The 56,054-nt window shown below is 42.7% G+C and overlaps 2 protein-coding genes across 7 annotated transcripts; both read right to left on the bottom strand.

Moving 5' to 3' along the window:
- Positions 1-16,271: 16,271 nt before the first annotated feature.
- THAP12 (THAP domain containing 12) lies at positions 16,272-31,847 on the bottom strand. 4 transcript variants are annotated; one of them, XM_033949087.1, is made up of 6 exons: positions 30,722-30,893; positions 28,732-28,877; positions 27,896-28,016; positions 26,176-26,283; positions 24,556-24,592; positions 16,275-20,976 (listed from the first exon to the last, which is right to left on the bottom strand). In XM_033949087.1, exons 1-6 carry the CDS (start codon positions 30,731-30,733, stop codon positions 19,043-19,045), a joined length of 2,358 nt encoding a protein of 785 aa, XP_033804978.1. In that variant the 5' UTR covers positions 30,734-30,893; the 3' UTR covers positions 16,275-19,042. The 4 variants fall into 4 exon arrangements, with proteins under 4 accessions (XP_033804980.1, XP_033804978.1, XP_033804981.1 ...); XM_033949089.1 differs by lacking the exon at positions 26,176-26,283 and having other exon boundaries at positions 16,272-20,976; positions 30,722-30,898; XM_033949090.1 differs by lacking the exon at positions 28,732-28,877 and having other exon boundaries at positions 16,276-20,976; positions 30,630-30,737.
- A 5,309-nt stretch (positions 31,848-37,156) lies between these two features.
- On the bottom strand, positions 37,157-49,091 carry LOC117362722 (52 kDa repressor of the inhibitor of the protein kinase-like). 3 transcript variants are annotated; one of them, XM_033949580.1, is made up of 4 exons: positions 48,766-49,091; positions 47,395-47,515; positions 42,414-42,521; positions 37,157-38,934 (listed from the first exon to the last, which is right to left on the bottom strand). In XM_033949580.1, the coding sequence occupies exons 1-4, from the start codon at positions 48,852-48,854 to the stop codon at positions 38,749-38,751; spliced, it is 504 nt and encodes a 167-aa protein (XP_033805471.1). In that variant the 5' UTR covers positions 48,855-49,091; the 3' UTR covers positions 37,157-38,748. The 3 variants fall into 3 exon arrangements, with proteins under 3 accessions (XP_033805471.1, XP_033805473.1, XP_033805472.1); XM_033949582.1 differs by lacking the exon at positions 48,766-49,091 and adding an exon at positions 48,254-48,303; XM_033949581.1 differs by lacking the exon at positions 48,766-49,091 and adding an exon at positions 48,084-48,212.
- Positions 49,092-56,054: the final 6,963 nt, after the last annotated feature.

Genomic DNA, 56,054 nt, shown 5'->3' on the forward strand with positions numbered 1-56,054 from the left:
AAAGAAGATTGTGGAAAATTCAAAAATCTTAGATTCAGTCTTCGTTCATAATTTTCAAGTCTTTCAATTCTAGGATGAATATTTAGATTATCCTTTACCAAAGTCACTTGTGTCTCCTTTACCTTTTCTACAGTTTTCTTTAATTCCTGAACTTGGGAGTCCACCACAGAATCCCCAGTTTATTTAACATAAAGCTGAACCAATTCAGGGAGTTGTAGAACTTTATCTAAACGTTCAGATAATTTCACCTCCAAATTCTCAACAGCTTTCCCATACCTCCTTCAGGGTCATATTGTCCGGTCTTTCCTTCAACCTAGTGGAGCTCCTTGTTCCAGCCTCAATGGCTCCATTTGCTGCAGGGTCAGACCTCCCGGGAATCTCTTCAGGCCATCCCACCTCCGCTGCATCTGAGCCGATTTCCCCAGCTGGTAACTGCTCCACGTCTGTTGGTATGAGAGGTAGAGTCCCAGCACTAGAATCTGGTATGGCAACCTCTTTGGTATCCGTACTCGAGCTTCCCCTCGACCTCTGTGTTTCACTTCCTGGTTGAAGTGGATTCTCGCAGTCTTCATGGCTCAGTGAAGCCTCAGCTGCACTGCGGGCGAAATCTCCTGTCTGTTGGTCGCCATTACTCCGAAGTTTTTCTTTGGCACTTTTCGGTAAGAGGAAGCTCTCCAGCGTTCGTTGTCCCGATACCGGGGATGATATCGGTTCAGCTGGGATCGAATGTAGTTTCGCCTTCCTCTTAACCATGTTCTTCTTTAGGCAGTATCCAACGCTGGTCAGAGCGTCCTCTCACTGCTCCGTCTCCGCCGCCATCTTGCCCCTGCTGGTTTTAAGAAAGGTTTGGACAAGTTCCTGGAGGAAAACTCCATAGTCTGTTATTGAGAAAGACATGGGGGAAGCTACTGCTTACCCTGTATTGGTAGCATGGAATGTTGCTACTCTTTGGGATTACGGAATCTTGCTATTCTTTGAGATGCTGGAATGTTGCTACACCTTGGGTTTTTGGCCAGGTACTAGGGACCTGGATTGGCCATGGTGAGAACGGGCTTCTGGGCTTGATTGACCGTTGGTCTGACCCAATAAGTCTATTCTTATGTTCTTATGTGGCTTTTCACAGACATCAAAGCAATACCATGCTTATCCGGGTTTTCAAGTTTATTTAAAATGTATTATTCTGCCTAAACAAAGTTCTAAGCAGAGTACATTAAAAAATGGGTAAGTACATAGAATGTGGCTAACAAAATTTACAGGACCAAATATAGGGGGTCTTTTTCTAAGGCACGCTAAATGCTAACGTGTCCATAAAATATAATGGACGTGTTAGCATTTAGCGCGCGCTATTATTTAGCACACGCTAAGTCGGCTACCGCACCTTAGTAAAAGACCCCCATAGTCAGACAGACAAACTGGAACAATAGGAAAGAGGCAAGAACTACATTGAGATAGAAAAGAGACATATGGGGTACGAACAAGAGGAGGAGGAATCGATCTAATATTATATATATTTAAGGTGTCAGGTCAAAACTGCGGAAGACAAAGGCGCGCGCCGACAACTGAGCGCAGCGCGGAGGCGTGCACCGAAGAAAATAACTGTTTTTAGGGGCTCCGACGGGGGTGTGTGGGGAGGAAGGCCCCCACTTTACTTTATACAGATCGTGCCGCGTTGTGGGGGGGTTTGGGGGGTTGTAACCCCCACATTTTACTGAAAACTTCACTTTTTCCCTAAAAACAGGGAAAAAGTTAAGTTTACAGTATAATGAGGGGGGTTACAACCCCCCAAACCACCCACAACACCGCCGCGATCTGTATTAAGTAAAGTGCGGGGGCTCCCCAACAAAACCCCCGTCGGAGCCCCTAAAAACTGTCATTTTCTTTGGCGCGCGCCTCTGTCTTGCGCTCAGTTGTCGGCGCGCGCCTTTGTCTTCCACGGTTTTGTCTATGAACCATATTTAAAAGGTAAAATAAAAAATCTTAAATCGTCCTTAATAGCGGTTATAGATTGAAGGCGTCTTTGAACAAAAAGGCCTTTAATTTTGATGTGTGTTGTACGCATTGTATTGATATGTCTAAATGACGGAACAGCGTTGACATCGTTTTATGGCTTTTTTGCTGTGGTCTGCTATCATTTTCTTGTGAATGTTTCATTGTTAGCCTCCTAGACGTGTATAATGGTATGAAATGGAAATGTGGAATGAACATTTTCATTTCTGATTGTGTGTTAAATATTGTTTGTATATTATGATATCTATCTTTTTAATGGAAAATATAGAGAATACGAGATCCAAGATATAGAAACAATAAATAAATGAAATGATATTTGGTTTATTTTGGTGCCCCTTAAAGAATATAAAGAAAGCCAGAGACAGTAAAAGGTCAGTTTTCTAAAGAATATATTCAGGTAACCAAGTAGTTAACCGAATATATTTCTACGTTGCCAGTTTCTTTATAATGGCAGTGCAAGAGTCAGCAGACTATATTTTGCTGGTATTCACTGGCTCACATTCTTATCATTTGGCTATAATTAGCATGATATGACCTTCTTTGAACCTTTTCGACTCAAGGCCAAGTTGTTGCCTCACTGTAGGTGAAGGGCCATGTTTCTAAATTGTATGTCATCACTGGAAGGAAGACCTTCCTCTGTAAACAACAGGGAATACTGCCTTACACTTTGTCTTTCATCTTTCTATAATGGACTCCATACTGGCCTGCTTTTCCTCTCCTGATTTCTTCCATCTGGTCTAAACTTTTGCATATATCACTTGAAATCTAAAACCCTTGGAAATGAGCTTCCCGCCTTACTAGGTCAGTAATAGTGGACATCTATGGCAGGTCATGAACCAGAGATTATTTGTGACCTTCCTTAGACTTCAAAACTAGACAGTGTTATAGGCTTTGAAACTGGTATCCTGACAAATAATCATTATTATTGCATGCCAGAAAACAAGAAACCTTTACATTTGAGTGAACAGATGTGGGGGTGGAGGGGGTGTTGCCTGTCAATTTTCTTCAAAGGAGAGATCTGCGGCTCACAGCATGAATCTAAAAGAAAAATGTTGAATGAGGAACAAATGTTAGAGAATTTCAAGTACTGTGAGATTCTTTCTTGTTTTCTGTAAACAAATAATGGCAGTCAAACCTTTGTCTTAAGTATATGTTTTGTACAGAGAAAAATTATCCAATGGTCTCTTGCCAAGCAATATTCAACCCTGGCTCAGTTGATTTAGACCTGTCACAGTTAGTGGATGCTAGGGTTCACCCTGGGGGTTAGCGCCCAAAAAATGTATCTGGGTGTCATTGTAGACAATATGATGAAACCTTCCGCCCAATGTGCGGTGGCAGCCAAAAAAGCATACAGGATGCTAGGAATTATTTTAAAAAGGATGGTTAACAAGACTAAGAATGTTATAATGGCCCTGTATTGCTCCATGGTACAACCTCATCTGGAGTATTGCATTCAATTCTGGTCTCCTTATCTCAAGATAGATATAGCAGCACTAGAAAAGGTTCAAAGAAGAGCGACCAAGATGATAAAGGGGATGGAACTCCTCTTGTATGAGGAAAGACTAAAAAGGTTAGGGCTCTTCAGCTTAGAAAGGAGATTGCTGAGGGGAGATATGATTGAAGTCTACAAAATCCTGAGTGGAGTAGAACGGGTACAAGTGGATCGATTTTTCACTCCGTCAAAAATTTCAAAGACTAGGGGACACTTGATGAAGTTACAGGGAAATACTTTTAAAACCAATAGAAGGAAAAAAATTTTCTCTCAGAGAATAGTTAAGCTCTGGAACGCATTGCCAGAGGATGTGATAAGAGCGGATAGCGTAGCTGGGTTTAAGAAAGGTTTGGACAATTTCCTGGAGGAAAAGTCCAGAGTCTGTTATTGAGAAAGACATGGGGGAAGCCACTGCTTGCCCTGTACTGGTAGCATGGAATATTACTACTCCTTGGGTTTTGGCCAGGTACTAGTGACCTGGATTGGCCACTGTGAGAACAGGCTACTGGGCTTGATGGGCCATTGGTCTGACCCAGTAAGGCTATTCTTATGTTCTTACCCAATACATAACCAGTATAAATTATAAACAAACTAACAAAGCAAAACGATCACTTAATCCACCTGCCCCCCCCCCCACTACAGCCCCAAAACCCCACCCTCATGCATTATGGGAATGACAAGAAGAGCATAACACTAGTTCAACAATCAACACCCACCCATCAAACCCTACAACGAGCCATGAGGGACAATGTGTTCAAAAAGCAACACTCTCCCCTGCTTAGTGTACCACTCCGACAGGCCCATACTTTCCATCATGAAAAGATGAAGCATCCCAGAGCACCAGTAGGCACATGTAGAGTTAGCTGGTGTGACCCAGTTGGTAAGGATGACTTTAAGGCCCAAACAGCATAACATGCTAGAGAAACCCTTTAAGCCCTTTGGGTTTAGGGTGCTGTAAGTCAGAAGGGCACGGTGGTCCTGCCACATATGTTCCACCTCAGAAGTAACTGAAGACCAAAATGCCCATACAAGAGGGCAGGTCCAAAACATATGCAACAAGGGTGGCCTTAGACCATGCACACTGGGGAACATAATGGCAGCAGTGAGATAACAGCGAGTTGAGCTCCATCGCGCCTTGCAACTTCTAATTAATACCTCAAGTTTGAAGGGGGGATTTCTTTCCTTTGACAATGCCCTATACCAAACGTAAGGGCTTTCTCCAGGTAGATCCCCCCCCATGCCCAGTCAAGCGTCAATAGATCGCTTTCTCACCAGCTCTCCAGCCAGTATCGAAGGGGGTAGGAACCCAGCAATGACTCCGTTGGAGGAAGCCATTGGACTTGAAATCTCGCTCTCCCACTCTGAACGCTGAGTCTTCATCAAGTCTAATAGCGGAGGACAGCCGCTCGTCAAAGGTGACATTGGACGGCATTTGGCGAGTGCTCCAGAAATTAGAAGTGGCTGCTACAGAATCTGCCGGTGATATCACTGCAATCGTGAGTAAACTGGATGATCTTTCTGCTTCTGTGCACATTATTCAAACTGAAACTACAGCAAAATTTGATCAGATCAATAAAGAAATTGCTTCAGTCCAAAATGTAATAGACCACGCACACTTCAGACATTCACCCACTGGGGAAATTGTTGCTCAATAAACGTGCCAAGGTGCTATAAAACAGGTAGTTTTAAACTTACCGTAGATGCTAACCGGGTCTATTCAATGGTACCATCTAGTTAAGTGTCACCAAAAATGCTCAGTTAGCTCTGGACAAGGGATTTAAATGGCCAGGAGCCTAACCTGACCATTTAAATTGCTTTGAATTTTGACCCCCTACGTTTTTGTACTGGAGCAATGGAGAGTTAAATGACTTGTGAGAATCAGACCCAGTTCGCCAGGATGTCAACTCAGTGCTCTAACCACTGGGCTACTTCTTATAAGATTGTGTGGCATTCTCTCACATTTCCAGGGCTGACAATTACGTTTGCAAACTTGCCTCCATGCGCTTACGTTGGCAGCACTGTACAAACAACTCAGTATCTCTTAGCTGTGTTTGTGTCGACGTGTGGCGGTGTCTTGCCGAGTAGCGTTCAATATTGTTATTGCGTGTTTTTGTGTGCTGTCACAAGAATGTCAGCTTGAATTAGAGCGACGAACAAACTTTCAATTTCTTGTTAAACTTGGCAAGAGTGGAAGTGAAATCAGGGACATGCTAGTCCAAGTTTAAGGGGATAATGCCGTAAAGAAAACAGATTAAACATTTTTCTGAGGGGAGAGAAAGATCACTGAGCAGAACTGTAACGAGCAGAACAATGAGCCAATAACGAGCAGAACATTGCAAAAATTTGTCGAACTGTGCGTCAAAATCATCAGTTGACTGTGAGAAGCATAGGTGACCAAGTAAACATTGATAGAGAAAGAAGTTAGGAAAATCTTGGCATAAGAAAGGTATGTGCAAAAATGGCCCCGAAGCTCAAAAAACATAAGCAAAAACTTCAGTGGTGATGTACAAGATGTCAAGCCTTTAATGGACAATCATCCTATATAATAAAAAGCTAGCTGCGCATGCGGACTCATACTGCGTGCTTCCAAGATCTCTGATCTGTGAGATGTAGTTCCGTGGCCGCAGGAGTGCGCATGCACGGGTCCCCAGCACTTACCTAGAAAGGAATTGCTGCCAGCGTTGGACTCCCTCATGAGCCGCACCAGCGGTGTCAGCTCCTCTCATGAGCCGCACCAGCGTCGGAGAAGGCTTCCGACGCTGGTGGGGATTGTGAGGAGCCACAGCGATACTTGCCCGGATTAGGCCAGACCGCGGGCCGGGCAGGGACGCGCCAAAGAGACTCCAGCCGCGAGCCATGCGAGGGAGGGAAACAGACTGAAAAAAAAAAAAGGTAAGAAGCTTGGCTTGCCTGCAGGAAACTCGATAAGGGAAGGGGGGGGGCCCTTTGAGCAGGCTAGACCGCGGGAGGTAAGGGGGAGAGACCAAAAGGAGCAGGCCATATCTGGTAAGAGTAGGGAACGGGGGTGGGTGAAAATGCTGCTACTGCTGCACAGGGACCTGGAGGGGAAGGGAGAGGGTCAGAAAGACAGAGAAAGGGCGTCAGGGAGAGAGAGAGACAGTGGGAGGGAGAGAGACACAAAGACAGACAGACATATTCTAGCACCCGTTAATGTAACGGGTTTAATGACTAGTGTGGCGGGGCCGGGAGTAAGCCTAGCGCTGGCAACCCGGCTCCCGCCCCAGGCGTAAGGACGGAGCGCTCCCAGGAGGACTCCCCCTGGATAAGCAGTAGAATAATTAGTGGAGATTGCGTTCTTGGTAAAGTTCAGCTTTTATCTTTATTACCCCTAGTTCACCGCACTAGGGTTCCAGTAGTCCCTCTGGTCTGAGACTTAAAACAAATCATATATTCACCAGGTTTCTTTCTTACAACACAGTCCAGCCTGCTACCCAGGCAGAAAAGCCAAAAAATAAACCAAAACGTTTTCTCCTTAATTTTGCTCCTTTTGTTTGGAAATACTTCAGGAAGCTCTGTGACCTAACCTACCCGAAGTCCAATGCCCCCCACTACCCTATGCTCCTGGGTAGGGGCTAGGGAACTTTATATAACCCAACCTTTTATGACTGGTGTAAGTCCCCTCCCGAAAGTTCCCTGCTTCAGGGTTACACAATGTCAGGTCTCTGAGTTCCGTTACACTTCTCGGGGAAGTTAATTAAAGGTTCTCACCTCCTTCCCTTTATCTACATGGCCTCCCTCTCAGGCTCTAAGTGATTCATTCACACATGCTCACAGTTCTGCTACGGGAGAAAGAACGCTACACAAAGATACATTCACTTTCATTCCCCTCCCCCATTCATACCTTGTTAACAGTGATTCTCGAGAAGATCCCATACTGCGAGACTGCACTCCATCTCACTGCTTTCAGATAGCTCTCCCTCCAATTCCATTAGGGAATCTCCGCTTTCTGAGACAGGGTAAGAACTCCCTTCAGGGACAGCTAACGGCCAGACCTGCCCTGGAAGTCTTTCTACTCCCCTGCACTTCTGCTTAGGAGTCAGAAGTCTGTTAGCTCGGGAGGGTTGTAAGACCAGCTGTGCTTTAGCTAGGGTCTGGGACAGAGAACTCTTAGCAGGCTCTTTCCTGCTTAGTACGGCATGTCTCTCCCCTGCATTCCTCCCTGCAGTCTTCTCCCGAGTGTTCTCCCCTGCAGTCTTCTTCCCAATCTCCCCCCTAGTGTTTCCACCTGTGCTCATTTTATGCTGTAAGCCTAATCCCACTCTCCCTCTGGGTTCGTCCTGCTTGCCAGCCACACCCCTCTCATTAACCATGCCTGTGCTGGTTTTCTTTACTAGAGGTTTTGTTGGAGATTTGCCCAAGGTATTATAAAAGGGATTATAGTGCCCTAAACCAGATGTTATGGTTTCTGCCCTTCTCTCTCTGCCTTGCCCTGCCTGTTGGCTCTTGGTGATAGGTACAGGATTATTAGGCAGCTTCCTGGGCTTAGGAATAGGGGCCAGCCTTTGCAAGGCAGGGTTTAAAGCTGGGTTTAAACTGCTGACAGGCTCTTCCCTGTCACACTAGTAAGAAATAAATATCAATATAGTCATGAAACAGTTTGTATTCAAAAGGATTGATGAACCCGGACCCGACACGGGCCGTGTTTCGAAGAAACACTCCTTCCTCAGGGGTTCTAAAAAGAATCATATACAAAATAACCTGATGGATAACAACTGGAATCAGCGGTAAATGGCTAACAAACTGTGAAAGCTCCTACGCAGTGTAGGACAAAAGCAAGGAAGAGTAAAAGATTGCCAAGACCTTTTGGAGATGATGTTTTGGGCCATGTTATCACTGGTGATGAAATATGGGTGTACCAATAGGACCCTGAAACAAAGCATCAAAGTGCACAATGGAAGTCAGCCAATTCTCCACAACCATAAAGGTTCCGCCAGTCCAAATCAAGGGCTCCTTTTACGAAGGTGTGCTAGAGGCTTAACGCGCGAATAGCGTGTGCTAAATTCCCGCGTGCGCTAGCCGCTACCGCCTCCTTTTGAGCAGGCGGTAGATTTTCGGCTAGCGCATGCTAATCTGGTGCGCGCGATAAAAAAGCTAGCGGACCTTCATAAAAGGAGCCCCAAGAGTCAAAACGATGTGGCTAACCTTTTTTATTATTATTATTTTTATATCAGAGGGATTGTTCATTATGAATTTATACTAACTGGACAGTTAACTAAGTTTACTATTTGGAAGTACTGAAAAGGCTGCATGAGAAAGTTAGGCAAAAGCAACCCGAACTTTTCGCCAACAACTCATGGCTCTTGCATCCCGGCAGTGCACCACTGTCTGTGAGGGAGTTTTTAGCCAGAAAACAAATAACTGTATTGGAACACCCTCCCAACTGACTTGATCTGGCCCCCAATGACTTTTTTTTTTACCCGAAGATAAAGGAAATACTGAAAGGAAGACATTTTGATGACTTTAAAGATATCAAGGGTAATACGATGACACAGCTTTGATGGGCATTCCAGAAAAAGTTTCAAAATTGCTTTGAAGGGTGGACTAGGCGCTGGCGTCAGTGCATAACTTCCCAAGGGGAGTACTTCGAAGGTGACCATAGTGATATTCAGCAATGAGGTATGTAGCATTTTTTCTAGGATAAGTTTGCAAACTTAATTGTCAGACCTCGTAAGTGTTCCTGGGGGCAAAGGTGAGCGGAGTTGGGAGCATATGCACATACGTTCTTGTTTTGTAAAGTACATTTGTATAAAAATCACTGAATCACAAATATATTTACACTTCTGAACAGGCGTAATTTATATCACATACTTGTAAGCCTTTTTTTTTTTTTTTTAATCATTTTTTTTCCCCAAATTCTTTATTCATTTTTCCAACTTACATCAAGAACACAATATTAAATCATTTAAACTTTGTAAACATTACTTGTATTTCTTCTAACATCATCTTAAAAACATAAAATTATACCCTCCCCACCCACCCTTCCCAAAAATATTTTAATAAAAAAATATCATATAAATATTATATTCTTATCTATTGATCAAACCTTTAATATAACTTTATACCCTCTCCCTTCCCCCCTATGTACTTTCAGTGGATAATGGTGTCTAATCATTGCAATAATTTGTCAATGGCCCCCAAATCTTTTTAAAATTATTATAGTTCCCTTTTTGTATGGCAATTGTTCTTTCCATTTTATAAATATGACATAGCGAATTCCACCAAAATGTATAGTTAAGTCTTTTATAATTTTTCCAATTACTGGTGATATGTTGTATGGCGACTCCTGTCATAATCAATAAAAGTTTATTATTACTTGATGAAATTTGACTTTTTGCTCTCATTGATATCCCAAACAGAATTGTATCATATGATAATGCTACATGATTTTCTAGTAAACAATCATTTTTATTAAATTTTTCAGATATGTAAATACAAGTCACAACAAACAAATAACCCCCAAGAGGATTAGCAGAAACAATCAGGTCTTTTGTGTCATTTCTTCACGAAGACCCACAGAAACCAAGCCCCCCCCCAACCCCCCCTCCCCCCGCACTCCAGTGTCAGAATTGTAAGCCTATTTTATCTCTTCTTTATAAAATGGGCATTTTTTAAGTGTCTAGCGCCATCTAGTGCCTAGTCACCCTGTTATAAATTGATCATTCCTGCCACTTGAAAATTAACTATTGGTTCCTTTTATCAAGCAATGATTTAGCTTTTTACTGAAGGCTAGCAAGGTAAAGGCTCCACGCTCACAAGAACTGAATTTTTGATAAAGGGAGCCCTATATGTTCCCTGTCAAAATCCTCAATACAGGCAAAGGCAACTGCAAACTATGATCCTGGCAACTCATGTGTTCTGTCTCCTTGCCCAGACTGAACATAACATAAGAACATAAGCAATGCCTCCACTGGGTCAGACCTGAGATCCATCGCACCCAGCAGTCCGCTCACGCGGCGGCCCAAACAGATCCAGGACCTGTGCAGTAATCCTCTATCTATACCCCTCTATCCCCTTTTCCAGCAGGAAATTGTCCAATCCTTTCTTAAACCCCAGTACCGTACTCTGCCCTATTACATTCTCTGGAAGTGCATTCCAGGTGTCCACCATACGTTGGGTAAAGAAGAACTTCCTAGCATTCGTTTTGAATCTGTCCCCTTTCAACTTTTCTGAATGCCCTCTTGTTCTTTTATTTTTTGAAAGTTTGAAGGATCTGTCCCTCTCTACTCTCTCTATGCCCTTCATGATCTTGTAAGTCTCTATCATATCCCCTCTGAGTCTCCTCTTCTCCAGGGAAAAGAGACTGTCTGAAACACATGCATCCTTGCAATAACCTTTAAAAGCATAATTCAAGGTTTCAAGGTTTATTAAATATTTGATGAATCGCTATATCTTTATACAAAGCGATGTACATAATGATAAAATAAGTTAAGTTAAAATACATATGATATATATAAACATTAGAAGTCAGACAAGACAAACAACAATTAGAAGGGAAGGAGGGGAAAAGTTACATCTGTTATATTAAGAAAAACAATTAAGGGAAAAAAATCGAGGAGCAGGGGGATTCTTAAAAACGGAATTCATAAAATAAAGTAAAATTTAAATATTAAAAGCCTCTTTAAAAAGGAATGTTTTCAGGGATTTTTTGAAGGAAGAAATGTCTTTTTCAATTTTTATATATTGGGGCAATGAATTCCACCATTGGGGACCCACTACAGAGAACATATCTAATCTTCGAGTACCTATTATTTTTAAAGAGGGAACAACTAATAGGTTTTGGAAAGATGATCTAAGTGCACGTGCGGAACAATGGGGAATTAACATTTTTGATATGCACTGAGGTTCATTGAATATCAAAGTTTTAAATATAAGTAGCAAGACCTTAAACTGTATGCGCTGGCTAATAGGGAGCCAATGAGCGTCAATGAAAAATGGAGTTACATGATCGAATTTCCTGGCATCATAGATTAATTTAATAGCAGTGTTTTGAATGATTTGCAATCGGCGTTTTTCTTTTTGAGTGATATTGAGCAACAAAGAATTGCAATAGTCTAATTTTGCTATTACTAGTGAATGAATTAATATATTGCGAGATTTGGGTTCAAGGAATTTGGATATTGATCGAATTAAGCGTAATTTATAGAAACAGACTTTAACTATGGTCTTTGAATTCTAATTTTTCATCAATTATAACTCCTAAGATTTTTAATTTGGGAACAATTTCAATTGGCGTGTTATTAAGGATGAAAGGCGAATTTAATCTGATGTCTCTTTTCCAATTAAAAATCATTGCTTTTGTTTTATTTCTATTTAATGCTAATTTATTATTATTAAGCCAATTTTGAACTAGTTCGAGTTTTATATTTAAAGATTTAATGTCTTCCTGATTATCAGGATTGAATGGGTGAGTTAATTGAATGTATGTGATAGTGTCAAACAAAACTTCAGGTTGGACATTTTAGTTTCTGACTTTGCTATAGTCTTTCTGTGACCCTGAATCCTGAATCCTTTCGCTGTGACATTAGACTCTTTCCCTCAGTTCTCTGTGGTTCTGAATTTCAGTATCCAGCACTGGAATCTGACATTCACTTCTTATGGTGGCACTGGAGTCTGGCTCTCACCCCCTTTTGTAATATTGGTCGCTACCCTCTGGATTCCTGCTCTACATTTCCACTGTGAATTGATTCTGACCGGTAACTCTTTAGGTTACTGAATCCTGGTCCTTGGCTTCCTTGGTGATCAGAGCTTTGCTCTCAGCTCTCTCTCCATGGTACTCAATACTGACCATCACCTGTCTGTGGTACTGGATCCTGGCCAGTATCTTTCTCAACTCTCTCTATGTTGCTAGATCATGGCAGTCTTTGCTGTGGCAATGGAATCTGGTGCTGGGGTTCCTTTATAATATGTAACATCAATCCCACTATAAAAATTTTAGGAATTACCCTCAATCAATCCCTAACTTTTGATGCCCATACTGACACTTTGGTTAAAAAAAAAAAAAAAAAAGTTACTACATTCTTTGAAATTATGCTCCATGAAGTCAAACTTTTATTTTTCGTCTTTTAGATTACTGGTCCAATCTCTTGTATTGAGTACTTTGGATTACTGTAATATCATCTATTTAGGATCTTACAAAAAAAATATCAAGAGATTGGGAATTATCCAAAACACAGCTATACGTCTGATTTTTGGTTTGAAAAAATCTGAACATATTACTCCATATAACAGAAAGTTACACTGGTTGCCCGTCGAGTCCAGAATTATCTTCAAATTTGCATGTCTATGCTATAAGACATTGGTAGGCTTTGCACCTATTTATTTTTTTTTAATCATTTTGGGCTCCTTTTACAAAGGTGCGCTAGCGTTTTGAGCGCACGCACTAGCCAAAAAATTCCCGCCTGCTTAAAAGGAGGTGGCAGCAGCTAGCGTGCGCTAAAACCACTAGTGCGCCTTTGTAAAAGGAGCCCTTTGTCTTCTCAGTAAATTCTCAACACTCATGCGTAAAGTCCTTGTTTTTGTTTCCAACGTTGAAAGGTTGCACCTCAAAAAGATTTCTGGATAAAACCTTATCAGGCTGGTGTTTGGAGAAAACCATAAAAGTGATTTATTTTTAAACTCAATTTCCTATCAACTATTTAGAAAATCTTATGTATTCATTGTGTTTAGCAGTTTCTCTTGATGTAAACCTCTCTGAACTGCAAGGTAGAGTGGGTTATAAATAAATTTTATTATTTTTATATTATATAAGCAATTTTGGAAATTGTCTACTTTGCTGAACTACACAACTACACAGCAATGACATTTTTAACATTATAGTTTACTTTTTTTCCATGCGTGGAGATTGATGGCTTTTATTGTACTTTTACTTGTTGTGGCTTTGGCCCTGTTACTGAATATTATTTTTAACGGCTGTGTTTCCATCTATCAGGAAACAAGCTGTTCCCATATTCCCACAAATTCTTCTCCATGGACTTAGCATCTAACTTATTCTAAACAGTCTTACACAGATATTGAGCTGACGGCAATCAGAGCTTTTTAAAATGCTGACCATGCCAGCTAAATTAGCACTAGATACATATTTAGTGCAAGCCATGTGCAGGCCTCACCACTGAATATCCGGGCTAATTTGCCCAATGCTGGAGGCTCACATAGGACAGTGTGTAGCACTGCAAGGTCGCAGCAGCCATTTTCCTCAGGCAGCTGCTCCCACTCACACCTGCCCCTATTGTCGACCCTGCTGGACCACCAGGAATGGAGGAGATGGACCCGGGGGTGGAAGGAGGAAGGTAAATTAATTCTGCATGCAGTCAGGGAGAAAAGGGAGGGAGCCTGCATAGCTAGGTGGGTGAATTTAGGAAGACTCCTATCTAATGCTGCTCGATGTACTGACATTGCCAGAGGTTGTGGTAAGAGTGGATATCGTAGCTGGTTTTAAGAAAGGTTTGAGCAAATTCCTGGAGGAAAAGTCCATAATCTGTTATTGAGAAAGACATGGGGAAAGCCACTACTTGCCGTGGATCTGCAGCATGGAATGTTGCTACTGCTTGGGTTTTGGCCAGGTACTAGTAACCTGGATTGGCCACTATGAGCTACTAAGCTTGATGGAACATTGGTCTGACACAGAAAGACTATTCTTATTCTTCCTTCTCAATTTATTTTCTGCATCTATCTAAACTAAATTCTTACTATCCAGTCCTCAATTTCCCTTTTCACTGTGTCTACCTACAGCTTGCCAGCTCTTTCCCTCAACCCCTCTAGTATTTCACTCTCTATCTTTTTCCCACCATCCAGCATGTGCCCTTTTTTTAAAATTTATCCCCTCCTTCCATCATGTGCCCTCTTTCTCTACCCCTTCCATCCATATCTCCTCTCTGTCCTGTTCCATTCAGTATCTTCTCCCTCTTTCTCTTCTCCCCACTTCCTTTCTGCATCTGCTTCCCTCTTTCTATTTCTCCTCCCCACTTCCATCCAGCATCTGCTCCCCTCTCTCTCCCATCCCCACTTCTATCCAGCATAGGCTCCCCCTCCCCCCTAACATCAAATGTCTGCCCTTTCTCTATCTCCATCCACCTCTCTTCCACAGCATCTACCCCTTCTCTCCACTTCTCTCAGCATCTGCTCCCTTTCTCTCCCTGCAACCTAATTCCATCCAGTATCCTTCCCCCTTCTGTCTCTCTCTTCCTCTCCTTGCACACCAATTCCATCAGCATTTGCCCCCTTTCTCTTCCTCCACTATCCTTCCATACCAATTTCCTGCTCCCTTCTCTCTCCCTCGACTCCAATGCCATCGAGTATCCTGCCCCCTCACCTCCCCCACTGCTACTATATGCTTCATGAACCAGCAGCACCGGCTATAAACTTAAATGCAGTCATCGCAGGACCTTCCTGCACCTTCCCGTGGCTGCCGGCTCTGCTCCAGAACAAGGACGTGACGTCAGAGGGGGTGGACCGTCAGCCACGTGGAGGTGCAGGAAGGTCTTGCACTGACTGAATTTAAAGTTTACTGCCATTGCTGCTGGTTCAGGAAAGCAGCAGCGGCAGAGTAGGGCAGGAAGTTCTGGACCCAGTGTGCCGGCTATGCACCCCCTTACACCATGCACCCGGGGCAGACTGCCCCTGCAGCCCCGCCCTTGGTACACCACTGCCTAGCTCTCAGAGAATGAGTCCAATCTCTTGAGGCTAGAGTAGTAAATGTGGATGAGCTGAGGCAGACAGAAAGGTATATAGAGCTCCAAAGTACGGCCCGCGACATGATTTTATCCGTCTCACGGAAGAATTGTGTAGAAATGCGTCAATTGGACTACTTTTCCAATGAGAATCCACAAAAAGAACACGGGGTGTTGATAGATTTCAAATGCATTAATTAAAATTGTGTTCATAATACAGTATATTGATGTTCCACATTATTTTAATATTATTATTCACAACTTTATTTAATACTGAATCATAATTGTATACTTCGCAGTATTTCTTGATACTTGTTCAGCCTCAATCAACAGTGTCAATTCGCGTATCTTTGCGAACAAACTTTTTCCCGAATGAAATATATCAAGCCAAAATACAGGGCAAATTTATCTGATGAACATTTGAAGTTGCTACTTGTAATAAGTTTTTAAATTTGAACCTCAGTTTAATAAGATTTTAAAAATACAAAAACAGTTCCATCATTTACATTAATGGTTTTATTACAATTTGTGATGAAAATATGAGAATTTGCTGGTAGTGTTCGCTGTCATTAATATATGATAATTTAATCTCACATACTCTGTAATTAGTTTATAAAATTTTCTGCTCTCAATAAAACTCATATATCTAGAGTTATTTATCTCTTTTTTTTTTTTTTTTTACTAAGGCCCGCTGAAATGTCGTAAAGTATCCAATGTGGCTCTCATGGCAAAAAGTTTGGAGACCCCTGGTCCAAAACGTGAACCCAATAGGGCAAAAGCTTCTTATAACGTGTTTCCCCGAAAATAAGGCCTACTCTGAAAATAAGCCCTAACATGATATTCGGGGTAGGTATTAATATAAGCCCTACCCCAAAAATAAGCCCTAGTCGGGATTCCCCCTTTCCCCCCCCCCCCCCGCAATCATCCTTCCTTCCCATCCGAACTGCGAGTGAGCCCTACATATTGGTACCTTCCTCCAAATCAGCGTCAGGTCAGCAGCCCTACCTCCTTCCAAATGAGCGTCGGGCCGGCAGCACTCTAAACAGGCTGCTTCGGCCTTGTCCGCTGGTGAATTATCTCTGCTGCGTTACTGATGATATCATCAGTGACGTGGTAGAGGTAAACAGCCTGTTTAGAGTGCTGCCGGCCCGACGCTCATTTAGAGGGAGGTACCAGTAGGTAGGGCTTGCTGACAGTCGGCGGGGTTCAGATGGGAGGGAAGGATGGAGGGTCAGCGGAGATTCGGCCGTGCAGCGGGGTGGGCAGGCAGTGTTCAAGAATTCTGCTGCACAGGGATGGGAGGGAGAGGAGGAAAGATGCTCCACATGTGTGGGACAGAAAGGAAAGAGGAAGAATTGGGGTGAAGGAGAGGCAGTGAGAGATGATCGTGTACATACCCCGAAAAAAAGACCTAGTTTGTTTTTGGGCCCAAAATTAATATAAGATACTGTCTTATTTTCAGGGAAACACGGTAGGTACACTGCTCCTGATGTTGGACACAAATTAAGTGATATAGAGAATGTCTTGCAGAATTCTTTCTAACCCCTCTTCACATGCATGCGTGTGTGTGTATGTATGTATCTACGTTGCCTATCCACCTCATTCTAGAATCTTGTGCACACAATTTTACAAACACACAAAATTGCATGTACAGGTCACAGAATGCCTGCATTTATTTATTTTTTAAATTTTTATACCATCTAGTTCCTAGGTGGTTTACAGTATATTCACATACATAATGCTTAAAAACAATACAATAAAAAGACAAATCTCAACATGCCTGTTAATTGACAAATTAGCTTCTAATTGGCACTCTTGGTGACAGTTGTAATTAACTGGCCCAAATTTGCAGTTATGTAATTGTAAAGTGGTGTGGACACGAGTGGGGCCAAATAAATAGCGCTGAACAATAGGGAAGCCAATCCTCCATTGCCCCAGGTACAAAATAAGTACCTGTACATATGTAAACCACTTTTAACACGTAAGCACAAAAAGCAGTATACAAGTCCCCTTTTGACCCTTTCCACTATATCTACTCTTGACATGGATCTTTGAAAAATGGTTGGACTTATAAGCCATTTATATAACATTACACGTTCAAGCTGTATTGGGAGTATCTTTGTATTACCTTTTTTTTGTCTAGTTGGTTAAATGACATAAGTTCTCTGTACATATACCCCATATATTTTTATATAGACATTGTGGGTACTCATTTTTAAGTGTTAATTTGGCATACAATTATTGTAATACAGTCAAACCTTGGTTTGCGAGCATAATTTGTTCCAGAAGCATACTTGTAATCCAAAGCACTCATATATCAAAGCGAATTTCCCCTTAGGAAATAATGGAAACTCAGATGATTCGTTCCACAACCCAAAAACTTTAATACAAAATACTATACGTTCTTGTATTGCAAGACCTCGCTCATTTAGAACAGTCACTACACTCGCGCAGCGCCAGAGAGAGACGAACCATCGGCTCAGTTGTAATGTGTGTATACTGTATGTACTTGTATTGCAAGACTTTGCTTGTATATCAAGTTAAAATTTAATCAAATGTTTTGCTTGTCTTGCAAATCAAGTTACTTGCAATCCAAGGTTTTACTGTACTTGATTTTTGCAGTTTAGTATAATAATTTAGTGAAGGCAAAGAGGCTAAAACCAAGGTTTTGATTATTTTGTTTGATATTCATTTGAGGCTTTCTTCCCTCCTTTCATGTGTTTTACATACAGAAATGTCAAACATTACAAGCAAAATAGGCAAAACAGAAATTCAAGAAAAAAAATTGTAAAATATTGCAAAACTTTACTGTCAAAGATTCTATCTCTCAAATGACAGGAAAAACAGACATCTGATTACTAATGATCTATATAAAAACAAATTCACAGATTATTCAGTCTTAAAACAAACTGTATAGAAATGACTGCCCAAAAACAGTTTCACTATATACATGCCAAGCGTTGATCAATCATGACTGTTCTTTTCTGTGGTTGTGCTTGGCTAAGTTACAGAACAGTCTATCACAGAATACAGTCAGAATAAACAAGATTATCTGAGTTAAATGTTTATAATTTTACAAAACAATTCTTTGCTCTCCATTTTAACCTGAACATTCAACAGGTATTTTATTCAACAGCTTGGAATGTAAACATTAAGAACCATCATGTGAACTGTTAATAAGATTGTCTCTGAAACATCAAAGTATCTCTAATACTTATTTAGATTTTTTTTTTAAACTAAAAACTGTTTACCTATATGCTACCACCACCAATGGAGGTTTTTATAGCACATAAAAGCTTCTCATGTGAATGAGCAAAAAATTTTGACACTTGCCATTAATGCTAAAATGGCATCTACATTATTAGAAGTTAATGTGAACTTTAAAACTCTTTTATAGATCCCCAGCTAAATCGTGTTTTGCAAAAATATATAAAAGTTTATCAGCAATGAGAAATCTTAATTGTAGAAAAATTACTTTTCCATATTTTTTTTTTAATTTATCCATGAAATATACATAATGTAATTTAAGGGAATCACTAATTACCCATCCAAAATACCAGTCAACAAAATAAGCTCCTCAGCAGTGCCTACATCACAAAAATGCTTTGCGATACATAATAGCAATGGCTTTTTCTGCTTTCCTAATTTAGGTATGCCAGACAAGTACAAAGACAACCCTGAAAAACAGAACTATCTTGAATTATCAAAAAAAGCAGTTTGGTAAGATGAACAGGTTAGTATCTTAGACACCTCAAAGCAAAATCTCTCTCTAGGGACTGAATGACCTTGTTTAACACTTTCCCTCTGCTTCAAGTTCGATAAAAAGTCACTAAATATTGTTTTTAGATCCAGTATTTTATGAAACATCCTCAATCACTTCTGAATTACATGAAGGAAGAACGTCTTGAAGCTCTACTTTATCTGCATACAGCTTGATGTAGGTGTCCACCATTAAATCTAAATCATGTTTTATATCATAGTTTATGTTAAGTAAAGCTAAGTTGCTTGATCTTTCTTCTGATGAGGTGTCTTTCAAATATGCCTTCATTCGCTTTCGACCAGTTTCATATTTTTCATTTTCAACCTTTATTATTGGAAGGATACAAAGAACTTTCAGCAAAACATAAACATTAGGGAAAAACTTGATGTCGGGCAAATGTAAAGCTTCATATATTGTAGCTGGAAGCTCCACATCTTTTCCTCTGTGCTTCCATTTGATCCTCCAGCAATGAAGCTCTGCCGAAAGTATGTCAGGATTAGGGAGATCACATTTGTACATCTCTGTATGATGCTCTTCTGTGGTACTAAATTTTAGCTGTCCCATAACCGAAGGCACCAAAGATAGACATTTCAGTGCTTTCAAATGTTGCTCGGAAAAAATATCTTTTAGTTCTTGAATGATGTGCTCCACAGTTGGAATACTAAGTGCCTCTTTGTAGTAGTTTTCCGACACTATCTCAGGTTCCAAGTTACCATGTTGGGACCGTCGAAACCTTCCAGGAAGTTTAATCTGGATATCAAGCTTTGTAGCTAGGTTGGTGGCTTCTTCAAACCAAAACTCATGATAAACTTCAATGTTCTCCATTACTTCATTGAGAGAATGCAGCACGGCTGTTAAACTGCTGGCTGCAATGAAAACATCAGATGTTAAACCCTGCAAATTCTTTCCAAAAGCTCTTGTAAAAGAGAGAGCATTTTTCAAAACTACAATAGTGACAATAAAGTCAAAGTCCGTCAGTCCATTTGATAGTATAAATGCTTGACTAGCCATATAAGTGTTCCATCTGAAAGTGGTACCATTATTGATACCATCCAAGCACAGCACTAGCGCTTGCATGAGATCCACCATAATCTCAAATGTATCATGGCGGCTTATCCACTCAGTATGACAAACCTCTTTTAACTCCTTAGCTTTTTCCTCATTGCTCTGAAAAAGAATAGAAATGGCATTTTCCAGTTCTGCTATCAATTGTGGTGACCGATTAAAATATAAACAAACGTCCTCTATTAAACCCAGGGCAACAGAAACTCCAGTGACAGGAACGGATTTTGCCAACCACATATTTAAGGCACAGGACGAGCAGAGTGTGTATATAGCTTGAGGATACTTCTCTAGTAACCTGGTAGCCACAATTTTCATTTTTGAAGCAAATCCACTGGAAACTACATAGGCTTGACCTCGACAATATTCCATGTTTAGTCCCCATTTTTCTGTAATAATTGTATGAAATTTAACAGTTAGTATTTCTGCATCAGGCTCATATGGCAAAAATCCCACAAATTCTTCTCTTAGATTATTAGATTCATCTAAAAATCTAACAAACACTGGTAGGTGCTCCACATCTGCTATGACTATCACATCATCAGTGACTATTGAAAAGAAATTAGAGTCTCGTATTTCTCGAAGCATCTCCTCTCTTATGCAGCTCTCACAGATCTCCAGCATTTGTTTCTGTTGTACTTTGGAACAATATTCCAGATTCACAGCTGTCATTTCAAATCTCCTCCTGAGAACTTCATCTCCAGCGTTTATTCTGTATTCCAATAGAGCCTGGAAGTTATCAGGAGTAAACACGCCCTCTGGAACTTCCATAGTGTGGCCATTCAAAGGAATATTTTGCTTACCCATCAGGATCAAAATTTCAAATAATGATCTTAAGTAGTCTCTGTTTTCCTTCTCTTCCTGTGTTAAAGGTGATATTAAATCTTTTTCTCCCTCTTCTTCAAGAACTTGAATATCGCTTTCATTAGTTACTAAATTTCCTTGTTCCTGTTCAGTTGCTTCATCAACTAAAAAAAAACAACCCCAAAACACCAGAATGATAAATATGTAAAACTTACTGCAAAATACAAATAGAGAAACTAGGCAGAGATATGCTTCAGAACGTTTTCAAACACAAGTTTGTAAAAAGGATGAGTAGGTGATGGGGTGCATGGGGAATTGGGGAAGATGTTGGGCTGTGTATGCTTTGGATTAGGAGTGTTACATGTCTGGGGACTGGCAAGAGGTTGTGATGGCGATGGTGATAGTGGTGGTGGTCTGTGTGCCATATTGCCATTAGCTGCTTCTATTATTTTTCCAGGCTTCACCTGCCTGCAGGGCTTTATGCCAAACTGCTGATGAGGAGGGGTTTTCAGACTGCAATTATGGTCAGTATTAACAGTTGTTCATAGAAACTAATAAAGATGGCCTTAAAGTGCTATGTTTGAAGTAAAAACTGCCAATGTTTCTGATAAATTTTCATCCCTGTGGGATAAACGAGGGAAGGCAAAAGCAAGCTCAAGCTCCAGCAAGAATGGGACTCTCAGCCTGCAGTCACTGTGGCCATGCGTCACAACCCCCTTGGGAAGGAAAAGCCATTTCAGACTTCAGCCCCACAGTTCCCGCTGAAACTAGGCCAAGGTGCAAAGCGAGAATCCATTTTTTTTTTTTTTTTAAGTTCTCGGTGGCTGCAGAGGAGAGGAGCCGAATCGGAGGAGGACGGGCAGTGCAGAGGAGAGAGGCAAGGTCGGAGAGCAGAGGAGACCAGACTGGAGAGTAGAGGGGAGGAAGCTGGATCGGGGTAGCGGCGAGAGGTAGCTCCGCCCACCCCCACCGCATCAGAGGTCGCATCGGAGCCCGGGCTCCCCTTTAAGAGAAGGGGAGCCAACGGCGCGCAGCCGTTCAGCGCGCGGCAAAGGCGCTCGCCTTAGCGAGAGCACCCTTGCGAAGGAGCCTTGAGAAGGAGCCAGGAGCTCAGGCCGCCCAGCAGCAAACTTCTTTTCATTCTCATACCCCTTCTTTTCTTACTCATTCTTCTCTTCTCTCTCTACTCTTTCAGCTAGCTGCACCACACACCGAGGAACTACAGGAAAGAGAAAAGTAAAATGGAGGCAGCAGGAGCCCAGCGGAGTTTCCCAGTATATTGCATCGGGTGTCATATGTACGACTACCTCCCCTCCGGGAGGCAGGCGTACAAATGCGGTCAGTGTCAGGAACTGGAAAGCCTGAAGAAGGAGGTCGGGAGACTGCAGATCAAGGTCCAGGAGCTGGAGGGACTCCGCACCTCAGAAGAACAATTCTGGGCAACTGAGGATTCCACCAGAGAGAACCACATCGAGGAGCAAGTTAGGGAGCTCGAGAGATACATCGAGGAGGCCTGCAGGATGGTGCAGGTACAGGATCATCAGCATTACAGACGGAAACCAACAAATGGAGGACGGAATCCACCAGACGCCGGGGGACAGGAACCAACAGATGGAGGACAGAATCCGCTAGACGCCACGGGAGAAGGACCTTGAGGAAGAACCGAGCAGGCAGAGGAGGCAGAGACCCACAAGAACCCAGAGGGAGAATCTGCGGACCGCACCAAAGATACAGACCTGAGACCAAAAAGGAAGCTGAAGGGGAAATCAGCAATCGTAGTGGGAGACTCAATCCTGAGAGAAGTGGACAGTCACATAGCAGGAGGGAGAGAGGACCGGCTAGTAACATGTCTCCCGGGGGCAAGAACGAAGGACATCACCAACAGAATCGAGAGGATTCTGGAAGGAGCTGAGACGGAGGAGACAGCAGTGATAATCCACGTTGGAACCAACGATGTCAGCAGAAGAAATTACAACAGGACTACACTAACTGAGCAGTTCCAGACCCTGGGAAGGAAACTGAAGCTGAGGACAAGGAAGATAGCTTTTTCTGAGATCCTGCCAGTACCGAGGGGGGATGCGAGGAGGCAGACCGAGCTGCAAGCAATAAACGGATGGCTGAGGAGATGGTGCAAAGAGGAAGGTTTCCACTTTGTAAGGAACTGGACCACTTTTTGGGGAAAGAACAAGCTCTTCAGGATCTGGATTGGCCACTTGTTGGAAACAGGAAACTGGACTAGATGGACCATTGATCTCATCCAGTATGGCTATTCTTATGATGGAATGTGTGAAACAGAAAATAGCTTTCTAGCATTCTGTGTGGATGATGTTCTTCTATATGATAATGAGATTAATGAATCAATGCCCTCCGAACTGAGAGATTTGAGAGGTATATGGTAGTTTTTGGTTATAAATGTAAATTTGGATAAATTTGAAATAGGAATATTAAATAATTGGAGGTGAGAATTTCCAGCAATTTGCAAGATTTGTATGGTTTAAAACTTTTCTCCAGCACTGAGACATTTCAAGGAGGATGCCCGGAAATGGGAGCGATCCATCTCGAGATGGGTGGGGAGAGCTAATGCCATCCAGATGCATTGGCTTCTAAGAGTATTTGTATTTTTTTGTATGATCCGTGTTCCCATCCCTCAAAGTTTTTCCTAGAGGTGGATGCACTAGTGTCTAGCTTAAATTTGGGGGAGGAGACAACCTAGGCTGAGTCTGCAACAGCTGAAGGGTGAAGAGGCTTTGGAGTACCAGATTTATATAGTTACTACATGGTACCATGGATTGGACTGCTTGTGCAGTGAAATCTGGACCAGTATCGGATAGGAAAGAGTGTGGGTTCTTCTGAGGATTGGGATCCATGTGTTGGGTATAGACTGGAGATGGCTGTAGCCAAGTGGCAAGTGAGGGGCCAAATACAGAAACTAGTGCGGGTGACACTTTTCTTGGGGTGCCCAAAGCTACTAAAATCGTGGTATCAGTGCAAACAATGCTAAAGAGTCACCCTTGAGTACCTTTTTTCTGTTGTTTACCGAGGGAGTATTTTAGATTACCTTATATACTCGAATATAAGCCAAGATTTGGGAGCCAAAAATGGGGGGTCTCAGCTTATATTTGGATCAGCACACCCCCCCCCCCCCGTGGACCTGTTGCAAACCTCCGCTGCCATTAAGACCTTGTGGTCCAGCGTCAGGCCAGGACAGGAGGGATACTTCCGTCTCCTGTCCCGGCTGTGACAACTTTTACCTCCCTTCCGCCTCCCCTGCATATCTTTCAATTCCATGGTGATCCAACGGTAAACTGAGGCAGGAACAAACTTTCTGCATTCCTCCACCGTGCAGATCTGCTCCCTGAATGGCTGACCCAAGTTCTTGGGGGTAGAGTTCATAAGGCTAATGTTGATAAGTTGGTGGGAGAAGGAGTTATAATGTTGGGATGTTTTGTTGTGGGGAGAACCTGGACTTGAGGAGGCAATATTAATTGTATTTGTACAGGAAATTCCAACTAAATTCCACTTGTACATAGTCTTTGTGATAACTGGAATTTACATATACAAATGTAAGCAAACACACATGTATTTATCAGCATTTAAAGATGTAGAGCTCCGTGTGGTGACACTCTTTTATAAAATTCTTGGGACTTCCAGGTCAGGACATTCGGTTCTCCAATTCTTATGTAGAAGTCCTATGCAAAATGGAATTTCGTATACAAATTAAGTTATACAATTAACCTACTTACGTTTTCTCTGCTTCATAGTGTTTATCTCCTCTTCACTCTAGGAAGAGAAAAAAAGAGGCAATTACTTGCCTCTCATATTTTGTAAGACAGCATCACTTATTGATCAAGTCCAAGGAGCTTCTAGAAGTTTAAACACCAAAAGGTGGCACTAAATAAATTTGTCGGTTCCTTCATGGCAGGAAAAAATAAAACAGTGGACATCGTTATTTCTAATCACTTTTAGGGCTCCTTTTACGAAGGTGCGCTAAGTGTTTTACCGCACGCACTGGATTAGCGCGCTAGCCAAAAATCTACCGCCTGCTCAAAAGGAGGCAGTAGCAGCTAACGCACGCAGCAATTTAGCACGCGCTATTCCGCGCGTTAAGGCCCTAGCGCGGCTTTGTAAAAGGAGCCCTTAATTTCTTATATAATCGCCTACAAGCTCAAAAGCTATCTAAGCAGTGTGCATGCAAGGAGGGGACATGTGGTTATTTAACTACAGTACTAGGAAATTATCTTTGGAGAAAACCAAATAAGTAAACACCTCTCATCAAGGATAAGCATCCCTAAGTGAAGTGATATATTTAGATGGTTAAGGATTGCCCTGTACCTCTGTCTGCCTCAGCTCCTTCAAGTTTGCTACTCTAGCTTTAAGAGACCGGACTCTTTCCCTGAGAGCAGGAGCTCTTTGCATTGAGCACACACCTATAACCTCTCACCAACCGTGAATTCGGTGACAGGTCAAAAGCGCGCGACAACCCAGCGCAGACAATTGAGCGCAAGGTGGAAGCGCGCCGAAGAAAAACAGTATTTTAAAGGGCTCTGACGGGGGGTGTGGGGGGGAAACCCCCCACTTTATTTAGAAGAGATCGCGCCGGCGTTGTGGGGGTTTTGGAGGGTTGTAACCCCCCACATTATACTGAAAACTTCACTTTTTTTTTGCATAGAGCTTTTTGGACCCCAGTTCTTTTACAGAAGTTGGATAGCTCTAGGTCTAATAGATGCTGGCATTGTAGTTTAGAAGCTGAGACTTTAGATCATTTAATTTTTTTCTGTCCCTATATAAATGCCTTTTGGAAGTTAATTTGGTCCCAAATTAATTCATTGTTAGAAAATCATGTTGCCCTTTCCTATGATACTATTTTATTTGGTACATCTATGAGATTTAAGAGTCCAATTTCAGCAAATAATAATAAACTTTTACTAATACTGACAGGGGTTGCCATTCAACATATTACTGGAAATTGGAAGGATTATACTAAACTTAATTATACCTTTTGGTGGAATTCAGTCTGTCATATTTATAAAATGGAAAGAGTGCTTGCTATACAGCAAGAAAATTATCATAATTTTAAAAAGATTTGGGGGCCATTGATTACATATTCTAATGATCAGACACCTTAAACACCTTTTTATTATATGAGGATATAAGTAGGGTGGGATTGGGATATATGATATTTGTTTTAATTGGTTTATTACTAATGGATGGGATGGGTGGGGAGGGGTTCTTTTTATGCTTTGATGATTATAAATAAGAATGTCAAGTTATTTGTAAAATTGAATATTATACACTTGTTGTAAGATATGAAAACGAATAAAGATTAAAATTAAATAAATAAGAGAGATACAATTAAAACGTACTAGTTCTTTTATCCTCTTCCTATGCCTGCTGTGTGGATTGTTCAAATGACTTGTAAGATCAAATATAGTAGGTACAGCATTCTCCCGCAGAACGGTTCTATAAGGGCTCTAAAATGAAAACAAACTTTTTTTTAAAAATCATCTCTTACATAACCTCCTCTTTAATCTTAAATGCAATTCACAACCACATCAGGCATCCCATAACACAGGACATACACCGAAAAGAAAAATGTTAACACTGTGTGCAACACATCTGCCTATATACCCATTTTTGAGCTATATAACAAAAAAGATTACCTGTGACAGGTGTTCTCCAAAGATAGCAGGCATATATTCCCACCCTCCCGACATGGAAAACGTTTTTTCTCACAGCCATCACCTCACCACGAAGGATCGGTGAACTGCATGCAGCCTTTGGTTACCTGCTACCTTTACACTCAATTTTTTACTAATCGTGTCCAACTCTGAACACACCCAAAGTTTTTGCCTAAAGTGGTTTCAGACTTCCACATTAATCAAACAATCATTCTACCCTCCTTTTTTCCACCTTCGCATGACACTCCAGCACAGCGGTCTCAAACACGCGGCCCACGGGCATGTGGCTCTCCAGGTGTTATTTGCGGCCCGCGGTCTGGACGCGATCAATAGCATTTCTCTTCCCCTTTCCCTTCCTTTTGGAGCAGCAGCGTGTCTGGCCGGCTCGTTCTGTTCAAAGCCACGGGTTGGCAGCTCCTCGCGCTATCCACTCCTGCATCGGAAGCCTCTCTGATGTCACAACATCAGAGAGGCTTCAGACGCAGGCGCGGATCTCGTAAGGAGCCGCCACCCGCGGCTTTGAACGGAACGAGCCGGCCAGACACGCTGCTGCTCCACAAGGAAGAGAACGGAAGGGGAGGGGAAAGAGAAATGCTTCTGCTACATAGGAAAGGGGGACCCTAGAGAAATGCTGCTGCTGCTGCTGTTCAGGGAAAGGGAGAGGGAGGAAAAGGGGAAGAGAAATGCCTCTCCTGCACAGGAAAGGGGGAAGGGAAATGCTGCTTCTGTTGTTGCTGCACCCAATTGGGGAAAGAGAGGGGAGGAAGGAGAAGGGAGAGGAAAGGGAGGGAAAGACAGATGCCAGACCATGGAAATAGGACGGAAGAAGAGAGAGATAGGAAGGGAAGGTAAGACATGGAAACGTAGATTTTGAAAAGAAAGCAGAAAAATTGAACATTAAGTTAATGCCAAAGATGGATGCAAGGCAGAAAGTGAAGACGGAGAGAAAAACAGTCAAAGGACAAGAAGGCCCTGGAAACATAGTTGAAAGCACAGAAAAATAAAGTCACCAGACAAAAGGTAGGGAAAATAATTTTATTTTCAATATAGTGATTGAAATGTGTCAGTTTTGAGAAAGAAAAGATATTAAACTTTAAATGTGAGGACTGCAGAAAAAATAGAGTACTTGGAGGGCCGCAGAAAAATTAGTTAATGCCTTATTAAAGAAATGACAATTTTGCATGAGGTAAAACTCTTTATAGTTTATATATCTTTCCTTTTAACTGTTAAAGGAAAGTTTTATAAACTATAAAGAGTTTTACCTCATGCAAAATTGTCATTTCTTTAATAAGGCATTAACTATTTTTTCTGCGGCCCTCCAAGTACCTACAAATCCAAAATGTGGCCCCCCAAAGGGTTTGAGTTTGAGACCACTGCTTTAATATGAAGCACAAGTCATACTTACACTTCTACAGATCATTGAAGTCTCAAAATGTTGGGCACATAGTCTGTAGTGTTTATTCAACTGATCTGCTGTTTTATCCTCTAAATCTGCTCTCCGGCAGTTTTCCACCCATTTCTTACATCTAAAAGTAAACCACAAACTTTAATCTCAGAAATTCTAAACATACAGGTTTAAATCCTATATAGTACATTCACTTAATATGAAACTCTGCTCTAAAGTTAACCTATTCATTGCAAGTTTAGTGATTTGATCACTTAAGGATCCTTTTACTAAGCCGCGTTAGGGCTTTAACGCGCAGAATAGCGTGCGCTAAATTGCCCCGCACGCTAAATTGCTGCCCGCACTAGATATTAACGCCAGCATTGAGCTAGTGTTAGTTCTAGCCGCATAGTGCGGGTTTAGCGCGTGCTAAAATGTTGCATGCGCTAAAACCGCTAACGTGGCTTAGTAAAAGGAGCCCTTGGTTTTATGTGAAAAATATACATTGTTCTTGACTGAATAACAGTCATTTTATAGATTCACCCCTATTTGAGTTGGCCAAAAGCTTCCCAAGCTTAAAAAGGCTACAACTTAGAACGCTATCTAGCATACATCAGCCATTTTTTCCCATTCTGCCTAGTCTAAAAGAATATATAATTACATATGAGAAATGGTGTGAATCCATACTCTTTGGGCAACATGTTCAGGTATGAATGCAAAAAATATTTAAAATAATTTATAGTCTGTACTTACAAACAATCTAGATGGATTACAGTAAAACACATTAGAAAAGTTATCTTAATTAGATTTATACACATAAGAATTTGGGAGCTTAAACGAAAAATTGTGCATCTTACTTGATATTTTTCATTCCTTTAGTTGCAGCAGATGAATCCAAAAACTTGTGGCTTATGCCCATCAACCAACAAATGGGAGCAGAGAGCCCACTGCACTGAGCTCTGTCCCATAGGATGGAATGCTCCATTGGCCCATCAGTATTTCCCTTAACAAATCAGAAGGAAAAAAACTCCATGCACACTGTACTCTTTTTCCACATGACAATAAATTATAAAAATTCTAACTTCAAACCTGACAACTGAAAGGCACTAACTTGAACCACTTCAGAGAGTGAGCTGAACCTACTTGAAAGAAAAATCGTAAAGTTACAGGATGGAACCCTCGATTCATCTGCTGCAACTGAAGGAAAGAAAATTATTAGGCAAGACATACATTTTTCCTTCTTTGGCATCTGCAGCAGATTAATCCAGAGACTTGTGGGATGTAACAAAGCAATCCTCTCACAGGGTGGGCATTTGACATTACCACGGACAGCACTGACGCTCCAAAAGAAGCATCTGCCTGAGCTGCAATGTCTAAACATCTTTTTTCCAGAGTATACATATTAAGTTCTCTAAGTCTGTTCCCATAAGATTTATGAGAAAGGCCACTAACTATTTTGTAGTAGTCCTTTAGACCCAACTCCATCCTCTTTAAATCTTTTTGAAGGTGGGGGTCTCCAAAATTGTATACAGTATTCCAAATGGGGCCTCACCAAAGACTTATACAATGCCATTATCACCTCTCCTTTCCTACTGGCCATTCTTTTCATTATGCACCCAAGCATCTTCCTGACTTTAGGTGCCACCTGTTCTACCTGTTTTGTCACCTTGAAATCATCAGATACAATCACCCCCAAGGCCCACTCTTCTTCCTCGTCTCCTATACTATACCACTCTCCTGGATTTTTGCAGTCCAAATGCATCCCCTGCAATTTTTAGCATTAAATATTAGTTGCCAATATGTGTCTACCCTATTACAGAGCTTGGTATTATCCATAAAAGTCCTTCCGCAATATCACTCACAAAGATGTTAAATAGAACCGGCCCAAGGACAGATCCCTGTGGCACTTCACTAACAGTATCCTTTTACTCTGCACAAACTCCATTTACCACTACCCTTTGTCTCCTTCTACTTAACCAGCTTTTAATCCAGTTTGTTACTTTAGGGTCCATACGGCATGCATTTAGCTTATTTATCAATCGCCTATGCAGCACCATGTCAAAATTGCATAGGAAGTGACATCAGAGGGAAAGCCGATGGGGTCACGAGGACATGTGGTTCATCACCACGAGCAACAACTTCAACGGTACGGGAGGAAAGAGAGGGGCATCACCGCCCCGGGTGCCTCTCACCCTCACTACGCCACTGCCCAGTATGGCAATTCTCTTATGTTCTAGTGAAATGTCCTGTCTAAATTAGATTGTAAGCTCTTCTGAGCAGGGACTGTCTATTCGCAGGGCTGCCTAAGTCTGGTCCTCGAGATCTACTGACAGGCCACGTTTACAGGCTATCCCAATAAATATGCTTGAGAGAGATTTGCATACCAAGAAGGCAGTGCAGGCAAATCTTTCTCATTGTGGATAGCCTGAAAACATTACATTACATTACAGATTTCTATTCCGCCATTACCTTGTGGTTCAAGGTGGATTACAAAAGAGTTATAGAAGGTGGGTTACAAAAGAAGATCATCGGTCATTTCTAGTGAAGGGAAAGAGTAGATCAGGTAGAAGGTGAGTTGGGAAGAAGGAAGGTACTCGTGGTGTTAAGACTGGCCTGCCAATAGATCTCGAGGACCGGATTTGGGCAGCCCTGGTCTATTGTATGTTAAAATGCACAGCGCTGCGTACGCCTTTCAGTGCTATAGAAATAATAAATAGTAGTAGTAGACCACACAAGGGTTCAGGAAGAAAAGCACCTATTGCACTAGTCAAGGACTTCGGGTGGGGGAACAACCGGGAGCTAAAAGATTCCCACTGTATCTCACAGCAGTTACATTCACGTGCTCACAAAGGTTGGCATCAGTTCTCCCTACAGCGCATGCGCGCACTCGCTCCGCCTTCAAAAGCCGGGGCCTTCGGCGAGCGCGAGCCGAGCCCCGTTCTAAGCCTCGGCCTGTTACGTATTAACAATTCGCCTCTCCTCGTTCTTTCGACTTTTTTTTTTTTTCTTCAAAAGCCAGCTCCCGCCTTCCTCCGCGGCGCGAGAAGCGACTAGAAACAAAAAAAAGTCAGGAAGCAATGAGGGGGGGCGCGGCTGAAACGTCGTTTTTCCAAGGCAAATGCGCGTAGCCCGCGTTGCTTACCTGGCCGGGTCCCGCGGGAACCGGAAAAAAGCCAGGTCCGACTGCGTGCTTTTGCGGGTGCAGTTGGGCGCCGCGCAGAAATTGGGCATCGTCGTCGCCCGTCCCGCTCGGGGTTTTTTTGTTTTGTTTTTTTTGCTGTTGTTTATTGTAGAGATTTCTTAATTTGAGGAGGAACTTGGGGGGGGTGTAAAAAAAATAAACACGAATCTTTTCTTTCTTTAAAAAAAAAAAAAGTAAACAAATTTGAATTAGGATTTCCGGTGAATTTTAAATGAGAATATTTCCCCCCGCCTCCTCCTCCTCCTCCTTACTGTGAGGCAAAGAGTCGGAGAGCTGGAAGGTTGCCGGGGCCGCAGCGCCACAGTGGCTCTGAGCGGTCTGGAGGATTCAAAGCCAAACGAGCCCCCCTCCCCCCCTTCCCTGTCTCGCGCCGTCCCTAAACGACCGTCGCAGCCTCGGCAACGCTCGCGCGCGCGTGACGAAAGCCCTGGAAGTTCCGCCTCTTTTCCCGAGATGCTCGGCTCGAACGCGCCGGCTCGCTTCCCGTAGCGGCGCGGAACGTGGCTACTGCTGCGTCTCCTGGACAGGAAGTTAGAAGATGAGAGGAGAAAGCTACCACTAAAAGTCTTTAAAGCTATTGTGTAACTAATTAACTATGTATAACTTTTCTGATTTTGTAATGATAATAATTACGTAAAATGACTTGTTATGTTTCCATATCATGTTATGTTTCTTTGTAAACATTTAAAATATATATTTTTTAAAAAACCTTTTATAACTGCTCATAGAAGTGTTTAACAGAAAGATGATTGAAAAAGGGGCTGACTTTGAGGGGTGGGTAGGGAGCGGCAGTGTATCTGGAACACTGATGTGCATGTATCGATCTTAGGAGGGCAGGTGGATGCGTTGAGGGGGTTGTGTAGGTGTGTGGGGTTGGTGAATTCAGAGTTGTAGCCCTTGTTTCCAATGTCTCTGGATGTGACTGTTTGATGCCCCCATGAATGTTCTGTGGTACAAATTTTTTTAAAATAGAGGAATTTTTTAAAAAAAATATCTAGCTGTGCAAAACGACTGATCTGAGATACAGGTACAGTGGTGCCTCACACAACGGACGCCTCGCACAGCGCACGCTGCGCACAACGAACTTTATGTCTTGATTCGTACAACGAACTTCGTTTCACACAACGAAGTCGCCCGAGCTGCATCCTTCCGCGCAGGCACTGCGCTTAACTGCCCTCTCTCCGCCTGGCTCCCTCTTGCCCCCCCGACTCCCCGACACGATCGGGGCAAAAAGGAGCCCAAGCCCTCTTGCCCCGCCGATTCCCCAACTCCCCGACAATATCGGGCCAGGAGAGAGCCCAAGTCCTCCTGGCCACGGCGACCCCCTAACCCCACCCTGCACTACATTACGGGCAGGAGGGATCCCAGGCCCTCCTGCCCTCGACGCAAACCCCCCCCTCCCCCCAACGACTGCCCCCCCAGCCGACCCGCGACCCCCCTGGCCGACCCCCACGACACCCCCAACCCCCTTCCCCGTACCTTTCTGTAGTTGGCCGGACAGACGGGAGCCAAACCCGCCTGTCCGGCAGGCAGCCAACGACGGAATGAGGCCGGATTGGCCCATCCGTCCCAAAGCTCCGCCTACTGGTGGGGCCTAAGGCGCCTGGGCCAATCAGAATAGGCCCGGGAGCCTTAGGTCCCTCCTGGGGGCGGGGCCTGAGGCACATGGGCCCAACCCGACCATGTGCCTGAGGTGCCTACTGGTGGGGCCTAAGGCGCCTGGGCCAATCAGAATAGGCCCGGGAGCCTTAGGTCCCTCCTGGGGGCGGGGCCTGAGGCACATGGGCCCAACCCGACCATGTGCCTCAGGCCCTGCCCCCAGGAGGGACCTAAGGCTCCCGGGCCTATTCTGATTGGCCCAGGCGCCTTAGGCCCCACCAGTAGGCGGAGCTTTGGGACGGATGGGCCAATCCGGCCTCATTCCGTCGTTGGCTGCCTGCCGGACAGGCGGGTTTGGCTCCCGTCTGTCCGGCCAACTACAGAAAGGTACGGGGAAGGGGGTTGGGGGGGTCGTGGGGGTCGGCCAGGGGGGTCGCGGGTCGGCTGGGGGGGCGGTCGGAGGTTCTTGGGGGGGGGGCGGTCGTTGGGGGGGGGGGGGGTTTGCGTCGAGGGCAGGAGGGCCTGGGATCCCTCCTGCCCGTAATGTAGTGCAGGGTGGGGTTAGGGGGTCGCCGTGGCCAGGAGGACTTGGGCTCCCTCCTGGCCCGATATTGTCGGGGAGTTGGGGAATCAGCGGGGCAAGAGGGCTTGGGCTCCCTTTTGCCCCGATCGTGTCGGGGAGTCGGGGGGGCAAGAGGGCTTGAGCTCCCTCTTGCCCCGATCGTGTCGGGGGTGCCAGGGACCACACGGAGTCACCCACCGTACCACCCGATTCGGGTAAGCGCAGGTATCGGTGGGTGGCTTATTTGCGGGGGGGTGCCTTATTTTACATTTTTTTCTAAAAAGGGGGGGCTGTCTTATTTGATGGCCCTGCCTTATCATCGGGGAAACACGGTAGAAAAAAAAAAAAAAATGAACAGTTAAGTCCCAGTTTTTGCCGCTGAGACTCTGCCCTCTCTCACTGTAAAATTAGACTCTACTTAGTCTGTCTTTAAATTTAAAAAATGTGTGTTGTTTTAAAAAACAATTATGTTTTTAGATGTATCTAAATAAAAATAACCAAAAATTTATCTTTTTTTATGTCATCTTAGCATATTTTATGCTACAGAACGAATTATTTTTTTTAACATGTATTGTTATGGGAAAACGCGTTTCACATAACGAACTTTTCGCATAACAAACTTGCTCCTGGAATGAATTAAGTTCGTTGTGTGAGGCACCACTGTATTCACATTTTCTTGTTTGCCCAATTTGGTGGATCTCTTTGATAAATTTCTCTGACTCCTTTCCTGCCTTGTTGTAGTTCTGAAATGCTTCCGGATAAACCTTGACTACTTTTGGCTTGCTAATGTAATGTGAAAGTCTTTTTCTGTAACATCACTGTCTGTATACTGTCTCTTCCTCTGTAAACCGCTTTGAACTGCTTGTGGTATTGCAGTATACAAAAATAAAGTTATTATTATTTCAAATTGTGAATTGTGCCTACGTCTCTTTTATACAAATCTTATCTACCATAATGTTGGAAAACATTAAAATAAAAAAGAACACTGCATCCTATAAGACACTTCAACACTTGGCAAGCAAAAGTAACTTCTTGCCCATTCAGTTTTTCATTTCAAGTTTAAGTTTCCTAATGTTTTATCCTCTCCCTCCCCCATTCCTAATGTTTTATCCTCTCCCTCCATTTTTCATTCAATCTTTTTTTTTCTTTCCCTCTTTTCTTCCTCATCTATTATGTAACTTTACCCCTCCCCTTCTCCTTTATCCTCACTCTCAAGTATGTCCTGTCTATGTCATTAATTTTACACCTCTACTACTTCTCTTTATAAGTGCTACAATCTTATTTCTATTTTTAATATGTTATTGTAAACCAGCTAGATACCAGTTGATGGTCGATATATTAAAAATTAATAAACTTGAAACTAGATATTGTTGCACTTTCATATCTCATAAGTGATTATGTATATTCTATTGTTTTAACAATTTGACATTCATTCTTAAACCCTTTTCAACAATTCTTAAAACATATATTTTACAAATAAAATTGTTAATCTTGTAACATTATCATTTTTAAAGCATTTTGTTAAATTATGTTTTATTTAAGTGACACCATTCACCTACAATTCTATTGGCATGTTTAAAATGATCTGATGGTCGCAATCTTTATATTCAATTCATTATTTCGGGCACATAACATTGTTGGTAATGTTTATTAGATTTTAGAAATATATGTTGTTCAAGCAGTGACATTCATTCATGAGATCATCATGCCCCCATTGCACTGATATGTTTAAGGATGTGACTTGGTTTTTGCTTAGATATCTAAGGACTTAGAACGCAGTAAGCAACATTTACACATGATTCCTAAAGAAATATTTTGAGTATTTACGAAGCCTAAGTTTTTTGCTCCACAGTTTACCTTGGCGATACATTGTTATATAGTTGGGGTAAGACTGATTTTTTTTTTTTTTCACTTAACAGTACTAGTACAAGTTTTTTCACTAACTATACAGTTACCAATTAAAACTTTTTCATGCACTTGCGTCGGCATAGTTTTACCTCATAATGGAAGTACTCTTTTAGCACTCAATATTTATTATGGGTCTAATTAGTAGTTTAGTGGTAGCACATCATTATTCACAGTTCATTAGATGATAGTGCAATCAGAGCTCTCATCCACAATGATTTTGAATTGATTGACCCACTTATGAGTTAAGTTTAGCATACTATATATATTTCTTTAAGTATGATGTATAGGCACATTTATTTTTATTCATTTAATGTTATTTTTCCATTACATTACATGAACACCTTGCTGGAGTAGGATGTTAATGGTGGTCTGTTATTTGGGACTTTACCTCTAACATTCTGGAAGTATTTGACACACACACAATATACAGGTAAGATATCTTCCAGTGCAATAGGTGAGACATTCTATGTCCAGGGATGGGCAACTCTGGTCCTCGAGGGCCAGAATCCAGTCAAGTTTCCCCCAATGAATATGCATTGAAAGCAGTGCATGCAAATAAATCTCATGCATGTTCATTGGGAAAATCCTGACAGCCCGACTGGATTCTGACCCTCAAGGACCAGAGTTGCCCACCCCTGGTGCAGAGAGTAGGGTTATTTCCCTTTAGTCACATGGTTGCAGAAGAAATCTACTCTGGGTTTTTTCACTCTGCCTCTGTGCAGTTTAGCACCCTCTACAGTTTTTCCCTTTTGCACGCACAGATGCAGTTCTGTGTGTTCTGCTCTCCCCATTTTATTATTTTAATTTGATGTAATTTGTCCCTTGTTTCGGTAATTTAGTGCTTGGAGCAATTTTAAAGCTCTCCCAGACTTCAGTTGTAGCTGACAGGCCGATCCCTTTGGGTACCTGTTGACCAGCCTGCATAGCTTTCTCCAGAGCTCAGGACCATTCCTGAGGTTGTCTCGCTTTTTGTTAATCAGGGGTCAAGCGCAGGCTGTTGGACGCCCTTAAAAGGCTCAGCGGTGTCTTGCAGGGTTCTGGCTGCCTTATTGTGCCTCAGCCCATTACTGTGCACATCCAATGGTCTGCAAGAGTGGAGGTATAGTCTGACTGGCAGCCCAAAGATCAGCTTTGTAGGAGCATGCCCAGCATTATGGCAGTGATTATTCTTATCTAGCTACTGTGAGAGCTGAAAGCAGGTTTGCAGCACTTCTAACTGATCCTCTCCGGTTACAGTGAGTACACAGGCTACCAGCCTGTGAGAGACATCAGGGAAGGTGTGAAAAGTGGGGTTTTGAGTGTTTCTGAATGTTCCCCTCTTTAAAAAAAATCCTAAAATCGCTGTTTTTTGAGTTTGGTAAATGTGAAAAAAATCACAAATTTTGTGATGGTGGCCATCTTGGATTTTTAGCTGTTTTATTTTCTAAAGCACCATGCTTCTTCAAGACTGCAAATTTTGCCTGGAAACTTGCTGGGATGGAGGTCTTGGGCTCTCTTCTTCTGGATTGTGCAAGGATTGTGCAATTTTAGCACTTTTAGAGCATTTTTGCGCCATCACGTGGGGAGGGGGCACTTCGTCCAGCTTAATCTCTCCTATGCTGAAGCAGGTGACTGAACGCTCAGCTAGCCTGGTAGGGCAGCTTTCATGGGTTTTGGAACTTGGCAAAGCTAGTAATTCCTTCCACCAGGCTGCAGACCCTGCGCAGCCTCAGAAAAGATCAGTTTAGCCACCTTAATGTGACTTGTGTTCCAGGAGCTGAAAGTTGCGTCAGAGAAGCTTTCACCCACACACACCCGACTGCAGGCAGGCAGGCAGGCTCGGCCAGCTTGAGCAATTTACTTTACTAATGCACCGCAAAGGGGAGGGGGGAGATAGATTCAGTAACGAGGGAGGTGACCACACGCACGTTCCCTCCCTTAACTGCAGGAACAAGGCCATGGGGCAGTGGATGGCCTTGTCCTCGTGCCTGCAGTGAGCACCCCCACCACCACCACCATTTTGGTGGGTTACCTGCAGCTAACAGCCACTATGTCATTCTCTAGCTGTGAGCTCTCCAGGGACAGGGAAAATAACTAGTGTATCTGAATTTAACTCACCTTGAGCATCTACTGCAAAAAGGTGCACATTTAATCCAAACAAATTACTTTATTTTCTGAAATATAAACCCAGGTAACTTGTTACACCAAGAAAAGGGGGAGAAAAGGTTGATTCGAATATAAGTCAAATTCACATCATTCTTCTGAGATGACTGTGGAAGTGAGTAGTCTAGTGGTTAGAGCTGCTGCATCAGCACCTTAAGATTATGAGTTCAATCCCAGCCTGCTCCCCGTGACAGTCATTTAATCCCTCTGTTGCCCCATCTACCACAGATAGATTGTGAGCCTGCAAGGATACATATGGAAAATATTTGAGTACCCAAGAGCCCAGCCTAATCAAAAAGCTAAGAGAGATACACCAATTTCTACATGTACACCTTGGTATATGTGGGGTGGGGAATACTCCTGACTATAGTTGTGACAACCCAATATTGGGAGAACCTAGAAAAGAGCTTTCCCTGCAATAGGGATATCCAAAACCTTTTTCAAATACGCAAAGTACAAAAGACAAATTGTCCTCATCCTATAGCAGCTTTCTTTAAAACATAGCCATAGTAAAGACAGTCACCTGGATGCTCTATGAACAAATTTGCTGCTTTTAAGAATTATGAGATTGATAGCTGTCCCACTGGGCATGAAATTTAACATTCTTAGAAGGAGAAGCATGGGTTACTCAGGAATAATTTTTTCACAGCTGTGGATATTGGAATCCATTAGAGGGTAGGTTGGGGCTTTATTATTTTTATTATACAGATTTTTCCTTATTTTATTTGTTTTCTCTCATCTACATTACTGTAATTCCTTCTACTGTTGGCATATTGGAATGGTGTATGCTCAGAAAAGAGCCATAAATTGCTAGAACATGATCTGTTTATTGAAGTTCATTTTTAATTTGTCTTGTTTGATGTTATGCACTTATTGATAATACTAAATTGCATATTGTATAATATAAGATAAATGAATATTTTTTATGTGATAGGGAGGGGAGGGGAGGTTAACTTTCATGAATTTCAGTTGATGATAATAGTAATACAAGTGATATTTTTTCATATTTCTTGATACACTTGCTGTAAGTTGAAAAATGAATAAAATTATAAATGGATAATACTAAATTATAAAAAATACTAAAATTATAAAAATAAAAGCAAATTTTAAAAAGTGATGAAGTTCAAAGCGTAGTCTGTCTTACAGAATGAATGTGCTCTGCCTTCCATAACTCCTGAGATCTAAAACACAAAAATAGATGTTCAGTTACTCAGCTAGGGACTGTGTTCTAAACACCTATATAGGGCCTTCTGGTCTCCTTCGTAGCTTGCACTGCTATAGCCACCTCAGTTTGATCCTTGCTTGCTCCATTCCAGGCAGCCAGAAGATAGCCGGAAGCCCTGATGCAGGTTAGCAAGAACACTACCTAGAGCTGCATAAAATAGGTATGTACTGCTTCAAACACTTTCCCAAGATGATCTTACAAAGTACATATTGGAACTTTAGCCAAGTCCTTCCTATTCAACACTGCACTTGCATGATAACATAATCTTCTAGGAACTTCTCTTCCTTCACTGTTTCAAGATTATCCCATCCTTCACTCTGCACACCTCGATCAGGGATCTGCTTAAGGTCCAGGTATAAGACCATAGAATTCTGGTTGAAGTCTGGATGAACTGTCCACCTCTGCACGCTTTCAAATGGAATCTATGGAAACCATATACAGTAATTACACGAGATAATTATGTACAAAAATAAAAATGCCTAAATCTTAATAATCTCAAGTTAATTTTCTAAGGAGCCTTTTTACTAAACTTTAGTATGTGATGATGGACATTAGTGAAAGATTAATGGATAATCTATTAATATATATAGAAGTCTTTATGTTAGGCGATCAATCCGTGCTTGCAAACTTTGACAGAAGGATGCCAATTACAACTTTCAGCTACTCCTTCACCAGTGGAGTATAGTGCCCTCTTCAGTTTGTAACAAAGCAATAAATCTCCACTGTAATAGAAGAGAAGGAGTAGTAAATAAAAGATATACAGATAGTCCCTGGCTGAAGAAAGAGTTACTTAAGAACAGCTTTAAAAACGTAAGATTTGTATGCAACTTAGAACTTTACTCCTGATGGAATTCTGCGTGACTGCGCATCATACGGAATTCCCTTTTCCCACACAGAATCTCGACCATGTCAACTTCTTCGGGTTCGCAGTATCGGCAGCAATTCCCACATGCTGCCTGCTGCTAACCTGAAGTCTCTCTGCGGCAGAGGGGAGCAAGCCTTAAGAGTACAGGAGAGGAAGGAAAGTTGGTGGCAGAGGGGAGGGACACATGCATGGTGAGGGGAGATGATGAATTTGCACATAATGGAAGGGAGAGATGGTGCATAAGAGGGAAATAGAGAGATTTGACATAGGGCACAAGGAAGGAAGAGAGGGGTGTTAAGAAATGGGGATAGATATGAGGGAAGGAGAGATACACAGGAGGTAGAGAGGGAGATGTTGGCTTCAGGAGTAGAATGGAGATATGCCTGAAAATGGGAGTGAGGGAAGAGTGGAAGAAATGCTTGGCTATGGGGGTAAGTGCAGCAGGGAAGGGAGAAAGAGATGTCGGGCTAGGAGGGTGAGGAAGGAAGAAAGAGAGAGGGAGAGCAGATGCTATGCTATGCTATGCTGGTGGAGGAAGACTGAGAATGGTAGAATTCTGAGGGGGAGAAGACGGTAGCCAGGAAGCAGAACAGAAGATAGAAATATGATAAGATGATAAGATGGGGAAAGGGAGAGAAAATGGAAATTTGATAGGTAGCTGAAAAGTAAAAAAGAGGGAAAGGGTAAGAGGCAGAAAAGTGCTAAAAAGGAAATTATCAATATGTCTGAGGCAGGTTTAGTGAGGGAATAGACAGGAGAGAGTAGAAAAAGACAAATGGATATCAGCCGCTTGAAGGAGAATTAGCAGACAACAGGAAAGCAGAAAAGAGAAACTGGAACCAACATGATGGAAAAATAAAACATCCAGACAAAGGTAGAAAACCATTTTAAATGGAATCCTATATAATAAAAGGCTAACTCGCGCATGCGCAGTCCTATTTTCGTGTTCCGTGCGGTGTAGGTCTGTGGCCGAAGGAGTGCGCATGCGCGCGAATACGTCACCACCCGATCGCCTCCACAAGCCGGACCGCAGCCAGACGACGTTATCCGTTTCTCCTGTCGCCGCCGCCGATCTCCGTTTCTCCTTTGCCGCCCACCCCCTTCTCTTCCCGCGGGTCCGAATGGCGATTCAAGCAGCGTGTACATCAGTCTCCACACGCTGCTTCGGGCCCTTCTACTGCCCTGATTTGCTCTGCCGCGTCTCTGATGATGTCATCAGGGACGTGCCAGAGTAAATCAGGGCAGAAGGGCCCGAAGCAGCGTGTGGAGACTGATAAAAGCGCTGCTGGAATCACCACCTTTGTAGTCCGGCCCGCGGGAAGGGGAAGGGGAAGGGACAGGGGCGGGTAGAGGAAACGCTAATGCTGCTGCACAGGGAACTGGTGGGGGGGGGGGAGGGAAATGGAGGGGAAGGGAATGCTGCTTTGGACGGACAGACAGACAGAGAGAGGAAGAGAAACACAAAGAAAATAAGAAATACACAGGGGCAGGTGCTCAGGGAACTGGTGTGGGGGGAGGGAAATGGAGGGGGATGGAATGCTGCTTTGGACAGACAGAGAGAGGAAGGGAAACACAAAGAAAATAAGAAAGACACAGGGGCAGGTGCACAGGGAACTGGTGTGGGGGGAGGGGGATGGAATGCTGCTTTGGACAGACAGACAGAGGGAGGAAGGGAGACAGAAAGGAAAGAAGAAAGACACAGGGTCAGGGAGATACACAGAAAGACAGACAGGCAAAGGGGGCCAGGGACAGAGACAGACAGAAAGGACAGCGGGAGCCGCGTCAGGAGGGGTGCGGGATGCGGCAGTGGGAACTTTTCCAATGGGTGCAACTGGGCAGCTGTCGGGAACCTCTGATCAGGGGCAGAGCAAGGTAAGAGTATCATAGGGATAAGAAGGAGGAGGGAGGATAAAAAAGGAAGGGATGCCTACTGCTGGACAGGGGGAGAAGGAAAGAGATGCTGATGGACAGGGGAGGTGAAGAAAAAATAACGGAGGACTAATGTTGGACAGGGGGAGAAGGAAAGAGGTGCTGCTGGACAGGGGGGAGGTAAAACAAAGGGAGAAGGGCTGCTGCTGCATAAGGAGAGCAGTGAAGGGGTGGTGGTGGACACAGTGGAGGTAAAAGGAAGGGAAAATGGACAGGGGGAGCAGGCAAGGGGTGGTGATGGACAGCCAAGGAAAAAGAAAGGCAGAAAGAAAGAAAGCGGCTAAGGAGAGAGAGAGAAAAAAAGACAGACACACACACATATTTTCTAGCACCCGTTAATCTAACGGGCTTAAAGACTAGTATGGATAATAATTAGCAAAACTATTATTTAAATTTTGAAAAATAAACCTGCAGAATTTGCTAATTTTGTACACAGAATTAAGAATTTTTTTGGAGAATTCTACCAGGAGTAGAACTTGTACATTTTAAGTTCCTTGCCACTTACCTCTATTTCCAGGTGACAAGAGGGCCAACTGTCTCTACCAGTGTTCCCTCTAAGATACAGCATGCACAACCACACTGTTCTTAATATGTTCATGCATCATTCCTGAATCTGCTGAAGTGTAGGAATCTATGTCACTGAAAACACTGCTCATTCATTTCTTTGCATGTACTTGTCAGCATAAAAATTCACAGCTTTCTCACAATGAGATCAGTCTAAATCTGAGTTTAAGCTCACTTGCTATGCAGGCACACAGTAGAGAGGAGATAGCTGAGGGAGGATATGATGCAGGTTTACAAAATACTGAGTAGAACTGAGTGGTTCAGCTGTTGATAAAATAAGATTTATCCATTAATTAGCTCTCAGCTGTGGCAAAGACAGTAGCAGCAACGTTCCTCAGACATCATCTTCAGCCTGACTTAATTTTTAGAGCACTCCGGAAGTGAAATCAAATGAGGCCGCATTTTTAAATACAAGTCATACTTAAGTCAAGCTTTTGTAACTTGGGGACTGCCTCTACCACTTGGAATTAAGTGTTAAACTTTAACAGCATTTTAACATGCATATCACAAAGATAAAAATAATTCCGAGAGAGACAAACATACCAATTCTTTTATCTTCTTCCTGTGTCTGCTGTGTGGATTGTTCAAATGACTTGTAAGATCAAATATAGTAGGTACAGCATTCTCCCGCAGAACGGTTCTATAAGGGCTCTAAAATGAAAAACTTTTTTAGAATCATCTCTTAAATAACCCCTCTTCAAACTTAAAATGCAAGTCAGAACCATATCAGGTATCCCTTAACTCAGGGGTGCCAGAGAAGGAAAAAAACTATGGGGATAGGTTACGGTCAACCTGAAAGATAAATTTGAAGAATTTTATGCCAGTTTCTTTAACATCATATGATTCTTTTAAGTGTGATTACTGAGTTATCTGGACTCCTGAGGAAGGAGTGTTTTCCAAAACATGGACCGTGCCGGTTCCTTCCATCTCATTTATGAGAACTACATTTTGACTTACTACTATCTATTTCATCCAATAAAGTTCCTGTGCTTTGTACATCATTGCTGCAGTTTTCTTCCTTGGGGGTTGTTTTTTGTTTTTTTTTTAAATTCTTTATTCATTTTCAATCTTACATCAAGTGCACAAACAATAAGACAATACACATCACTTGACAATCTTCCTTGGTTTTGTCGATTGACCCTCACTGCAGACTTGTTGGACCTGTTTTTGTTTTGGCTCATCCCATAACTCAGGACATGCTAATGTTTGTTAAAAATACAGTATATTTTTAGTGTAATATCTGCCTATACTGTACACCCAGGCCCTGATTCTCCAAAAGTGCGTCCCGATTTTAGGCAGCTGTAGGTGTCCTACAGCTGTCTAATCAGCCAATCGGGATGCACGTTTTAAAAAAAAAAAATGCTCCCCAGGCAGGCCTGAAGGCGCCTCTGGGAGCCTAGGGAGACCCGCAAGACGCCTAAGCTCGCCTAAGGGCCTTAGGCGAACCTAGGTGGCCCTACGCGTCTCCCTAGTAGAGGAAGAAACCTTAAAATGTAGGCCAGCAAAATGCTGGTCTACATTGTAAATAGACGCAGCCGCTATACTTATCGCGGCAAGGGATCTCTCTGCCGCTATAAGTATAGCAGGCCGCGGCCTGTCCGATCGGATGCCCCCCCCCCCCGACACTACCAACCGCTGCCCCCCCCGACATTACCGATCTCCCTCCCACCCCGACACTACCCATCGCTGGCAGGAGGGAAGATGCCCCCCCCCCGACAATATGGATCGCTAACAACCCCCAAACCTCCAAACTAACCTGTTCTTCAGGCCAGACGGTTCTTGCCCGTCCAGCTGGTAGGCCCGCCTCGTCGAAATGAGGCGGGCTCGCCCCTTCCCGGCCCATCCCGCCGAAGCCTAAGGCCTGATTGGCCCAGGCTCTAGAAGCCTGGACCAATCAGGCCTTAGGCATAGCGGGTCCGCCCATCCCCACTAAGTCTAAGGTCTGATTGGCCAATGTTTCCTCATCTCTTGATTGTACACATGACCAGCAACCTCAGTCGTTATTTTTATACACTATGGTGTGTGATGACCAGTCTGGAATTACCATAGGCTTGATCAGAAATGCCTTGATCTCTGCAGTTGTCATGGTACAGATAAGAGAAGGCTCAAAGACTCTGAGCAAGCGTAGTTGCCTCAGTATTGACGGTGTTTCCTAGGTCTCACCCTGCTGTCTCAAAGCTATGTCTTATCTCCTTCACCTCCGATCTTCAATATTTTCTCCACTACATCTCTTTTCTCCTGTTCCTATACAGGTACTAATGATTAGGGAATGAAGAATTTAGGCAAGGACTTACAGGTCACGAACCTGGGGGCCGCCGCGGGAGCAGACTGCTGGGCACGACGGACCCCTGGTCTGACCCGGCAGAGGCAATGCTTATGTTCTTTACTGCACAACATAGCTTGTAAAACAGAATCGCCGTAACCATACAAAGCATGACTATCTTCTTTACCTCTTCACACTATTCTTTCAACAGCTGCAGCTGGAAGAGGAGATGCCTGGGACTTTGTGTCCAATTGCTGTTTATTTTTATATTGAACATGTTTCCTATGTAAACCCCAACACAGAACTCTACAATCATTCTTAAGTTTTTCAGATTCTTTCCTTTCAGATTATGCTTAGAAATCCATAGTCTCATGAACCTTAGAGCTGTTGTGAGCCATCCGCTATGTGACACAGGTTCTTTTTCCAACAGAGCCAGATCCTTTGGCAAGATACCTAGTCTAATAGTACTTGCAATTCTATAGCCATCTGTGCTTCAATCTTTGATCACTTCATCACTGAGCTGAGCAAAATCAGGATTTGTTTCCAATTCAGTAGCAGAATCCAGCATTTTTTCCCATTTCTTGTTGCTTAATGTCTTGCCATCTAAAGCAGTCACCATAGTAGTTCACCAGTATGCAGGTTAGACAATCCACACCAGCTTCCTTTGTAGCTTCTCCTCAACACAATGCATCACTCCTCCCTCCCAACCAGGGTTTACATTACAGGACTTACCTCCAATAGCCTGAAGAGTTTAGTATGTTCCTCTTTCGCTCAGCCATGCAACCAAATGATCAGCAATTATTTCTGCTTACGTCTTCCTAGCTTTCTCTATGCAACAGGCGCTTCATACATTGGTTTTACCACCACGTCATATGAATCTCCTCATTCCACTTCAAGCACAGATCTCCCCATCTCTTGCTCTTCTGCTGTTTTTTCTTCACTCTTCATTCGCCTTCCTTTTGCCTGCCTTTCCCTTCTGTAGTTCTTGTCTTCTGGTCTCAGGGAGGTCAACTGGTCCAACCTGACGAGGTTCACACACTCCCAACTTTCTCTCTTTGGCCTTTCATAAAGGCTAATTTAATCACAGGAATCTTCTCTCTGCTGCGATCACAAAGTATGTGTATTCCATTGACACAAGAAGAATTGCATCCAGCATCAGTACAACTCTATTTCACATTGTGCCAATCTTCTCCACAAATGTCTTTCTCCTCCAGTTTTGCTCTTCTCACAGAATCTTTGCTAACTTGTTACCTCATGAATTTCAACTTTGCTTTAATCCTAACGTGGATGTTAATAACAGGACCGCTGCATTTTGGATTTGCTTTGCACCACTGAAATCCAGTTCATCAGTGCTGTAATTTTATCTGTCTCTCAAATGCAATTCATATCCAATGAGATCCCCCGACAGTTGGCAGTTCAGCTACAAGCAGCTCTTTGCTTGATCCCACCAAATGATGTAAATGAGTCCAAACTTGCAGTCTTGTTTTTCTTTTGAACATTTTCAGTATTAGATTATCACTATTTATTTTTAAAATGTAAATACCGTTGTGACCAGGCTGAACAGGAATTCTATGAAAAGTGCTGCACACAAAGCCAGAACATACTTTGCTGATAGCCAAAGAAATTTATTTGCACTGTAAACTAATCCCGTTACTTCACAGGGTTAAGGAACAGACTTTTCAACCAACAGTAATTAAAGATTCTGAACAGAAATACCAGCTGCCCCACCCCAAACACATGGGATCAGCCAAAAGTCTCTTTAGCAAAGTTTTAACTCATGTCTAACTCTGGGAATACAGATCTTCATGCCAACATTTTAAAGGGCTTACCTTAGCCATGCTACCAAGAACTTTCTCTTCTGAACAGGCACTCTCTCTTCACTTTCCCAGGACTCCTTTCACCCTTTAGCTAGGGAAAGATTCTCTTACAGAGCTCCCTAAGCTCAGGGAAGTCTCTTCATTTTGGGACCTCTCTGAATGAATTTCAAACAGAAACAGATATACTGCTCTCTGCCTAAAAATCAACATTACAAAAAAACTGAGTCTTTGTGACATTTCTTGCCCACTTCCATCTATTACCTGTATGATGATACTATGTTGGAAACCTGTTAATAAGAAAATTACACTAATGTTTCAGTGTCATTAGTAAGATACTAAACCCTTTGTGTAATAATTTTTAAGTATATGTGCTCCCCTTAATGTAGGCTTTTCTTGTTGAAATATAAGACCTCTCCTGCCCTGGTTAACCGCTGGACTAACAGGGACTCTAAAGGTACTTGGGGAAGCAGGAGGAAAGTAAAAATTATTTATTTTTTTAAAATTCTTTATTCATTTATAATTTACAACAAGTGTACAGTAAATAACAAACACTTGAAATACAGTATCACTTAGAATTGGCTGGGACAGGAGGCGGGAGGGATCCCTGCTGTTCCGGCCCCACCGCTGGACCACCAGGGATTTAAAAAGGTACACCAGGGAGGGGGAGTGAGGTAAAAGTTATTAGTCATCTGGGACAGGAGACTGAAGGGATCCCTCCTGTCCTGAACTACTGCTGGACCACCAGGTCTCACAGCAGGCCCAACAGAGGCCTGTAACAGGTTTGGGACGAGTGGGGGGAGGGATCAAAGCTGACCTAAATATAAACTGAGACCCCCATTTTTGGGCCATTTCTTTGGCCCAAAAATCTGTTTATATTCGAGTATATACAGTACTTCACTAGCCATTACATTTTCCCACTGCCCAATTAAGACTAGCTACTTCTAATTAACAACTTCCTTTGTTTCTACTTTTATGACCTGTTCTCCTCCAATCCTGCAAAAACACACTTGTTTCTATGATCTGTTTAACAGTTCCTTAGTGGATCTGCCCTAATCTGTCTGAGCTTCTTAAATAGCAGAGATTCTGGTGGGACTGTTAATGAACCTTTCCAACAGATATTTTGAGTCAGAAGTGGTTCTTCAAGATTGGGAAAAATGCAGATGCTGTTCCTCTTACATTTGAAACTGTTTACATATGAAGAACCAGTGGGAACACACTTCTACAAGTCATTAAACATGAAGTCAAATTGCCACTCAATTAAAAAACAAGAAGGAATTTCATGGAGCCTAGGTGTCTTCCTTTTGTTTTCTCTCATCTGGGTCCTGTTTAAAAAAATGAGCCCAGGAATTTCTAATATGAATTGTCCTCATGACTTTATTAGCATTTTTTTTTGCTGTGGGAAACAGATGTTAGTGCTTTAATATGAAGGGCAAATCATACTTACACTTCTACAGATCATTGAAGTCTCAAAATGTTGTGCACATAGTCTGTACTGATTATTCAACTGATCTACTGTTTTATCCTCTAAATCCACTCTTCGGCAGTTTTCCACCCACTTCTTGCATCTAAAAATAAAGCACAAACTTTAATTGCAAGAATTCAAAACATACATGTTTAAATCCTATATAACACATCTACTTAATGTGAAACTTTGATCTAAACTTAACCTAGGTTATTACATGTTTGGTGTGGGTGTGGGAGACTCCAAATAAAACTAGGTAATCAAACACATTATTTACTTGCAATTGTTCTTGATTGAATAAGGAAACAGAAGTACAGTATTATCTGAAAACTTTCCTTTAATCACAACAGATGAATCCAGAAACTTGTGGGTTGTGACCACCTTACCAGCAGGTGGAGATAGAGAGCACTAAACTGAAGTTAGATAAGGTGCAGCTGTTGTGCGAGTGTCTCTCCCCCCCCCCCCACAGGGTTACCAAATCTTACTTTAGTAAAATCCAGACCCCACCATGCCCCAGTCCCGTCCCCAATCCTGCCCTAGCCCCCACCCCCCCACTGCAATTTTGAGGAAAAATTTCAAAACCAAAAAGCCATCTGGACCCCTGGACATGTCCAGGGAAAGCCAGGCATCTGGTAACCCTACCCACTCATAGATGTAGGCCATACACTCACAAAATCCACACCGAAACAGCTACCGGCAGTCCAGCCCTGCTGGTAAATTTTGCCCCATAAGAGAGGGGTATTTTTTTTTTGAGCATTACAAAGAGTGCTCATTTAAATACCCTTTTGAGCATCAAAGGCTGAGCTTCCTTGCAAGTAACACTGACTTCAGCTAGTCTTACTTGCAGCAAAAGCTTTCCAGCATCAGGGCCTTCATCAACTCCCATCTTCCTCTGTTACCTTAGAGCACAGTAGTGACTTATCAATCCAAGCTAGAATTAAAAATAAAAAATCACTAGTAGGAAGCAATGAAGCCAGGCTGAAAATATTTTGCCCAAATCTCAAGAACATGCAGTAATGTGTTTTTTTTTTTTAAATCTTTTATTGATTTTCAAACTTTGACAGTGCAATACAATTAAACAAACAAACAAAAAAATCACTAGTAGGAAGCCAGGCTGAAAATATTTTGCCCAAATCTCAAGAACATGGGTAACGTAGGGTTTGGGGTTTAAAAAAAAAAAAAAAATCTTTATTGATTTTCAAACTTTGACAGTGCAATACAATTAAACAAACAAACAAAAAAATCACTAGTAGGAAGCAATGAGGAGGCCCGGCTGAAAATAGTTCGCACAAATCTCAAGAACATGCAGTAACGTCGTTTTAAAGGCAAATGCGCGCAGCCCGCGTTGCTCACCTGGCCGGGTCTCGCGGGAACCGGAAAAAAGCCAGGTCCGACCGCGTGCTTTTGCGGGTGCAGTTGGGCGCCGCGCAGAAATTGGGCATCGTCGTCCAATTTTGTCTGTTTGTTCGAGGAGGAGCGTGGGGGGGGGGGTTTAATAAGGCGTCGGGACACTTCAACGGGACTATTTTCTCCCCTATGAGGCACAAGAGAGTCGGTGGAGCTGGGACGTTGCCGAGGCCACAGCGGCTCTCAGCGGCCTGGGGGACTCGGTGCTCGCGCCGTACGCAAACGGCCGAGGCGTGCAGGACGACGCCGAGAGATGCTCGCGCTCTCTCTCCCAAAATGCCCCGCGCCCTGCTGCCCGCTCTTTTCTCCTAGTGGCGGGACTTGGGGGGTTGGTGGACGTCTAAGAAACTATTTTGAAAATACGTATGCGTGCGTTGTTTGGTTAACTTGATAATGGCGTATAGAAGCGATTAACAGCGAGATGTGATCGAGAATGTTTTCCAACATTGATTTCTATAATAATTTTTTTTTTTTTGGGGGGGTGGGCGGGAAGGGAATTTATTTGGAAGACCAATGTGCATGGGTCTGTCTGAGGGCAGTTGCATATGTTGAGTGGGTTATGTAGATGGACGTGTGTAGGGTTACCGTATTTGTGAGAATGGATAAATGCATCACTGCGGGATCGAGCTGTTTCCAGTGTCATTTCAGGATAGTCCTAATGAATATGCATTGGGCAGATTTGCATGACTGTCACCTCCATTATATGCAAATCTCTCATGCATATCCCAAAAACCCAACTGGCTGGTGGTCCTCCAGGACAGGGTTGGGAACCACTGACCTTGACCACACTCCGCTGCGCGTGCCCCCTCCCCCCTTATTTATTTGGTCTCCCCATCCTCTACTTTTTTTTACTGCGTCTCTCACTCTCCTAACCACCCCCTTCTCCTGAAGGTGCTTCTTTCTCCTTCTAACTAGAGAATGAGACAGGGACAAATTTCTCCCCATCCCCATGGGAACTCATTTTCCCATCCCATGAGTTCTTTTCCTGCCCCATCCCTACAAGCTCTGACCTCATCTGCACAAGCTTCAAACAGTTTAAAACAGTGTCTCTCAAACTTTCCGGCCGGCAGCACACTAAATCCAGTGCCCCAGCTAGAAGCCCCCCCGAAGTGCACAGAAGCCCAGCTGGCTGTGTCCCGCTTTAGTGGAGGCATTGGGGAGGTGCGTGGAAAGGAGAGACGCCAGCAAGGAGAAGAGTCATCTGCGCCGGCTGACTTCCTACAAGACGTGCCTCTCACTGCAAGAGGCATGTCCTGTAGGCAGTCAGCTAGCGTGGATGACTCCTCACCAGTGTGTCGTGGCACACCTGAAATCTCAGGAGGCACACAGTTTGCAATACACTGCTTTAAAATAAAAAAACAAGGCTTGTGCAGATAAGGCAGAGCTTACAGGAATGTGGGGACAGGGCAGGGAAATTAAGTTCCTTTGGGGACGGGGACAAATTTGTCTCCGTGTCATTCTCTACTTCTAACCCCCTTCCCCACAGGTGTTCCTCTCTCCTGTCTCTCGCATCCAGCCCTTCTCTACTCATCTTGTCTAAATACTACTCTCCTGAACAAATAACAGATGATTCAAAACAGGCTATCAGACTAGTATTCAAACTAAAACAAATTGAGCCTATCTTTCCTTACTATAAGAAATTACAACAGCTACCTGTCAAAACTCTTATCACCTTCAAACTTTCATGTATAATGTTCCAAATTCTATATGCAAAAAATGCTGAACCACTCAAACCTATTTGTCTATTCCTGGTCAGTATCTACCAGAAAACTAGAATCGCTTTAACTACTTCTTCCATCTCCCTTAGCACCAAGACCTGGAACAGGTACTTCACAGGTTTCATTCTTAATTATTTCTCTGTTCGCTCATTGAAGGTCGTCATGGATAAAATCTCAACTGATATTTTTCCCAGTGAACCTGGTATCCCTCAGGGATCCATTCTCTTCACCACTCTTATTTAATATCTTTCTTGCACTTCTCCTGACTCTCAGTCAATCTATCGGTTTCACGATATATGCATATGCTGACAGTATCCAACTTATTCACTCAATAGACCCAAACAATTCTATGGACATTCTAGACATTAATCCAAAGCTAAAACAGATAAGTGAATGGCTAAATAACTAACATTCTAGCACTCAAATAAAACACAAACAATGCTTTTCCCAGGCAAAGGAGAACATTCCCTAACCACTCCCATCAGTCTCAAATCTATCTCTCTCCAAATAGTAACATCCCGTAAGACTCTTAGGTGTAATCTTCGATAGAAAGCTAACTTACCACCAACAAATCAGCGCTACAGTTCAACCGTGTTTCTATAGGCTATGCATAATCTGTTCAATCTCAAATTTATTGGAACCCTCATCACTTAACATACTAATACACTCCCTTATCTCAAAATTAGAATATTACAATTCACTTTACAAAGGGATTACACACAAAGAACTTAGACGCTCCAAATCATACAAAATACAGCGATCAAACTCATAACAAAAGCAAAAATTTTTTATCAGTAACACCATTACTGATCGAAGAACACTGGCTGCCCATATCACATAGAATTACATACAAAATATTACTTGAGAATTTGTTTACTTATGTTTATGTGTTTTTATTTTCTTTTAAAAACTTATGTATGTAATATGTAAACCGTTTAGGTTTTAAAAGGTATAAACAATTTTAAAATAAATAAAAATAAATAAATATCTAACCTTTAAAACTCAACCAATGCCCCTGAATTCATAGATAGACTTCTAATTCCTTACATAACCTCAATCACAATCCCAACATTTGCTGTCAATTCCCTCACTTTGTTACATAAACTATGACAACTCAATCTTCTGTTTTTTCATTAACTGTTACCCAACTGGAATTCTATCCCAATCAATATTAGAGAAGAACCTCTACTAGACCATTTTAAATCTAATTTGAAGTCCTTATTCAAAGATGCCTTTGATATATGAACCCCTATTCGTAGAATTTCTTCTGGGCAGGACCCCTCCCTATTGTACTAGCCTTAATTGTCTTACTTTACTGATGAAGTTCTCCTCCCTGCCCTTTTGTTTTCTTCTTGTACATCAGTCTAAGTCAACCCTTATGTATATCCCCCTGATTTTATATTTATGTACTCAACTTAGAAATATGATAAGCGGAATAACAAATTTTAAATAATCTTGGATCAGGATGGAAACATTCTATAACAGATTCTGAAATTTTTTTTTAAACACTTGCTTCTTTGAAAGCATGTACACCATAGACAACTGACTTGAATTACCTAAATCTCACACTCAAGTGTTATACTAGTGCAGTCATAAAAACTGTATTCTCCCTTCCCCATTACTCTGTTCATAACTCTGCCCTCCTCAGACTGCTATAATGAAGTATATACATTCTGTAATTCCTTATATTCTGAGTCGCCTTGAACCTGTTTAGGCATAGCATAACTCAGAAATACTAAGTAGATTAGAAGTGGGAGAAGTCATGCCTCTCTTCTGGCAGGACTTTCATTGTGGTAGGGTTACCATATTTGTAAACTAAAAAAAAGAGGGACACATGACCCCAATCCTGCCCATGACCCCTGCCCCTTCCAAATTGCTCTGCCCTCCTGCTTCCCACTAGTCTCGCCCCTACCCAACCCCCCCCCAGTGCAGCCTCTCTTTCACTTCAGCCCCCACTCAAGTCTCCCCCTGTGCCCCACATACCTCCTTGATGCTGCAATTTCAACCTTCAGGCAAACGATAGCAGAAAGTCAATTTCTGACACCTCAAGGACTTAATCGTGAATGGGATGCTTAATTTCTACACAATTTTTATTTTTCCATTTTATGTTGATTTTGGATAGTACCTGTTTTTTTTGCTAAGATGTGCTGTATATTAGCCAAACATAAGCGTGTGCATCTGTATACAAAGAACTTTTTTGTGTTTTGTCACACATTTGTGTATATGAGTTCTCATTTCTTTTGTTTTGACACACACATACATATATATAAATAAATAAATATGTTTTTGCCCAGTTATTTCTTTTTTTCATGAAGTTTTTGTGTGCATTTCATGTTTTCATCAACATTCATTTAAGTTATTAGATATAATGTTACATTTTTTTTTTCTTTGCCACGTATTGTTCAATCCATGGCCATTTCGGTCGTACGTGTTGTGCCTCATTCACTGGGTTTTTCATTTGTTGTCTTATGGTTGGAGGGGTGTTGTGATGTCGGCATTTAGCTCATGTAATACGCTGTTCGCAATGCAGGCAGGGTTTGCCTTTAAAAGTTTTAACCTTGTGGTGTCACATGACTCCCTCCAATCACGTTAGCGCTGTGCCGGGTATTTTTTCCACCCATAATTCAGGGCTTGTCTTACCTTTTCAGCAGCGCACGGCTATACAGATCTTGGCAGGCGCATTGAGTTGAAATAAGAAAGGTTTCCTTTGTATGAGAACTGTTTTTTCAGCATGGTGCGGCATTTGCCGCAATATCATAGTAGAAATGTTTGAGTCCTTCTGGTGAGTAATAATCTTTAATCTCAACCAGGGCAAGTTTTAGGCACATATTGTACACTTTGGCTTATATCCAATAAAAGGCTCAGAAAGGATTTATTGCATTTGGAGATTATTTTAGATATTTGGGTTTTTAGTCTCATATACAGGGGACACAGTAGGTTTTAATACATTTTCCTGTGGGTTTTTTTGTATACTATATAAGTTTTGTCTTTTAACTTGTAGAGGGGCAACACTGGTTATTATCTCCTGAGGAAGATCTGTTATTTGCAGATTGAAACGCCCACTTTTTTTGGGAGGACGTTGGGAGTTAAATAGCTTTAACCAGCGCCAGTTCATGGATTATATACTATCTAAGATAAGTGTTGCCTTTCTTTTTCATCGTTTTTTTGAATCGCATATAATAGGTTTGCGCCAAAAGATGTATGAGGAAAGACTGGAAGCCCTGACAATGTATACCTTAGAGCAGTGGTTCCCAACCCTGTCCTGGAAGACCACCAGGCCAATTGGGTTTTCAGGATAACCCTAATGAATATGCATGAGAGAGATTTACATATAATGGAAGTGACATGCATGCAAATCTGCTCCATGCATATATATTAAGGCTATCCTGAAAACCCGATTAGCCTGGTGGTCCTCCAGGACAGGGTTGGGAACCACTGCTTTAGAGCACATGTGGCAAATCCGGCCCGTTTGGCCTTTTTATATGGCCCGCAGCAATGCTCCTGAGTCCCCTTCTCGGTGTCCTCCCTCCTGTGCCGGTCCAATGTTGCCGTCATGCCGGAAAGTCTAGAACTAAGGCTAGTACTGGGCAGACTTGCACGGTCTGTGTCTGTATGTGGCCATTTGGTGGAGGATGGGCTGGGGAGGGCTTCAATGGCCAGGATGGAGTGAGCTTTGACGGAAATTTCAGTAGTTGGAACATAAGAACAGTACAGGGCAGAGCGTTGGATTTTTGCCCAGAAATAGATAAAGAAAAAAAAAAAAAACCCCAACAAATTTTTAGATTGAATCAGGTTGAGCAGACTGGATGGACCATTTGGGTCTTTATCTGCCGTCATCTACTTTGTTACTATGTAATAGGTACACATTTGCATATGCATTTTTACAAAGAGTCACATAAAATAGATGAGGTGGGACAGGCGTAGGTGATTAAAATCTGGAGACAGGATATGGACCTGGAATAATATAGAGATTATAGGAGGTCCTATGATCTGAATACTTATGGTTATGATACGCCTGTTCTTTACTTTAATTAGTTGTTTAGAAAAAGCATATACTAAAATTCTAAAGAGACACACATAGTTCTGGATAGAATTTTTTGAGGATGAGTTTGTTAGCCTTTGATAGGTTTTTGAAAATCTCTCAAAAATTGTTCTCGTTTAAACATCCCTTTTAGTTCAATAAAATGGATCAGACAGTGGGCATGGGATTCCTCCTTCAAGTCAACCTTGAGCAAATTACCATTTAAAAAGATATTTACTCTTTGGGAAAAGTCTGGATGGGCCAGTGTGCAGTAGTGCAAGGTGAAGTCTTTACTGGACAGCAGACCTCTCAAACCTATAGGCCAGTGTATCTCAAACTGTATGCCGAGGCACACTAGTGTGCCTCCTGAGATTCCAAGTGTGCCGCGGCACACTGAGGAGGAAGAGAGGCACCCACCAGCTAACTTCCCTACGCAGTACAGCGCCAGCGCTGCCTGATTCACCAAAGGCCTGCATGTTTCCCCCTTCTCTCTAGCGTCCTCCAGCTTCCCACCTGGCCTCCCACTCTCACCTTTAAAGCTAATTACAGCAGCCTGCAGAGGATCGCCGGTAGGTAAAATTATTTTATTTTCAATAGTGATTGAAATGTGTCAGTTTTGAGAATTTATATCTGCTGTGCATATTGTGTGTATATGAAAAATAAATGGAAAAAAATGCATTACAACTAGTAAAAGGGATGGGATCTGGGGCAGAGCTTGGGTGGGCCTAGGGAGGTCTGTGGTTGGGGTACTCAGTTGATATTTAGGGGGTACTTAGCTTGAAGTAGTTGAAAATTACTGCTGTAGGCAATCAGCTGGCACCAGTGCCTCTCCTCTCCGGCCCTCTTCCCTGCTGGCGTCTCAGGGCCCATCTGGAGAGCCTCTGCCCATGCATGGATGTCACCGTGATGATGTCATGCATATGCATCAAATATAGGTGTTTCAGAGTAAGACAGCTCAGGCAACCTGGCATTATTTGTAGGTGCTGCAATCAATGGTTGCGACCATGGATATGGTTCCCTGGGAAAAGAGCACACTTGCGTCCGGGTGGTGCCCGCAGAGGGATGTGCTCCAGCAGCAGCTGCCTTGGACAGCAGAAGCATGATGCAGTCTAGCCTGCTGGTTGAAGCTTCAGTTTCTAACCAAAGGAATTCCCCTTTGCATCTCCACACAGGTGATCCTGACAACAGATGTCTGCCTATACGACTGGGGTGCAAATTGCGAAGAGCAATTGGTGCAGAGACACTGGTCCTCTTCTCAGAGGAAGTAGTCGATCAACCGCTTGGAACTTCGAGCCATCCGCCTGGTGCTTCAGGCATCTGGGAGCGCACTGCAGGACAACCCAATAGTGGTAGCCTATAGCAATCATCAGAGGGGCACCAAAAGTGCTTCTCTATGCTTAGAAGCCCAGATGCTGCTTCAATGGGTGGAGGCCCATCTCTTGGCAATCTCAGTGGCATATGTAGCAAGAGTGGACAATGTGCAAGCAGATTTCCTC

This window comes from Geotrypetes seraphini, chromosome 6 (genome assembly GCF_902459505.1).
Source record: "Geotrypetes seraphini chromosome 6, aGeoSer1.1, whole genome shotgun sequence".
Lineage (NCBI taxonomy): Eukaryota > Metazoa > Chordata > Amphibia > Gymnophiona > Dermophiidae > Geotrypetes > Geotrypetes seraphini.

Excerpts from the sequence above, each read along its gene's own strand:
- THAP12 (XM_033949087.1), bottom strand. Across the intron at positions 28,017-28,731 it reads AAAGGAATGAAAAATATCAA|ATGTAAGAAATGGGTGGAAA; the intron begins GTAAGATGCACA and ends GTTTACTTTTAG. Across the intron at positions 26,284-27,895 it reads CTTCAATGATCTGTAGAAGT|AGCCCTTATAGAACCGTTCT; the intron begins GTAAGTATGACT and ends TTTTCATTTTAG.
- LOC117362722 (XM_033949580.1), bottom strand. The coding sequence starts at position 48,854 with ATGCCCAATTTCTGCGCGGCGCCCAACTGCACCCGCAAAAGCACGCGG. Across the intron at positions 47,516-48,765 it reads TTCCCGCGAGACCCGGCCAG|ATGCAAGAAGTGGGTGGAAA; the intron begins GTGAGCAACGCG and ends CTTTATTTTTAG. Across the intron at positions 38,935-42,413 it reads GGAAGAAGATAAAAGAATTG|ATTCCATTTGAAAGCGTGCA; the intron begins GTATGTTTGTCT and ends TGGTTTCCATAG.